Source organism: Xenopus laevis, chromosome 2S, assembly GCF_017654675.1.
Source record: "Xenopus laevis strain J_2021 chromosome 2S, Xenopus_laevis_v10.1, whole genome shotgun sequence".
NCBI lineage: Eukaryota > Metazoa > Chordata > Amphibia > Anura > Pipidae > Xenopus > Xenopus laevis.
The window spans coordinates 136,111,825-136,166,102 of NC_054374.1; the positions used below are offsets into that span (position 1 = coordinate 136,111,825).

At 39.7% G+C, this 54,278-nt stretch overlaps 1 protein-coding gene and 2 pseudogenes across 2 annotated transcripts; 1 reads left to right on the forward strand and 2 right to left on the reverse strand.

The window, feature by feature from the left end:
• Positions 1–7,318: 7,318 nt before the first annotated feature.
• LOC108709002 lies at positions 7,319–19,486 on the reverse strand (annotated as a pseudogene).
• On the forward strand, positions 15,869–35,877 carry LOC108709888 (protein TESPA1). 2 transcript variants are annotated; one of them, XM_018250121.2, is made up of 9 exons: positions 15,870–16,333; positions 22,062–22,264; positions 23,472–23,517; positions 28,850–28,899; positions 29,222–29,275; positions 30,623–30,659; positions 31,403–31,486; positions 33,797–34,005; positions 35,343–35,877. In XM_018250121.2, the coding sequence occupies exons 1-9, from the start codon at positions 16,302–16,304 to the stop codon at positions 35,465–35,467; spliced, it is 840 nt and encodes a 279-aa protein (XP_018105610.2). In that variant the 5' UTR covers positions 15,870–16,301; the 3' UTR covers positions 35,468–35,877. The 2 variants fall into 2 exon arrangements, with proteins under 2 accessions (XP_018105611.2, XP_018105610.2); XM_018250122.2 differs by lacking the exon at positions 33,797–34,005 and having other exon boundaries at positions 15,869–16,333; positions 35,343–35,476.
• A 10,755-nt stretch (positions 35,878–46,632) lies between these two features.
• Positions 46,633–46,757, reverse strand: LOC121400829 (annotated as a pseudogene).
• Positions 46,758–54,278: the final 7,521 nt, after the last annotated feature.

Genomic DNA, 54,278 nt, shown 5'->3' on the forward strand with positions numbered 1-54,278 from the left:
GAACACGCCGTTTATAAGGATATAATTTACAGTCTGGTCCCATAGGGAAATGACCAGACTGTAGAATATATATATATATATATATATATATATATATATATATATATATATATATATATATATATATATATATATATATATATATATACATATATATATATATTTCCTTTTTAGCTAACTGACTATAATAGAAACATTTTTTATCTTGCACAGCCTTTCTATTTACCCAGTTTTTATTTTTACACTGAACAGTTCCTTTAACTTAGGTGACAGTGGGTGGGGCTTTACATAGGTGGCAAAAAGGTGCCCCTGATAAGTTTAAGAGCCGACGTTCATTTTTTAAAACAAATCACACATTTTTCCGGATTTTTGCATTTGGAGTTTAGTAAATAACCCCTTTAGTGTTGCACTGAGATATCATATAACATTTTTCCTGAATGCAATTAGGCATTGGATGGGGATTGCCTTAGAGAGTTTGTGAGATCATGGAAAGACACCAATTTAGAATTTGTACCTAAAGTTCAAGCCTTACTCGTCATGGTGATGCAAGCCACATACGGGGGAAGGAGGCTTCAATTGTGCATTTGGCACCTACTGCCACGCCACATGGTTCTGTCTGTATCAGATGCATCAATAAAGTCTTCACTCACAGCCAGTCAGACGATGACTATGGATCATGCGGCATGATGCCATAATGGCTGTGACCATAGGGTAAAGACCATAAATCGCCCCAAAGGCGTTCACCATATGTTGATTCAAGGGATAAGTAACTGTTTTCTAATGTGATAAACTATTAACTTGGTCCATTTACAAAGCTGCTCCCAGCCAGGAACATTAGGAGAGTCTCAGCTGTCACTGAGCTGTGGGGCTGTTACAATAGGTCACCAGTGATTTAAGTTTTAGCAACTTTCCTGCAGCAATTAAGTGCTAGGAGAATGTCCCCATCTGGCCTTGCCCTAAAGCTTTGTGTTGCATTTTTTACAAATGCACTTAAGTGAAACGGAATGAAAATAGTAATAATATTGTGTCCTAAGGAAAGGCAATCTTAGTATCCAACTGCCATCTTTCCTCCTCTTCAGGCAAGGAGGGCTCGGCCGAGCTTAAGTAGGACCATTCCCTCATTCGGAGTGAGGGTTACTCGCATGCTCCTGATCTTCTCCCCTTTTCTTTGTGTCCCTATCTAATCTAATGACATAAAAATAAAGATCTTTAGAAACAAGAAGTTCAAAAAGCAATAAAATGTGCAAGTTGAAAGAAGTAGGTCACTGCCTTATATAAATCTATTTGAAGCTAGCTCCTTTAAACCTAGGGGTTTCGTGTCTGCAGAAATGGGGTCTTGCTTGTATTGCTGGTTATACTTACTTCAGTGTATTAACTCTTTATTGTCACAGACTCAGCAAAATGTAGATGTGTCTATGATGTGCCTATTGCTGTAAATTATTTGTATTTCTATATATTGACAACATTCAGCTCATGGGTGTACAGTTAAAATCACAAAATGTATTTACAAGCATAAATACAGGTTTCTGCCCTGCCAAGCACTGACTCACACCATATTCAAGTCAATTGAGTGATAATATTGGCAACAGGAAGCACGAGTGATGTGTTTTTTTGGGGGGTTTTTTCATACCCCCCTCATCTTGTTTGTAACTCATTTAATTTTCCCCAATGTAAAATACTATATAATGATACCATATTAGGGCTCCCAGGGGCGATTCAATTCAATCATGTGATTGACAATTACAAATTTAAACGACAGCTTAGACTTCGGGAGCATTTTGGTGTGCTGGATGGGACACGGAGAGCTGAGATACAGGAACTGGAGGGAGGTGGGAGAGACACCCCTGATACTGAAATGTGTAATAATTCCTGTAACAGCCTGTTCAAATTGCCAAGCACTTTTGATCCCCCAGCACCAATGCCTCTGTTAAAATTTTCCATCGTTTGTTAAATAATCATTCATTAGCTGAATATCGTGACAAAAGAAAATGGAAGGGTAATTTAAGCCCTGTAGAAAAAGAGGCAATTTAATCATTAAAGGGTAATAAGGATATTATCATCAAAAATGCGGACAAGGGAGGAGCAATAGTTATTATGAACTATAGCTATTACAAAAGTGAATTATTGACCCAATTATCTGACACAATCAATTATGGTAAACTTACCTTTGATCCCACCACAAAATTCAAAGGACAATTAAGGTCCTTGGTAGATATGGGTGTGTCATGTGGGTGGTTGTCAGAAGACATGGGAAGATGTTTGGTCCCTAATCATCCAGTCCTTCCTGTCATATATACCTTACCCAAGATACACAAAAATTTGGAAAGGCCTCCCGGTAGGCCAATCATAGCATCAACGGGCTCACTTAACGAGAAAGTTGCACAGTACTTGGATGTGTTATTACAACCATGCATTACCTCCATTAGCAGTTACCTACAAGATACCACAGATTTTTTGAATGTAATCAAAAGTATTGAATTACCAGTGGAAAATTTGTTATTGGTCACGATGGACGTCCAAAGTCTATATACATGTATACCACACCATGCGGGCATAGAGGCTGTTAAGCAATTGATAACACAGAACCCTGACTACAAAGGTCCACCTGTAGAGTACATGCTACAGTTGCTGGAATTCATACTTCATAATAATTATTTCAAATTCGAACAGCAATTTTATTTACAGCGTACCGGGACCGCTATGGGTTCGAAAGTAGCGCCAGCCTATGCCAACACATTCATGTGTGATTTTGAGACAAAGTATATCTATGGTCATGAACTATTTAAGCAGTTTGGCAGCTTTTACAGGCGCTACATTGATGGTCTGTTTTTTCTTTGGATGGGCACATCAGATCAATTGGAGTTATATGTAAACACCCTCAATGCACTAGATTCACCTGTTAAACTTACGTTGAACTACAACTCACAAAAAATAAGTTTTTTGGATGTACAGGTTTACAAGCATAATGGGGGCCTGCAGACACGTATTCACACCAAGGACACTGACAGAAACACATTGGTACATTATACCAGTCATCATCCTAAGCACTTACCTAATTCACTCCCTAAATCACAAATGATGAGGGTTGTTTGAATAGACAGTGATCGTGAGCAGATGAAATTGGATTTAGATATCATGGGACAAAAGTTCTTAGATAGGGGCTATCCACAAGCGCTCATCAGTGAAACCATAGATATGGTTAGTGCCATGGATCGAGCACAGCTATTAAAGAAAAAGGCAAAACAGCTAAGAGACAATGACAGTAACAATATATATTACGTCAGTAAATATAACCCTCATAGCGGGGACATTAGGGGTGCAGTGTTGAACTACTGGGAAATAGTGGTTAATGATGACATCATGGGCAACAGAATACCACGCAAACCAAGGTTCAGTTATTCCAGGAACACCAGCCTCAAGGGCCGAATGTCACGAAGTTTTCCGATTTCACTTCGTGACATTCGGCGCATGCGCAATAGAGCTGTACCGGTACCTGTTCCTACTGCGCATGCGCCAGAAGACGCCGGTCAGAGCAGGAAGAAGAAATGCGTGGGAGAAGATGGCGACTGTGAACTCCGTGGACAGGACCTGCGCAGAGGGGTGAGTAACAAGTTAGGGGCATTTGCCCAGGGGGACAGGTAGGCCAGGGGGGAGGAGGGAGGGGGGGCAACACAGGGGAGGGGGGGAGGGGTTTTGCGCCCTGGGGCTTTCCTTCTCCTTTAAAGAGAGAATTAACATGCACAGGGCAAGTATAAGGGCAGCACTTGACACAAACAGGCAAATAGATCCTGGTAAACAAGACATTGCCCAGCAGCCAGTGGCTAAGCACTGGCGTGAAGCTAAACATGACCCATCACAATTTAAATGCATGCCCATTGACCATATAAAAAAAACCCTTAGGGGAGGGGATATGGAAAAGCTGTTGCTGCAAAGAGAGGCCTTCTGGATTTTTGAATTGGATTGTGTTACCCCCAAAGGACTGAATGAACAATTGCAACTGAATTGTTTCCTTGCCTAATATGGTTTTTATTACGTTAACAGGTTCTGTTTCCTCCTCTCCATGAAAAGTTATATATAAGATCTATACAGCTAAGAAATGAACTCTCAAACAAAGTATGTGAGTAACAAATGTTTCTTTATTGTCTGTATGTAGAAAGATACAGTTTCTTTTTTCTTTCTTTTTTCCTTTTTTTGATACATGAAATGTTACAGTTTCAAATGGACACTTATACAGACACAGTTGGTCAGACACTGACACCTAGTGGTTGAAAAAAAGCGGTGCACTTGATATGTTAAAGAAACAGAAGAAATCTCTGGACTCTATGTTCCTTATATGGACTTATGACATCATTTTTGGCGCCCAAATTCACTGATGGGGGTGGGTATTTATTCTCTACACTCTATGTACACAGTATCCTTGAGAAAGGTCCCCATGTGGGACCGAAACGTCGGATAAGATGTGATTTTTGATTAATAAATCAACACAATTTCACCAAAACTACAGTGAGTGCTGATCTTCTTTCTACAACAGCCTTGAGAAAGGCTGTTGTCTCAGCCGAAACGTCAGCACCTGTCCACAATAAAGTTACTTTATTAAAAGTAAGTCCTGCGAGTGCGATCTCTACTTTGCCTAATCGATGTTACTGATCTTGGACTGCACCCAGGCACGCTAGGCCTCCATTTCGTGAGTGCCGGTTCCCCTACTCTACATATATATATATATATATATATATATATATATATATATAACCTAAGGGCAACGCACCACTGTAATACTTGCCTCAGATGCACGATAAATAGCCAGATACTTAAAAAAAGACCAGCAACAAAGAGATATCTTCAAAAAGTTCACATTCAGTGACCTTTTTCTCCCTTGAGAAAGTTGGCTATTCATGCAACTTTGCTGGTCTTTCTTTTATATATATATATATATATATATATATATATATATATATATATATATATATATATATATATATATATATATATATACAGTATATATATATATGTAGAATGAAAGCTGTTGCACAACAGGGTCTTGCAAAAAAATGATTATTTATTTATTTCACAAATCGACGTTTCGACCCTCACTGGGGTCTTTGTCAAGACAAAGGCCCCAGTGTGGGTCGAAACTTTGATTTCTACTTTTATACATATATTCTGTTAGCACCAGGGCAACAACCCAGATAAGTGAGTGCAGGAGGCATCCTACGATTTTTATATATATATATATATATATATATATATATATATATATATATATATATATATATATATATATATATTACATTACACAATTAATAATAAAAACTATAGAAGTACTAATTAATGAATTCTGAAGTGGTTAGTCTTTCCAGTGAGCCACAAGACACTCTATTTTCTCTATATCTCTGTGTGTCTTGTTTCAAGCATTTCACTTCTAATTCTACTGCAAGAACGCAACTGCTTCAAAGATTGAACCCATTAAAACAGATATTTGTATTCCTTGGCTGTACATCTAACAACCAGATAAATATTTGGACACAGTAGGGGTCATACAATGATATGGTTGGTACAGTAAAACCATCCCAGATCCCATATGTAATCTACACCATAAGTTACTGGGTTGCAGGAAAGAATGCCATTATTACTCGATAATAGTGATGGGCGAATTTATTCGCCAAGCGCGAACTCGCGCTGAATTTGCGCGATTGGACGCCGGCGTCTGTTTTTTGCGCCGTTTCACAAATTGTACGCTGTTTCACAAACGCCGCAAATTCATCCGTCACTACTTGATAACAAACAGACTGTGTGGGGTGGAAGTTTCCAAGAACATCTTATTCAGATATAGGAAATTGTATCAGATCATATCACTTGTCATTTTTCTTCTCTGATGCTCTGTACATGATCTGTCATTATTACACAAGACTTTGCATTATTAGGGGAATCATTCTTCGGGGAATTCCCAGTTTAACTGAAGAAGCCGCTTGGATGTGTGGTGAAAGGTTTTCAATAAAACACAGAAAGTCCATTTACTTTAGACTTAACTGTATTAGATACCCTGTCATTTAAATGTCAGCAGGTTGCCAACCCCAGATTGAGCATTGATTGCAAATTAAATTATGACGCTAATATTAAACAGGAGTTTTGTTATTAAGTGTGATTCAATTACTTTGCTCAACACAGCTTAGAATTTGCGTTTGAAAACTAAATGTGGGGGGTGACACCTAGTGGTAATGTTTGTAACTTTCCAATTGAGTACAACTTATTTCCTTCTATGTCTGGCTACAGAGCTGACACTCTTCAATAGCCCACTGCTTCTCATCTGTATTATTTAACATACAGTAAGATGCTCTAGTAACTGGTTGTTCTTTGCAGGAATAGTATATCTCATACTCATTTCCCATGCATTCCCCATGTTGAAGGGTGTTTTGCAGTCATATGGTACAGTTATGGGATCCATTATCCGGAAACCTGTTATCCCGAATGCTCCGAATTATGGAAAGGCTGTCCCATTACAATGATTTCCTTTTTCTCTGTAATAATGAAACAGTATTTTGTACTTTATCCAAACTAATATATAACTAATCCTTATTGGGATAAGTTACATGTTTTTCTAGTAGACTTAAGATATGAAGATCCAAACTACAGAAAGATCTTTTATCTGGAAAACCCCAGGTCCTGAGATGGATAAGAGGTCCCATACCTGTATTTCTTCTTTGCAAATCTCTCCCAATACCCTTTTCCTCTGCACTGTGTGACCTAATGGTTCCCCATTCTTTCATTTTCTATTTTAGCTGTATATCATTCTAATGAACTTAAGAAGCCTTGTTTTTTGCCTTTGCCTTCTCCTTTCTAACTGCTATGAAAGTATCAATGATTGAACTATGTAAGATATCATTGCTTTAGTTGGGCTCATCACAAATCGCATATTACTTCCCTTAGCTCTGTGTTCTCTAAAATCCAGCTGTAAAATAAAGTCATCTGGTGCTCTAGTACAGTGGCATAACTAGCAAGTAGGTATTAACACATTAAAAAGGAACTACAAAAGAATCATTACCACATCGTATAACAGTAGTTTTATTTTCCATTTTTTTTCCATATTTGCTCCAAAAGTCTTCGGTGTAGTATAATTTACATTTAATTTTTTTTTTAAAATGAGTATGTTTAGAGATGAATACTAGTGATGGGCGAATTTGCGTCGTTTCGCGAAATTCCCGCGAAACGGTGAAAAATTAGCGAAACTGCGCCCACATCTCGTTTTTGATGCCGACGCTCGTTTTTGACGCCGGCCCCCTTTTTTTTTTACGCTGGCGCCCGTTTTTGACGCCGGCGTCAGTTTTTTCGATGCCGGCGAATTCGCCGCAAATTGGCTCCTGGCGAATAAATTCGCCCATCACTAATAAATGCCATTGACATCAGTATAGTGTAGGAAATATGTACACTGAATTGCTTCCCCTACATCATGTAGGTCAGTTAGCAGTGAGAGAAAGACATGTTCATGGGCCGTGGTTCAGCTCAAAGGAACATGAGGCCACGATGTACATCTATTATGGATCAGGATCTTCAAGTTTAAATGGCAAGGTTTTTATTAACAAAAGTAAATCATCCAGATCACAGATTACTTTAAATCCTCCAATCTCAGCTCAGGACTCAGCATAAGCTGTTGCAATGAACTTCTTGCCTTTGTCATAGGTTGATTCATAGGTCTGTATAGTGAGCCCATGCCCTCCCAAGCTGATTTTACATCTGAATAGAGGAGGGAAATATTAGTAAAAGCACAATACTTAAAGTGGAACATGATTTTTTTAACCAATCGTTAGTGATGGGCAAATTTATTCGCGAGGCGTGAATTCACTGCAAATTTCCATGACAAATTTTTTGCCGTTTTGCAAATTTCGTGGGAAATTTGAAATTTTTTTGCGAACTGGGAGAAATTCGCCCATCACTACCAATCGTAACTTAGCATGTCATTTCTTACTAAACATATAATCAGTGTATTTTGAAAATAGCCAATTTTGCAAGTTCCATAATGAAACCCTTCCTATGCTGATGGCAAGACCATGGGGCAGATTCACTAACCGGCGAAAAGTCGCCAGCGACCGATTCGGACCCATCTCTACACTTCATCAGGTGAAAATTCACTTAGAAAACGCTAATTCACTAAAATGCAGAGTTTCGTCCTGGGCATTGAACGCTGGCGGATTTTCGTTATCGTTACCTGGCAATGCGAGCTAGCGTTCATTTCTGCCTAGCGCAAATATGGTAGAGATCTTGTGCTCAGGCTAATTTGCATACGGCGGTAAATTTGAAGTTGAATGGACATCTTTATGTTATATGTTGCAGCAAATACATAACATTTTCACTGTTAGTTACACAAGTCCAGGGAACCTTAATAAAGACAATAGAGTTGTTATAATGCCCTACACATGAGCCCACTGTATAGTTTATGTTCCATATGTTAGGAAATGTATGGGGAAGTTTTGCAGGCTATAACTCTGAAATAAGGTAAAGACGTCAGCGTTTTTGAACTTTGATGCATTTTTCACTCACAGAATATGATGTAAGTAACAGAAGATTGAGGAAGATCTATGCACTCCAGTGCATTTCGCCTGGTCTGAGCTGGAGAAGGAAAGTCTGGCGAAAGGGGTAACGTTCAGTAAAATCTGCGTTTTAGTGAATTTGTGGTGTAATGTCCATTCGCCAGAGCGAATTGTCACTTGGCAATAGAGTGTGAATGATCGCTAGCACCTATCTCTTTCGCTAGCAAATTTGTGCTTGGGCCTGTTAGTAAATTTGCGAAGCCCCTGCAGGCGGTAACACTGGTAAATTGTCGCTAAGCATTTGCCACTTAGCCCTTTAGTAAATCTGCCCCCATGTTTCCTCCAACTATTATGTGAGTTATAATATGAAATACATAGTGAAAAGGAATTTCTTAATTACTTGTTCGAGGAGTATTGTACCTCTCAGTATCTCATACGATAGTGTAAAGTATATGCTGGGCTGATTATGACCTCCTCCTTATTTACATTAAGAGTGTTGACCGAAAAGATTCTATTCTAATCCTGTGACATAATGAAAAGGGAATAAATACCAGTGTGTGCCTGACAGAGCTGTACAGACACATAAGAAGGTTTGAGGACAGAAGAAAAGGAGGAAGAGAGAAAAGTAAGAAAAAGAATTGGAGGGAAGGGGGATTGAAAAAAAAGGAAGATGAAGATAAAGACAGAAATGGAATTAAGAAAAGAGGAGGGAAATAGATGGAAAAAGAAATTGAGGAAAGGACTAGGTATTAAAAAGAAAACAAATGAAAAGAAAAGAGTGAGAAAAGCATATTTGGCCATAAAAGTGAATAGCACTAATCTGCTTGTTTGGTCAGTAGTTGGAATGGCAATGTTTCATGTCATGTCCTCCATGTCTGCTCATGTACCATATTTGTTCAGACTGATGCCATATAGATGGATTGTATGAAGACCTGGCAAAACTGCCTACAGATGTTCCCATTCCTGATCAGTGTTCCCTGTTCTGATCCATTGCACAATTATTTTGACTCTAAATATTACATTTTAGGCTAAATAAATGTACTCTGTAAGTATATTGCAGCTATAGTTTCTGTAGAGTCAGTATAGGAACTGTACTTACTTCTTGCCTGGCCTACTGATAAAGCACAATGTGTATATGCTAAAGTCAAACTCGGGACTGGAGCTGATAAACTGGCTGTCGACTTCCTTATAGAAACTGTCCCAGTAAAACTGCTGCCCCAGCACATCAGGGTAACTGGTCCACTGCAACACAAGCAAAATGGGATTAAAAAAAAATTAAATCCTTAACTTTTCAGATAGAAATGAAAATGTATTTTGTTACAAATTTCATTAAAATAAATTCTGTAACAGGAACTTGAAAAAAACTCAACCCCTCCCCCAAAAAAGGGAGCAAATACAGTATCATCTGCAACAAGTTCAGAAGTAAAGACAGGGCAATGTAATCAGACTGTAGGAGCCAATGATGTATTATGTCAGCCTCTGAGCCAAGCTTGCAGCTGGCCTGGAGTTTGTTATCATTACAATGAACATTGTGCATTTAACCTAATTTGCTTTTCTCAGTAAGCAGAACTGAAGTGTCAACAGCACAGGGTTATTCTTGGTCAGAATTAAATTGTCCCCAGCAATTTGGGACAGAATCTAATTGTCCTGTTTGCACTGCTGCTCTTCTCTGGGATACCAGCCCTGTCAAACATTTAGGAACCATGACAGTTACTCTACTAGAAAAGGTTAATGTAATATAGCTCACTCCAAATGACTCGCATACAGGACACAAAAACAAAGGGAAATACAATGATGTACTTGCTGCAGGTGCTGCTTGTAAGAAGTCTGTGGAATGAGGGAAAAAGATGTTTAGGAGGAGATACCCAGAGATCAGCCAATAGAAGTGTTTATATGCAGTGAGATAGTCAATAGAATTGTCTACTTCCATCTCACTGTACATACACAAAAGTAGTATTACAGTGAGCAGGCAGGAATCAATTAGAGACTGCATGTAATGTAATATGGTAGGAGTCAATAGAAGTGTGCATGTATAGGGGCAAATTCACTAAGATGCGAAGGTGCGCCAGGCGCAACTTTGCCGCACTTCGCCAGGCGTAGTTTCGCCAGTGCTCTGCAAATTCACTAAAATCCGAAGTTGCGCTCAGGGGTAGCGTAAGGTTGCGAAGTTGCGCTAGCGTTGATTCGCTATGTAAAGCGGTTACGCTAGCGAAGGCTAATTTGCATACGGCGCCAAATTCAAATTTCAATGGAGGAATACGTATCAGCACTACAAATGCCTAGAAAACCTTCAAATCATCAAATAAAATTTTTATTTTGCCCTACACATATGCCCACTGTCTAGGTAAGTTGCCACGAGTCAGGAAATGTAGGGGGAAAGGAGGGGAGCCCCAAAAAATTTTTCGATCTTTTTCAGCCTATCACCCATAATGTAGAAAACACGCCAGCGTTTTTTGGGACTTAGAAAAAAATTTGACTTTTTTGGAAACAATCCCTATCTACTCTATTGCGCTTCGCCTGGTCTGAGGTGGCGAAGGAAGTCTAGCGTAAAAGGAAGCGTTCAGTACACTGCGCAAGTTAGTGAATTTGCGTAGTTACGTCGCTAGCGAAAATTCGCCTGGCATAAGGGTGTGAAGTAACACTAGCGAAACTACGCCAGCGTTCGTTAGTGAATTTGCGCAGTAACGAAAATGCCAAACGCTAGCGAATTAACGCTAGCGTTCGGCGCTTAGTAAATTTGCCCCATAGTGAGATGGTAGGAGTCAATAGATGTGTGTATTGAGTATGGAGGAATCAATAAGAGACTGCATGTACAGTATAGTGAGATGGCAGGAGACAATAGAAGCAGTTATGTACAAGAGTCAATAGGATAGCTCAAGTACAGTGAAATGGCTGGACACTATAGAAGTATTCATGTTTAGTGAGATAGCAGGAGTCCGTAGAATTATTCATGTACAGTGAATGTCAGTTTCAACTGTTTTCGTGACTTCGGGTCTTTTTTTTAGCTGCTTTAGGACTTAAATGTCGGGTCTTTTTGCGACTTTGGCTTTTCGGGACTTCAGGAGAGGTGAGGCAGGACGGCTTTGGCGCTGTCAACGGGGGCCCGGCTATTTTGAAAAGTGCTGCACAGCCGGTCCCTCCTTCAGGCTCAGGCCCGGTACAGAAGTACCCCCTTTGCGCCCCTGACTGTGCATGTGCAGTAAGTTAGCAGAAGCCAATAGTACTGGTAAGATACAGATAAGTGAAACAAGATCCTTGACAGAAATAAAACAGAGAAGCCGAACACAGAAAACTCACCGGCCCATCAGTTGTAACTGTAATAATCCAACAGACCCTTCTTTTCCAACATGTAGAACCCGATCCAGTTGTGAAATCCAGACACTATTCCTTTCTTTACTTCCCCTAGACAAGAAAGATTGAAGGTTTCAGCCTACTCCTAGTGATCCCGTATAGAATAAAGTTGTGTCACTCAGATACAGTAACATTTCTGCCTTAAAATACGTATTTTTCTAAGCCAAGTACTATGCTTTTCTTTTGGACTGTAAAGCTGCATTATGCTTAATCCACAAGACTGGTCAAGTGACTGGTTGCATATAGTTGCACCTATGTTAAATTGCATAAATTACATATACTATAATTTCTGGGTGCATTATTGATAGACTACCCACACTGACATAGGTCCAATAGGACATCGATGTGAGTTAATTTATGTTAATAATGAGAATCTAGATGTTAATGGGTTCATGTATAAAGGACTGTACATCTCTGCTTTTCACACTTTCCACATTAATAAGCACCCCCCAAAAAACCAAGATACCTACAAACACATGCTCAAATCCACTTGAATCTGCCTGTCTATCGAGAGTAAAGCCCAAACCACATTTTATGCAAATCCTTCACAAACTCCTTTTCTGTTTGGTACAAACCTGGGGATGACAGCACACCTTTCCTTACATACGGACAATATAGATCCATAGTGGACATGGGCATTCATTGTCCACATTATTACAAAAAGTTATATGTCATTTGTAATCCAGAGCATTTCCTAATGGTGGGTAACATTCTGTACAAGTTGGGGCACAGCACAAAGTGCAGCCTATACAAGGTGGCTTCTGATTGAATAAGTAGAAATGTACCAAGTAGAGTATGTTGTGCACATTGGTTATGGCTTTAGGCAAACAACTTAAAGGAGAACTAAAGCTTAATGAAAGGAAATTAAGGGAATTTTGTATATTATGCTTTGGGTTTCTGCACCAGCCAAAGGCAACCACGGTCCTTTAGGAGGGAAGATCTGTGCCTCCAAAGATGCCCCAGTAGCTCCCCATCTTCTTTTCTGCTGATTCACTGCTAGTGATGGGCGAATTTGCGCCATTTCGCTTTGCCGGAAAATTTGCGAAATTCGTGAAACGGCGAAAACTTCGCGAAACGGCGTCACGTTTTTGACGCTGGCGATTTTTTTCGGGCAACTTTTTCGCAGGCATTTTGCGAATTTATTCGCTTGTGACTAATCGGGCAAATTTGCCGCGAATTAGCGCCTGGCGAATAAATTCGCCCATCACTATTTACTGCACATGCTCTGTGCTGCTGTCACTTACTGAGCTTAGAGACCCACTCACAATATACAGTACATATAGAATAGAAATGTCACAATATAAGGCTGATTAGTAATTAATACAAATAAGTACTACATACTGGCTTGATCATTTTTCGACAGCCCCTAAACTTAGCTTCTCAACAGCTTCTCAGAGCCCACTGAGCATGTGTGTGTTGAAGATACTTTCCAAGGTGTGACCCCCTGTGACAAGTTTGAAATCCTGGATCATTGCTGCTATTGACAAGCTGAAACTTAAGCCTGGTGCAATAAGTTCAGTATGTAAAATATGGCATTTTTAGCCACATTCATTTTTAGGGTTTAGTTCTCCTTTCAGGAACATTTATTGGGAAGGCCACAAAGTTTCCCTCTGTGCTAGTAACATATAGCATCAGATCAAATATCTGTTTTATTTTTATGGATTTACAAGGTCTGGGCAAATTGTGCACTTGTTTGATCTGATCCCTTTAAATTACACAAGGAGATCACATGATGCCATTATCCCAAATCATAACATAAACAAGGAAACGGCAGTCCATACCCTATGATTGGAAGAAACTGAAAAGCTCATAATTTTAGTTTTCATGATTTCCTGTAGGAAGCGATCTTGCTCCTTAATTTCAGCATCGCTGTAGGTCTCATCTATTCCTGTCTTCCTATCATAATTTCCAGCAAAGCAATAAAGGCAGCATAGGTTGGACGCGTAAAAACTTTTTCATTTACATACTTGTACAAGCGGTGGAACAGAACTGGTGAGAGGCGAATTTATTCGGCAGGCGCGAATTCCCGCGATTCGCTAAACTGGTGCAAAAATTTGCAGCCTTAACAATATTTTGCATGTGTGTAAGTGACCCACAGGTACATGGACCATCAAGCTGTATAGACCCCTATCTCACCTTTGGGGTGACCCTTCAGGGTCCCTTAACACATTACAAGGTACCAAAAAATATAAAAGCAGTACAATTACTGTCTGTCCATATGACTAAGTGCAAACATTCACCTTGCTCCATCAAAAAACAACCAAGTCAAAAAGAGATTTATTAGTATGAATAACCATGGGGCCCATTTGTTTATACTCATGCTTAGAAATATCTTGATGTTGTTATTTTACTGTAAAGCAGGGAACACTTACGGTTCTTCACACAGATCCTCTTGCTCTCCTGTATTGTGTGCCTTGTTCTGTTTGTTTAGTATAATGTCTGATTCTCCTGCTTTGTTGACATCACATTTGTACAGCTTCTTTGATCTCATCATTGTTGATATCTGTTCCTGCAGAATGGAAATATACAATAACTTGCATCTTAAAGTAAATCTTAAAGGGATACTGTCATGGGAATTTTTTTTTTTAATGAATCAGTTAATAGTGCTGCTCCAGCAGAATTCTGCACTGGAATCCATTTCTCAAAAGAGCAAACAGATTTTTTATATTCAATTTTGAAATCTGACATGGGGCTAGACATATTGTCAATTTCCCAGCTGCTCTAAGTCATGTGACTTGTGCTCTGATTAACTTCAATCACTCTTTACTGCAAGTTTGAGTGGTATCACCCCCCTCCCCCCCCCAGCAGCCAAACAAAAGAACAATGGGAAGGTAACCAGATAACAGCTCCCTAACACAAGATAACAGCTGCCTGGTAGATCTAAGAACAACACTCAATAGTAAAAACCCATTTCCCACTGAGACACATTCAGTTACATTGGGAAGAAAAAACAGCAGCCTGCTAGAAAGCATTTTTATCCTAATGTGCAGGCACAAGTCACATGACCAGGGGCAGCAGGGAAATTGACAAAATGTCTAGCCCCATGTCAGATTTCAAAATTGAAAATAAAAAAAAATTGTTTACTCTTTTGAGAAATGGATTTCAGTGCAGAATTCTGCCGGAGCAGCACTATTAACTGATTCATTTTAATTTTTTTTTTTCCCATGACAGTATCCCTTTAAAGTAAATCTTTTTCCCCAAAATGAATACTAGTTTACATCATATAGTGGCATATTAAATAATTACTAACCAGAATAAATGGGAGTAAATATTCCCTTTGACATCTTTTCCCTTGATCCCCCATTTTATGATATTCTCTGCGCTGCCTCAGAGATCACCTGACCAGAAATACTGCAGCTCTAACTGTAACAGGAAAAAGTGTGGAAGCAAAAGACAGAACTTTTTCTGTTAAACAGACTGCATGAAAGTAAATACAGAGGGTGCACTGCAAGGTGCAAGCCACACATAAACATCAAGAATAGAAAGGTTAGATTGGACTTTGCTAAAAAAAAGGCAGCACAGTTCTGGGAAAAATTCTAAGGACAGATGAAACCAATATCAACCTCTACCAGAATGATGGCAAGAAAAAAGTATGGAGAAGGCGTGGAACAGCTCATGATCCAAAGCATATCACATCATCTATAAAATATTCTTGATTGGCCAAGTCAGTCACCTGATCTGAACCCAATTGAGCTGCATTTCACTTGTTCAAGACTAAACTTCGGACTGAAAGGCCCACAAACAAACCAACTGAAAGCCGCTGCAGTAAAGGCCTGGCAGAGCATTAAAAAGGAAGAAACCCAAAATCTGGTGATGTCCATGTCATTGCCAGCAAAGGGGTTTCAACCAAGTATTAGAAATGAACATTTCATTTTCTAGTTTTTTTAATTTGTCCAATTACTTTTGAGCCCCTGAAATATAGTGATTAAGTTTAAAAAAAAAGGCTTTATTTCTGCAAATTTTTATGCTATCTTTTTGTTCAACCCACTGAATTAAAGTCGTTTCATTTAAAATTTATCGTGGTAATGTACAGAACCAAAATTAAAAAAAAGTTGTCTGTCAAAATATTTACGGGCCTAACTCAGGGGGGGTGGTGGCTATGGGGACAGTAGTCCTGTGCCCGGTGATTTTTTGGGTCTTAGGGGGACCCGGTCGTTGTACTCACTGTGTAGCAGGGCCCCTATTGCGGTCAGGAAGCTGTGGAATCGGGTGGGGCGGGCGGAGTTTCTGCTACATGTCTTTCCCCTCCCCAGCTTCTAAACAATTGGTAGTTTCCCGTAGAGCCGCATGGTGATTGGATAAGCCTATCCAATCCCTGTGAAGATCTGCCGGGACTTGTAGAAGCTCCGCCCACCCTACCCGATTCTGCAGCTCACTGAGAGCAGTTGGGGGGGGGGGAACTTTGAATGGGGAAGAAACAGAAAAAAAATGCGACACAGGAAACCGAAGAAGCAACTAAGGTAAATTCCACTGATTTTTTAATTATATTCTATGGGGCCCTGACCCCCAAAGCCCCATAAGTTTGTAACCCGCTAGGCCCCAATGCTCCAGTCCAACCCTAAGCAACATCACCAGTGTGAATATTGATTAATATGCCCCTTTAGATATACACCCTTATGCAATGCCCAGGGAGCAGGCAGGGAAACTGGAGAGCAGAAAGAGCCATGATGGGGTTAGGAATCAGTCAGTCCTGGTGAGGCGTGCCAGGGAAACTAGTCTAGTGATTGGTTCACCGAGATGCAGGTAGAATCAACAGTGAGGCCATCAAAGGAAGTAGGGCACATATTGGTTTGGAAGCACTCTCACACTTTGGGGGTGGGGTGGAGTGGTTAGCAGGGTGTGGGGGTTTAATAGTCACAACAGAGTGGGGTTCTCTTTGGGAGGTAGCTGTTAAGTTTCTGAAAGGTGGGTAGGTTACAATTAGACTGGCTAGTGTTAAGATTTTATGTAAAGGTGGTAGACCAACAATGAGGTCCCAAGGGCAAACCTGAAACAGGACCATTATTGGTGGTCAGCAGGGAGGCCTTTTTATTCTAATCTGAGTTGTGTGGATTATTGTGTAGTAAGGGGTCTGGTTAATGTTAAGGTAATGTCCATCAACAAGTACTGGAAAATCCTCACTCAGGACCCACATTTAAAAAATATTATACCATTCCAACCAAATTTTACTTGCAAGAAAGGATGGAGCTTGGGCTTCAGGCTATCCCCCAGTCTCTTTACTGACACCATTGTCACCAGACCAACTCATTGGCTAGAGACTAAGGAGTGTTATAGATGTGGGGTTTCCTGGTGTGGATCTTGCAGGTACATGAGACCCTCCAAGGATTTTGTTGGTAGGGATAACTCTAGACGGCACAAAATCAATTTTTATGCCAATTGTGGCACTAAATTGGTCATTTATCTGATCACCTGTATATGTGGACTTCAATATGTCGGCAAGACTAATAGACCTGTCAGAAAGCACATATCTGAACATCTGAACTGTGTCTCTAGAAGAGACAACAGCTCAGCCTTAGCTAAACATTTACTTGATAAACATGTGGGTAATCTGTGTATATAATTTCAAATTATAGATAGAGTGGTATCTAATGTCCGCAAGAGAGACATGGAGACCTCTGTTTTGAAAAGAGAGGCATACTGGATTTATACTTTAGATACTAAAGTACCGCACGGTTTGAATAGAGAATGGGAGTTGAGTTGTTTCATTGATCAATAACTATAATTTAGAAATATGTCCTTTGTTGGTTCCTTGTTATGGCTCAACCTTATTTCCAGTTTACGGTCTCTTTGTATTTATTTGAAATCTGATGTATATAGGGCCTTTTGATATGATTTCTTAACTAGTTCAGGCCCTTTATATTATAGGGTTTCCCCATAGACCTTTTTGGGTAAATTCAGAAAATCCAAATATAATATTTAATATTTAAACTTGAATCCCATATATTCTTGGATCATGTACTTTGATACATCCCGATCATATATTATATTTATATTTGAATTGCATAATAAGTATTAATATTATTACTTTGGACTAACTTTATATGCATTTCATTTATCTGAGCTGTTTATTGAATCTATATGGTAATTGATTGGAATATATATCTATTTTTTGAAATATGATGGTACTTTTACAAATATATTATAGTAACCTTCCTCTCCTCTCCAGTCAAATGGGTTAGTTAAAAAAATATGATAACATCAGGCGTAATATTTTGTGAGATGTGAGATTATATGTTCTGGCATGTACACATGTAATTACATATCTTCTGCAAGCTGTCAGGCACGCCTCTTGGCTCATACAAGGGTTATGCATTCTGCTTCCTTGTAAGTGACTTGCAATTGTAAGTTTGTACAGTACAATTACATGAATGCCACTAGAATCACATGCTTTGTCAGTTGTTTCCCATTTAATTTCCTGCTATGTTGCAAACATGCAAATAGCTGGGAAGTCTTGATAAAGAATCTTACTAGATGCCAGAATGAGGGCCCTCTTAACCTGCGAGCCACATCCAAATGTATACAGAGTTGGGGAGCAACACAAGAATGAAAAAGTCCCTGGGGTATCAAAGCAGAGCAGTTCTTAGCCATTTGGTAGCCAATATGTGGACTGTAACCTACAAGAGGTTCTGTTTGGCAGTACACCTGGTTTTTATGCAACTAAAACTTGCCTCCAAGCCAGGAATTCAAAAATAAGCACGGGCTTTAAGGCCACTGGGAGCAACATCCAAGGGGTTGGTGAGTAACATGTTGCTTTTGAGATACTTGTTGGGGAACAATGTGTGAGAAGGACATCATGTCATATCTGTATATCTGATTATTTAGCTCTTAACATTTTTAAAGTAAACAAACTATTTGTCCTGCAACCATCATAATTGTTACATGTATGTTCACCTTAAAGGAACAGTAAAAACAAAAAAATTAAGTATTTAAAAGGAATGACAATATAATGTACTGTTGCCCTGTACTGTTAAGACTGGCGAGTTTGCTTCAGAAACACAACTACGGTTTATATAAACAAGCTGCTGGGTAGCTATTGGGGCAGCCATTCAAGCACAATATACACAGTTAATAATAGATACGTTCTGAAGAATCCCATTGTATTCTACAGAGCTTATCTGTTATCTGCTGTGTACCCTGTGCCTTTTTTGATTTTTTTAGCTTTGAATGGCTGTCCCCATGGCAACACAGCAGCTTGTTTATATCAACTATAGTACAGTTTCTGAAGCAAACACAGCAGTTGTACCAGTGCAGCACAACAGTACATTATATTCTCATTTCTTAAAAACACTTTAATTTTTTGGTGTTACTGTTCCTTTAAGACATTTTCAGTTTATCATTGCAGTCAACTCCATTCATATGGGAACATATGTTGATACGGTTATTATTCTACTTTATGTTTGCAGTCTTATTATTTTCCAAACAGAATGATATTAACACATTTTCTTATATAGCTTTGGTGTCTTTATAACACATTTTGCAATATATTTTCCAATGGACATCAAAGTATTTAAGGAAGACAACAAGGAGAAGTTACCATCCCAGTCCCAGTCTTGAGAGTCTGGCTCAGGAGTTGAACTTACATCTTCATATTTTACTTCATGGTGAACTTGGTGACTGGAAAAACAAAATCATTTTAAACTTACTGAAATATTCATCTAGTGCATCGAATTTTTAAATTTGAGTTTATTTTAGTGTAATTCGACTAGGGAATAGTCCAAATTAGATTCCAGTTTAATAAAAAAAAAATTGCATTTCAAAATTTATCATGTAATGTCCCTTTAAGAATTTGAATTCGACTATTCGACATCTAAAACCTGCTGAATTTGGCATTTTATCCTATGGGGACCTCATACAATCAATTTGGAGTCGTTTGGTGGACTTTTTGTTGGCAGTACATGTTTTTACGCAACTAAAGTTTACCTTTAAGCCAGGAATTTAAAAAGACGCTCCTGCTTGGAAGCCATTGGGAGCAACATCCAAGGGGTTGAAGAGCAACATGTTGCTTACTAGCTACTGGGCCAAATAGTACTGTATAAATAAAAGTTAGGAGACAGGTGGAAGAAGGGCCAAGCCAGATTATACTTAAAATATATGAAAATACTTTAGAGTAATTTGTGCCAAAGATGATTTATTTTGATAGGGGAGCAAATTTCTCTGCCTTTACTGTACTTCTGCTTCCGATCAGTTATATTTTGGCTCAGTGGCTTCCTATATGCAAGTCCTGTGTGCAGTTGTTGGTAACTATTAACAGTAATTTCACCCACTAGTGATAGCGGTATAGGAAGTGAGGCTGAAGAGCAATAAATTACATACCTGTGGTTTTACAAAAAAAACGTCTTGCCATGCCACGATAACCTCACACAACTGTCTAAAGCTTCCTGTACAATAGGCATTTGCTGGGGACTTATTGACTTTCTCAGTGCAGTTCAAGCAGCCAGTGGAAGTCTGTGCCGGAGCATTTGGTAAGTGAATAGTGATGCCTGTGTGTCTTATTTTGGATTCGTTTTGTTTTAAAAGTCCAGGGGTGCCCAAAAGGTAGATCGGGATCTACCAGTAGACCTTTAGCTGGTGATCAGTAGATCTCAAGATACTGTCAATAAACAGCTTGTCTAAAATGATCCTCCTTTGTTTCATGCTTTTCATTCAGATATTTAAATATAGCAATATTAATTCTCTCATAAATCAAGATAATATTTAAGTAATATTTTCATGGAACAGAATGCCAACAGTGCTTTTATGGATATAGATCATAATGGGACAACATTACTTAAAGAAGAACTTGTATAGTAAAGTATGGGCACTACACTTTTAGTTAAATAATGAATATATTATGGGGGGTGCATTAAGGGAAGCGGTTAATAATAAATGGGAGGACAGGCAAAAATAGTAAGGAGCCTTAAGATTTTGTTGTGTTCTTATATAAAGCACATTATGCATGCACATGAAAAAGACAATCCAAGATATTTTTTTTCCTAGCCCAAGGTGGACATAGACAATAGATAATCTAGGCCAGCTTGAAGGGCAACTATGATGACATTTTGGATATTCCGAAAACTAAAGTAGAGACAGTTAAAGATGCATGAAAACATCTGATATAAATATTGTAGGGCCAGCAGCTGTTTACGGCATTTAGCTAAAGTGCTGGCAGTAAGTGATGGGTGAATAAATAAGACAGGTGCAAATTCGGGGCGTTTCGCCACTGGCAAAAAAAATCTGCCCAGTCAAAAAAATTTGGGCGGCCATTGACTAATGCATTTGGACAAACGAGGTACGCATATTATAATTGTCGCTGGTGTCTAAAAAATTTTGTTTCGTGAATTTTGCGAATATTTTGGCAAAGTGATATAGGACAAATTCGCCCATCACTACTGCCAGTCAGTAATAAGATTAAACTGACTGGTAAGACTAAAATAAATTGATCATCTGTCATGAGTGTATACAGATAGTTCACAAGGGACAAAATTTCATTGCTACTCCAGTAGAGTATTGGTCTGGTGCCACCCTTGGCAATGGACCTGTGAGCACCCATCTGCTCATGAGTTTGACACGGAGAGGTGTGATGTCATGGTGTAGAGCGCATGTGCATGACATCACCTCTGCCCTTGTGCCGCTACAGGAACCCCCTATCCCCCCACATCTGCTGCCGGATTTGATTGGAAAGTATCCAGCACCAGGGAAAGTTTCTAGGCATCCGAGTGTCACCTCCTTAAAGCTGCCACCCTAGGCACAGGCAAGGAGGTAATTTAATAAATGGTCTCAAGTTTGCTATTTGTCTAGGAAGCCATAGCAACCAATGAGTAAGTTGCATTTAGTGGTTACGGTTTTGAAACAAACATCTGGGTTAGTAAACGTGGGCAGCCTTAAGACATTTTATTACATTATCCTTTACAGTTTCTATGAAGCCACAATTCATGCGCCACCGCTTACTTCAAAACTGGAGAGTAATTCTGTGGCCCAAGCCCCCCTGCAAAAGTTTTTTTCTTTTGCTACATTCAGATACATGGGAGGTGGGCTTGTCCTTACAGGATTTACTATCCCATCAGGCCTCTTGTAGGGTCAGCTTCCCCTAAAACTACAGCTAGATTGCTTGGGTAACTGACTTTATGATTACGATAGCAGTATACAAGACATTGTAGACATATAAAAATGTTAAATATAAATTTTTATTATTTTAATGTCATCTGGCAGTGTGTCTTGCTCTTGCTGGTGCCGAGCCCTATCGCACATGAAATGCTCACGTTCAAAGAGGTCTTGTACATCCGAGCGTCATTCCGCCTGGAAGCAACGCTCACGTCACTGGCAGACAGTGCTGGATGAAGATGATACCGTGGATGTTATGATGAAAATGCCAGAATTTACATACCAAGATCTGGATAATGTATTTGCAGAAAGTGAGTGCAACTTGTTAGTATTGAACTAACTGAGGCATGGAATGTGTGGAGGTGATGTTTTAAATGCCAGTTCTATTCAAGCAATACTGCTGACCATGGCCCATTGTATGGCAAAGTTACAACCCAGTGAATGACCAAGAATTTAAAGGAGAACTAAACCCTGAACACAATATGATGTGGAAATGCTATATTTTATATACTGGACTTACTGCCTAGCTAATTTTTTTTTTATAATCTCTTCACAGTAATGATTGTACATGGTGGGATGTAATATTTAAGATTTTGTTAGGAGTGTCAGTGACAGTCACATGCGCAGGTGCCTGAGAGCGACTCTTCTTCGGGCGACTAATCTCCCCGCAATGCCTTCCCGCTGGCAAGAATGGTAATTGCCAGCGGGATGACATATGTAGAGATTAGTTTTCCAAAGTCGCCCGAAGTTGCCTGATGAGGAAACCTCGGGCGACTTCAGTAACCGTGTGCCACCAGCCTAAAGCGCTGTGGTTGCCTTGGGCTAGTACAAAAGCCCAAAACCTAATGTATAGTATTTCTAACCTACTTCTATGTTAAACTTTAATTCAACTATAAGATGTGGCTATGAAAGTTTTATAAAAATTATGTTATTATTGGCCCAGTTTGGTGGAATGAGAATTGCTGTCCAATTTTGGTGCTATTTAATATGAATAGATTTACATTCCTAGAGGCTTAAGTGCAAAGACATTAAATGCCACATTATATTCGCCAGTTGCACCTGCTTTCCTCCGCTGAATAAGGTACAAAGCACCTACACACACACACACACACACACACACAATTGCCATAATAAGTTGCACACTGAAGCAGTTTCTGGTGACACGATCATTGTACCCACACTGTTGCCAGCAAAATGTGAATGCAATTTGCTCACTGTTTGTGCAAGGTACAGTGCATGCTACCTAATGGGGGACATTATTTATTTTGGAATTGCATTGCATTGTGGGTAAACACATACTGGTTTGCCTTCGCTGTTAACTTTTGCTTTTTGCATATTCACTTGCAATAGTAACTGAGCTCTTGTGGCTTTGTGGGTCTGATTTATGCATTATGGACTCTACATGTGAATTTAAACTTTTTACAGTACAAAGTACCTGTCTTTAGCCCTATGGATGCATTCAGCCGCCTGAATTATGTCACACACTGTTGTTTAATACACTGATCACTCTATTTTCAGAAGGATGTTCCATTAACATGATCCAACATTGGCTTCAAGACTGCAGGTAGGTGTGGGAGGTGAAGCACAAAAATCTAATTTAACTTGTAAATCCCAAACAATATTTGGACAATGTGTGCCCAAATGGCAAAATGAATATTGTGTGCCTGTTGCTAGCGGCTTTTATGTGCTGGTGGGTCATATCATGAACTAGCACATTCAATATTCTCACCTACAAAGCGGTTTCTTATTTCCTTTATTAAACGATCAAACAGTACAGGTTTGATAACCGATTGGCTGAACCCCAGGGGAAGTCATGAACTGTCTCCTAAAATAGAATCATTGCACCAAGAAGTGCTAAATTTAGTTTCCAACACCTCTGTGCAAACTGTTTCTTGGCTTAACCTCACATCCTGTGTTTACCAGTGAATTGACAAACCCAAGTCCTGTGTTGCTGCTCTATCCCATCTGCAGTGAACTGAGAGGGGGCAAGTATTAAAAGATGGAGGGATAGACGTCATAATATTTTTGGTGCATTTATTAAGGGGGTCAGTTGCACATAAAAACTGGTTTACTAGATCCCAATGTTGGTTCATGTGCGGAGGAAGTGCAAAATTAGCCCTGCTGCTTAGGAATAAGTGCAAACTAGCAGTCTCACCCATTGCCACCCTGTGCCCAGCAGTATAACAGTGAAACTGTATGGCAATATGAATGACCTTTGTAATGTATGTAACAGAGAACATTTTTCTCTGGTCCCCAAGAATTAGAAGTGCCCTTTTTGTAATAATTGCTTGATCTATTAAAATGCTATCTTAGCCCCAAAAAATTATTTCATGTAAACTTTCTCAGGGTGCTTCTATGAGCAGTTTTGCAATTTACATCCAAATTTTTGTATTCGGTCTCTGCCTGCCTTATTTATCTTTTATCAAGAGCTGATAAAAGGGAAGATTGAGTCATACTTACCATGAGAGAGAGAGAGAGAGAGAGAGAGAGAGAGAGAGAGAGAGAGAGAGAGAGAGAGAGAGAGAGTGAGGAACAAGTGAGTTCAATAACATAACCGCTTCCCCCTTCCAGAAGAGAGAGCGATGAAGACACCCCTGCACATGACGAATTCAGCAATCTGAAATACGTACTCTCCTACTCACCAGAAAATCTCCGTCACATGTATACCTAGTTTAAGTGCAGATTGCAAGGCACCTGTAAGAAACACTTGGTAGGAGTAAGAACCAAACCGACCCATTGTAGGTATGACCTGATTAGAATATTACAACAAGCTCAGGGCATACAATGCATAATGAGGAACAGGAGGCATGTACCATAAACATCTATATACTGGAGTGCCTAGCAGTCAGAAATGTCTTAACAGAAAACAGATCCTAAATGAACAGGGACAAAGGCACCTGAGACCTATCTTGGGTTAGAATTCCTTACACCATGTAAGGTCCTGTGCTGAGGGAAACTCAACTAACTGTAAAAACACTGGTACCAATCCCCTTATCCATAAGATATTCTCTGTTGAAACCATAGCAACAATAGTACCTAAGGAATAGAACCTTGGTTGGTTAACCCACCATAGTCTAGTGAGTGGTATAACTGAGTACCCCTAAGGTTACAGATCCAAAATAACCCCAGTGAAACTAAAGGGGGAATCTCATGAATCATGGAGGAAGGCTATGACCCCTGGAGAGAGGATTAGAATCACCCTCTAAGCCTGTCTGTTTTCATCCCATCTGTAAGGAACATATTTATATGTGGAAATCAACTGTCCTACATATATTGACTCCATCAATGAAGCTGACCTTAGGACTGGAGAGGCCATATGGATGTTCCAGTAAGTGTCAGAAGGGCTTCTAATCCACCAGACTAGAGCCATGCTGGGTCAGATGTTTCAGGAGAGCATCCGGAGTGGCTGAGCCTCACAAGGAAGACCTGCTTTTATAGAACCGCAATGTTAAATCCGAGCAAGCAAGGCTAATATGTCGTATCTAGAAGGTTACCTGGACAGAGAGCCCTGTGACCATGTACAATAGACCACAATGCTCAGCCAGTGTAAATGTGAAATCCTCACAGTCTAGGAAACAGTGTGACAGACTTGGACAAAAACAGACAAACACATCGAAACATCCTGTTTGAAGTTACACAAACTTGCAGCACAGATACCTAACATTTCCTCAATGCATTCACGAATGAAATGGATAAGGCTGGCAGATGCAGGAGATTGCGCTCTACTGTAATAACTGCAAACGTCTCACATAAGGGAAGACTATGACCCTGTTCAAGATAATCCAATACGTTATAGCCTGAGGCAATTGAACAGGTAAAATACACAAGTAGGTAACGACGAGGAGGCAGTGTCAAGACCGCCGGGAGCGCGAGGAGTCGCGTCCGCTCCCGGCGGCGAAGATTCCAAGATGGCGGCGCCCAGGCAACCCACGTGGGTTCCGACACCGGCGCCGTGACGTCAGCGCGGCGCGACGGTCGCAGGCGCGCTGACGCTGGTGCAAGGGCGCCAAATTCAAACATAAAAGGACGCCTGAGGCGCCAAGATGGCGCCCGAAAATAGGATTCTGTTCCCTGAGAGTTTCCTGGGTTCCCTTGCTGTTTTCCCTGCTTATATCTGCCTGATTCCTTGTTGTGACCCCTTGCCTGGACCTGGACTTCGCTGATACTCTGCCTGCCATTGACCCCCTGCCTGGCGCTGGACTTTGTTTGTATTCCACCTGTCTTTTGACCTGTGCTTGGACTTTGATTATTCTCTTGTCTTACCCCTGGATACCACGACCCTGATCCCTCCTGAGGGGCTTCCTCCTAGATCCGGACTACTCCCCAGAGGGGGCTCCCGGCTCCCTGACAGGCAGATTCCAATACTGCTGGTGGCTCAAGAGGGCATTGACATAGAGAGGAAAATCAGCACTCCTTGGATGTTTCCACCATCTGCTGTCTAAATCAGTTACCTATCTGGAATGGAAGAACAGCCAGCCCACTATTCTAAATACCCAATAACTAGGAGATTGGAAAACTGAAGAAAAAGCAGCCCCAATAAGTCTGCCTTCTGGACACAGAGCATAAGCCTGGCCTTTAAGCCACAATGATGCTCTGCTTTGCTGGCAGTATAAGCAAAAGGCTCCTATCCTGGACCAGTCCTATTTGTAACCTGTTCATCTCTATTGTCTAACACACACTCTGATAGTTGAGGACTCCTATAACATGAAAACTTTTGGTCTGAAATATAGACCTTAGGCATGCGACCAGCCTTATTTAGGAGAAGACCTAAAAACTCCCAGTGGCCTGATGTCTGTGCACTGTCTCTATAGGCCTCCTACCATACAAGTGTTATCTGTGATGACAGATAAAATGGCCCATACATCATTACACTAAGCTTATTAGTAGTAAGTGTCAAAGCATAACCCTGGGTAGAAGCCACCCCCTTTCTAGCTTGTAGGAGGCACTGACTTCCCACACAACTAAGTGTGAAATACATACAGGGTTATTCCAGCCAAGCATAGAGAACTGTAATTCTTCTTCCTTGTCTTTGTCATAGTTAGAATTTGTAGTCATGTACTATATATACACGCACAAACACACTTATATATTCACATATATACCCACACATCGATGGCCCACCTATAGATGCAGACATTTATGTAGATTAGACTTTGTCTTATGGAGCCTATACATGTTACATTGCATTAATTAAGCATTCTTTCCGAAGGTTTTTGGGCTTCTTAGCATACGCATGTATTCTCCAGGTGACTGTAGATATCATAACCATGTTGGAGCAAAACAGAAGATTATCCATTAGAATCCCCCCAGGCAGGGTGTGGGCCATGGTGCTACATGTATTAAACTGTGTGCTTTATCATAGTAGATTATTACATATGCCTCGGTCAGGGCCCTGAGATACTGGTTCTGGCAGAGCACAATGCCCAACCCCCGAGCCCCAGCAATGGATAGTAATTATACTGCACATTTGACTGGAATAAGCAAGAATTGCATGGCCCTCCATTCATGCAGGCAGTGATCTACAATACAAGGTTGCTAAATCTGGGAAAATGTACATTCAATGGCCCCAAACACTTTGTTGTGTACTACATATCTGTGGTTATTTTTATGCAAGAAATCCTTATGACAAACGGGCTTCAGAAACTCCTGCTATGTTTAGCAAGACAATATGTGGACTTACCTACCAAAGTGAGAAACATGCCATGTAATAAATTAAATTCCCTGCTTAATTGATTAAGCCATACTTTATTATAGGAGCAATGCATTGGAATAAGACATTCAGATGTAGCATCAATGCCAGTACTCATCAGTATTAGACCCCAATCTACCCAAGATACAATCACAACCACATATAATGTATAGTTTAGGGTGGCTGATGTTTAGAGTAAGCATATATCAGGACCTAGCAGCCACCCAGCACAGTGATATATATCCATTAGGGTTACTTATTCCAGGTGAGCAATAACCAGAGCATATCATACTGCAGAACAAAATAGGAGCATATAGATACATTTACGGTATTCAATATTAGTGGCGGGCGAATACATTTGCCAGGAGCGAATTCACAGTGAATTTCCATGTTTCACCGCCAGCGAATAGTTCCCGAAACTGCGGTGAAAATTCGTCAACGAAAGATCAGAATAGTAGTGTGCATAAAAATTGTCACGATCATTAAAATTGACACGCGTCAAAAAAATTTGATGCCCATTGACTTCAATACGTTTCAAGAATTAAAATTCGTGAATTTTTTGGCGAAGCGGAACTGGTCAAATTCGCCCATCACTATTTAATATGCCTGCCCCCACGAAGATGTCCAGGGCCCACCTATTCTTTAATTTTGAATCTTGTTCCATGTAAATACGAATTGGAGTTGCTGTTGATATTATGTAATTTGCTGTACTGATCTTGCCGTGAGAATTCTTATACAAGTGAGTAACAACAACAACAAGTAAGTTCTAGCCTCACCCACTTCCAAATTGGTTACGCTCAAATGAGCCACAAAATACTGCAATGGGTGCTAACATCCCACCCAAATGCATCTAAAATACACCATGTCAAAATGTTTTGTTTCTGCTTCTAAATCTAGAACATCTCATGTACAAACAATCTCTCTCTTTGTTTCCTATAATGTAAATATTAGAACATGCAGATGGACAGACCCTTACAACTTTGAAAAAATCTCTGTTTACTTTGCTCTGTATTTTCTAACATTCAGTAAACTGATCAGTCGCTCTTGACAATTGTACTTGTGCAAAATAACACCTACGTAATTTAGCCCTTACATCTTGCAGGAAGTGTTTTTATTCTTTTGCCAGTTTACAATTATACAGTATATACTGTAGATAGAGATTTAACTTTCACTTTAACGAACCATTGCAAATTTCCAAATTCTGCAGATCTCCTGGGGAAGGAGCACCTGAGGATACATCTCAATCTCATATCAAAGGTAATAAATAATTGTAGTAAACTATACAACACTCCAAGGTGTCCAAAAGTACTTTCAATGCATATTACAGATATGGAGACATTAAAAACCTGGTGCAAAGAGTGCCATCATGTGGTTAAACTTAAAGACAAAGAGGGTTTTTTTAATGCAATATAAACCCCTATTGTTAATGTTATGTTAATAATGAAATTGCTCAGAGACTGCAAATCATCCTTCCATGCTCAGGAATAACTTTCATGTACAGTCACAATAAGAATGGGCAGTGCAGAAAGCTCAAAGATTTACTAATACAGTGGCACTAACCAACACTTTTCCACTTTAGGCACATGGAGTAAAGAGAACAGTACTGATGATGATTTCAACCTGGGAGCCGAAGGTAAAGTCAAAGCTAGATTATAAAGAATTAGATGATGTATAATTATGTCCTCAACCTCATATATATATATATATATATATATATATATATATATATATATATATATTTTTTTTTATATATAACTACATATATATATTTCCAGGAGGCAATAGATCATTTTGGTCCTAGCCATTTGCAAAGCATCTAATGTAGCACAGATGTGAAATGTCGGGCACAGATATGATGCAATAATAAATATTTGAACTTTTAAAATAGGGAGTGCTGGTCTTTGAATAAGTTGGTGTATATATATATATATATATATATATATATATATATATATATATATATATATATATATATATATATATATAACAAGTCCAAGCTGGTGCACACCACTCAAAAACATCAAATGCCTGGGTGCTGGTAAACGAACTTTCATATAATATATCAAAAAGAAACCACACTCACAGGGCTGTCTTGCAAAAGCCGCAAAGGCTGTGGTTTATTTTCCTCTACGTTTCGGCTACTAAACTTTAGCCGTCCTCAGGAAGTGAAACATAACACAAGTGAGGTCATATTTAAAGGGATACTGTCATGGGAAAAAAAATTTTTTTCAGTTAATAGTGCTGGTCCAGCAGAATTCTGCACTGAAATCCATTTCTCAAAAGAGCAAACAGATTTTTTTATATTCAATTTTGAAATCTTACATGGGGCTAGACATTTTGTCAATTTCCCAGCTGCCCCTGGTCATGTGACTTGTGCCTGCACTTGAGAGAAATGCTTTCTGGCAGGCTGCTGTTTTTCCTTCTCAATGTAACTGAATGTGTCTCAGTGGAACATGGGTTTTTACTATTGAGTGTTGTTCTCAGATCTACCAGGCAGCTGTTATCTTGTGTTAGGGAGCTGTTATCTGGTTACCTTCCCATTGTTCTTTTGTTTGGCTGCTGGGGGGGGGGAGGGAGGGGGGTAATATCACTCCAACTTGCAGTACAGCAGTAAAGAGTGATTGAAGTTTATCAGAGCACAAGTCACATGACTTGGGGCAGCTGGGAAATTGACAATATGTCTAGCCCCATGTCAGATTTCAAAATTGAATATAAAAAAATCTGTTTGCTCTTTTGAGAAATGGATTTCAGTGCAGAATTCTGCTGGAGCAGCACTATTAACTGATTCATTTTGAAAAAAACATTTTTTCCCATGATAGTATCCCTTTAACACAAACGTGGCGCCAAACGAAGCTATGCAATAGACATTTTGCTCAGCTTGCATAATACAATTCCACTGTATACATGCATTACTATTACTGCAAATTACTGTGTCAATGTCAGTAAGTATCTGATTGAATAAAACTGTTTTCCTCTCTAGCAATCCTGTTATCTGATCAATGGAAGAGCATTGTAAGGTAAATTTGCTGGTTACACCAAAGTTGAGTTATCTTGTAATCATGTTCTTTGCACATTAAATTTTATTTTTGTGCTTTGATGATGCTGATGAGTGTTATTAAATGCTCTGATAATATTCTGGCTGAGAGAAAGTTGGTGACTATAACAAAGATGAGAAAATAGGCAACGCTTACTGCATTACAGATATCCTGTAACTGTGGCCCTTTGACTGTTAGTGGGATGGTGGGAGTTGCAGTGCAACAACAGCTGGAGGGCCACAGTTACAATTACATTCAGAATCGTGTGTCTGGAAAATCTGTGGTTCCATTACCATCTTGGAGAACACCCGTCACTATTCCATGACAGTTGGCATTTTTCAAGGCCCCTGGCCTCACTTTAGTCAGGACATTGCTACAAAAATTTTTTAAACCCCATACCATCTATTTACCAATTTTTTAGATGTTTGCAGTGGCTTTTTGGGGACTGCCACTGATTAGTATACTTAATATTAATGACATAAAAAGCTAACACATGCTAAATCCCCAGCATGATGCAGAGAAACTGATTAGTATTGGTGCAAGGCTCCCTGGATTCCTGTGTAAGCATCAGTCATCCAGCAACCTTGCTTTCTGTTGTCCCACCAATGACAATTTTTTGGACTAGGGGGTCCCACTAATGTTTAGTGCCCTCTTATCCTTATTATTATGGGCCTGTATTGACTCGCTAAATGCGAGATGCTCATTATATGAATTCTCTGTTCAAGGATGGATTGCGAAAAAGCCAGAGCCAAGTTCTTCCACTTGGGGAACAGCATGGCATCCAGCAGCACCATCAAGACCACTTCCAGGTAGGGTGTGTACAGTAGAATGGATATACAGTAAGTGGGAGAAGTTCAACCTTTCAGCATAAGTAATGTATAAAAGAATCCTATTGGCATATACATTTGACCTATGGCCAACTGAAAGGACAAGGCTGATCCTCATCTTCTGCAATCATTTCCTTAAGCCTCAGCACTTTGTTCAGAATGCGATGGAGTTCAATGAGCACACTCTTGTGCCCAGGGTCAGACTAAACAGTGAATTTTCAGTGAAGAGGGTTATGAATTACAGAGAAAAAAATTATAATGCTGTGTCCTTTCATTTTTTTTCCTTTCCAAGAAGAACAATCAATTCAATGTCCCATAGTAAGAAAGGTTAAAACTTTCTATTTGTCAAAAAATTCATATGTATCAGTCAGATATAAATATGTAATGACTTCCTTTGTCCGAATCATTGTGCAGATGATTTAATCTTTCGTGCATTCATGTAGGCTGTCTCCTTCATAGCTAATGTGTTTCGTCCTGTAAAAATAGAATTCGATTTATGAAAGACAATGGAATGATTTAGGGTAAAATGTGTCTGTAGGGGGTGTTTAAGATTTAGAATATATGCATTCAATATGGTTATGTAGGGAATGTGAAGGAGTTAACTATCCCTACTGGGAGAAAGTATAACCTTTGTTGGGGAGGTGGGGGAAGTTTCCCATTTGACTAGGGTAGTAAGGGAGTTTCTGTTCCCTAGACTTCATTCCATGGTGGGGGTGGATGTTGCGGGGGAGGGCTCAGTAAGGGCCTGAAGTTGAAAATGGCGCCAATATCTTAGTAAATTTGGGGAAGGGGATCCCTTGAATGAGAGCTTCTACATACTGTAGTAACAAGTAGCTCCTGATATAGCACACCCTAGAAATTGTGAGACAAATAGTGTGAGCTCCACCATGATGAATACATTGTGGGAAGAGACTTATTTAGACACCTGAGGGCACATGCCTAGGGACATCTTTAGGGGGTATAATCAGAGGCATTTTTGCAATGAGACAAGATGAGAACCTCCTGTTACCCCCTGGTAACTAAAAGAGCTGAATTTCTGGTAATTACACAGGAAATTCAGGTTTTCTAGTGCAGAAAGCTATGTTTAGGTAAGTGTGGGTGGTGAGGGAGGAGGCAGCATTGCGAACCAGACTATTATGCCTATATAATAGATTACATTTTTTGAAATAAAAATTAAAACTCTCCCCAGCTGCCACAGGAGACTTGCTGCATAAATAAGAGGTGGAGCTGAGGTGTATGAGGTACATTGTGGCACGTCACAAATGGGCACAATAAATTCTGTATTACCTAAGGGATGTACAACGCTTAGCGGGTTACTTACTAAAACTCAAAAAGTTCTCATTATTTTATTAAAACAAATTCGAACAAACTCCCTTCCACAATTTTATCTTATTTATCAATAAAATAACTGGAAAAATTTGGTGTAGGAAAAGATTCAATAAAATAGTGAAAAAATTCAAATTTTTCACATTAAGGGGATTATTTACTAAACTCTGAATGCTAAAACCCTGAAAAATGTGTGTTTTTTTAGTATAAAATTTTTAGTGAAAAAAAAATCACAAATTTTTAGGAATTTATTAAACCCAGAGGATGGAAAAGTCTGAATCTGAAAATCCGGCATCTCAGACCAGTTGAGGTTGCATATAAGTCAATGGGAGAAGTCCAAATGATTTTTTGATGTGCGCTGGGTTTCATGAAATACCCCGAAGTTTTCGGTGGGTTTTCGGGCAAAAAACATAAGAATTAGGAGTTTTTGAGTAAAAAATCAGAAAAAATCATGAAAATTTGATTTTTTCCCGCAAAGCAAATTTTCAGGAAAATTTAATAATAAATAAGGGTAAAAAACCCGAGCAGATTTGATCGCATTTGCAGCAGAAAATGTTGAGATAAAATTGGATATTGATGAATAACCCCCTAGGTGCCCGAAAACGACAACGTTTTCGAATTATCGTCCGAAAACCACAAATTATTTGGATTATTGTAAGAAACCTAGCGCAGTAAAAGGGATATTAGCCATTGGCTTCTACAAGGCTTTGACAGGTTTGAGATGGAGGAATTTCGGAATTTTAGCCACATAGGGTTTTAATAAATGTCGAAAAAAAATCGAGGTTTTTTTTTCATGAAAAGTTTGTGTTTACCCCCTTTAAAACCTTGACCAGAAAAATTCAGGTTTCAGTAAATAACCCCCTTAATCTAATATATTGGGTGAATGTGGAAGAACATATGAGCAATTATTTAGAAAAAAAAAAGTACTGACTTTTACTTCCTTCACTTTCATGTTATTTAATGCAGTGTGTCAGAAATACTCTCGTTGTACCAGGAAGACGCAGAGAACATCTTATATAACCTTGGCTTTGCCTTTGAGGATCCCTGTGCGGCATATACTATCCCTCCACGTTTTTTCGGCTGTCCCTCGCAGGCTGTGGGCATTGATTTTAAACTGTTTTTGGAATCCCAGATGCAAAGAATAGGGAGGGAAAACTTTAATTATCTGCTGGAAAGTACGTACTGAGAGAGAGTAAACTTAAGCATTGCTGAATATACATTGACATATATTTACGTGTCTCATCTAGGTTTCCACACTAATATCTCATCTAAGTTTCCAAACTAATCCCTGTGCTTCAATAGAAATACATATTCCGAGGGTGTCCTCATTAGAGGGTCACTACACAGACAGTGCTGCTATATAGATATATGTAAAACAAGAACCTAGCCTGGATGACTTGGCTGGTAGTTATGATGGCAGTGCTCACTAGGGGAATATGCTACAAATATGCTACAAATATGACATTATTAAAGGAGAACTAAACCCCCCATTGGGCCAAGTCCCCATTGGCCCCCCTCCGCTGGCCCCCTCCCCGTCTTACCCCTGATTTCTTTCCCCTGTAGAAATAGCGAACGCAAATGCAGAGTAAGCGCAGCAGAGCTCACGGGCACCATCTTTTTCTCTTTGGTAATCTTCGTGAAAGGAGCGTTATATTGGTGCATGCGCAATTGGAGCAATTTTCCGGTTAGCAACAACCATGCACTGAAAGAGACGGAAATTACCAAAGGGGAGAAAGAAGACACAAAGAGAAGAAGATGGCGCCTGTGAGCTCACTCTGCATTCACTATATCGAGATGGGAAAGAATTCAGTGATAAGACTGTACAGAGGGGGGCAGGGAAGGGGGTCCAATGGGGACTTATCACAATGGGGGGTTTAGTTCTCCTTTACTGCCATATCTGCCCTGCTCTTTACCTGCACAGGCAAGTATTTATTTATGAACTGTTATAAGGGCAGGCAGTAGTTACTGGGCTCAGTCTATGACACAATAACTATTACACATTCTTTACTCAATATACATTTATCTGTAGGTCAATTTCAAAGGACACCAATAACACAAGTAACCCTCCCTCCCCAATCTTGGGGATGAATAATATACCTGTATATGTCAACTTTCCTAAAAATAATCATATATATATATTCAGTATATTGTGCATCAGTCCCTCCGCTCCTTAACAGACAGTAGCACAGAGCATGTGCAGTGAATCAGAAAAGAAGATGGGGAGCTACTGGGGCATCTTTGGAGACACAGATATTCCCTGCTAAAGGGTTGTGGTTGCCCTGGGCTGGTATAAAAGCCCAAAACATAATGTAAAAACATTTCTAGCCTACTTCTTTAGTTACTGCTTTAGTTATCCTTAATGGAGAATGTTTGGGAGGTATTTTCAAAGAGGTCAGACTTTTTATCTATCTATCTATCTATCTATCTATCTATCTATCTATCTATCTATAAATATACTTTATATACTGTATACATATATAAAATAATAATTCAATGCATGTTTTTTCTTCAGGTCTCAACATTGTGGCTACCTCAATCAACTCTTTTAATTCTTTGTATTCCAATATGATGACGGCACCCCTACAGAACATAACTCCGGCCCCAGGCATTGAGACTGTACAGATATTATTTCTCTGAAATAATTATTATAGGGAATGCATTCCTGTACTTCTGTTGATTTTTTTCCCTGGGTCTTACTTTTATGTATAAATATATGTATGTATATATGTAAAAAAAATGTACACATAACAGCTGTAGAAATGCCACCTTTCTATTTTTCTAGAAAATGCAAGAAGGATATTGTTGATGGGATGTACTGTGGCTGGATGGACTGTATCTGTTATCACTCTTCAGTGGCTGGATGCACTGTATATGTTATTATAATTTTGTTTTAGTGAAACATACTTCTCTGCTGTTTCCAACTTGTTTATTTTTGTTTTATTATTTATTATTAAAGCACACTTTTAAGAGAACATTTTGTATCTCTAGTTTTTTGTATCTCTGTATTGCTAGTTACAATATCCCAGAAGCCCATAATCCTGACTGATGTGGAATGCCTGTGTAGGGATGTGTTGGTATTTTGTATACCAAGACCTCGTTTATAAAAGCAAAACTCAGAGAAAAGGCTATTCAAATAAGTGAGGTTATTTATTAGACAAAGACAAACAAGACAAGAGTTTTGCCTAGGAAGTTGTCACAACCACACCACAGCATAGTACTTAAGTGTGACAGGAGAACTTCCCAAAGAAACTCCTCTTACAACAAGCTTTTATACCTTTTTACTGAGCATTTACCATAAGAGCAAAGGGTACACGGAAATACCATACATGGTCAAAAGCCCTCCTTCTACGGTATATTAGAAGGCATGTAAGCTTACTATAGTAAATATTGCAATACTTGTTACATCATTTTATGTTTCCCTGATTCCAATATACACAAACCATAAAATATATGTCTTCTAGTTTGAGACAGGATGGGTGTTTGCAGTTCTGAAGCAACACTTCTGTATCTCACTGTTGTTTGACTTCTGTCTGCAGAGTCTTGACCTTTGGTCAGCATGTCATTGTATGATTACCTGAGACCACTAGCATCAGCCTTCTCTTCCCCCTTATCTGCCTTAGGTCTGGCCTTTGTATGTACCAGGACAAGGGGTCTTGATCTTTAATTTATATTAATAGTCCTAAATACCAACCATTACCCGTCATGGAATAGGGTGTTCTCATTATTCTATTGTTAATATCATTATTTTATTGTCAGATGTGAAAATTTAGACACCCTTACACATTACTGACAGGCACATCCCTAGTAATATAGATGCCTAAGTGGGTCCTCATGAGGACCTTGTGCTTATGTAACCCCTGTAGTTCTCACAGTGTACACCAAATGGCCCTGTGTCAGAGTATAAAGGTCTTGGAAACCATGAGGTCTGGGTCCATTACTTTAGCCCAACCAAGCAGGCTGGAAGGGAATGGGTACATGTCGACCCTAGGTGCATTGGCCCTAGTAATTAGATAGCATACTCTTTTATAGATCACTCGAGGAGTGATAGAGAGGTTATACAATATAGTTCAGCAGCTCAAGGCTCCGCCGAGGATATTAGAGGGATTAAGATCCCAGGGTATTACTGACCCAGAGTAGGGACTAAAGTGTTGAGACTAGGGATGGGAGGAGTTCCCCTAGACTGCCACTGCAAGAGATGCTGAAAACTGTGCAATACCCCTCACAAGCTGCAACACTCTCTGCTGTATATTCCCTGGTCTGGTTCTGTGAGTATATGCTACCTTTATGCTGTTGGATTGTTCTAAACTCCATTGTGGATATGTGTTATGTGCTAAGTTAAATAAAGACAGTTCATTGTTTAATCGTTAAAGAACTACTGGCGCCCATCATTGTGCTATTGCACCTGGTTACAGTTGCACAACACCCTGCCTCCACCCTGCTGCGAGGGCTTACCTCTGAGAGAGAGGGCCTCATTTGTGGCATTATTCCCAAACAGAACGTAGCTAGAACTAACTAAAGTAAAGTCAGTTTACTATAGCTCTACACCTGCAAAACAGTTTTCCAGTTTTCAGTTTTCCAGTGATATGGGAAATGTGGGGGACAACTGCATGGGCAAAAGGGTTTTCAACATGACACTGCTACTTTGCAGAGTGATTTGACTAATGGGAAAACTGGCCATCAAACTGGAAAATAAGGTTCAATGTTGATAAATGCAAGGTTATGCACTTTGGCAGATATATTATAAATGCAAGTTAAACACTAAATGGCAATGTGTATGAGAAGGATCTAGGTTTTTTTTTGTAGATAACAAGTTGTCTGATTCCAGGCAGTTTCATTCTGTGGCTACTAAAGCAAATAAATGTCACGTTCGGCACCCTAAATCCAGAGCTAGGCTCTCTGGTCTCAGCTCTTGCTTCTGCCTTTAACAGCCACCTTTCACTTCGGGAGGAGCCCTCTGCTAATTGGATTTCGCCAGGTCTTAATAAGAGAGTATCCAAGCAAAGGGTTCTGGACGAGCAAAGGGGCATGATCGTTTAGGATATTGGATGGAAGGCCACACAACTCAGGAGATGGGTAAGACGGGAAAGCGTGGTCAGGCAGACTGGGCCAGCACAAGTAGCATACAAGTATAGTCAGACAGGCTGAGTCGGTACAGGTAGAGTACAATGAACGGTCAGACAGGCTAGGATCAGTATTGGAGAGCATAGAATAATCAGCAGGAAGGCAAGGGTCAATAATCAGCAGGATTCATAAGGAATAAGCACACAGGAACTAACTAAGTAGACCTAACAATGGGCAACTACAGAAATTCCAAAATCCCTTTATATATGTATGAATTTTGCACCAAGGCGCCGTGACGTAATCACGCCGGCACATAAACCCGGAAGCACACGGCCGCACGCACCATAGAGACACTGGCACTATCGTTACAATAAAAAAGGGCATGAACTGAAGAGATGAAAACATAATTTTGCCTCTTTATAGGTCCCTGGTGAGGCCTCACTTAGAGAATGCAGTGCAGTTTTGGACTCCAGTCCTTAAGAGGGATATAAATGAGCTGGAGAGAGTGCAGAGACTAAGTGCAACTAAATTGGTTAGAGGGACGGAAGAATTAAATTAGGAGGGTAGATTGTCAAGGTTGGGGTCGTTTTCTCTGGAAAAAAAGAAGCTTGTAAGGGGACAGGATTACACATTACAAGTACATTAGAGGACATTATAGACAAATAGCAGGGGACCTTTTTACCCATAAAGTGGATCATCCTACCAGAGGCCACCCCTTCAGACTAGAAGAAAAGAACTTTCATTTGAAGCAACGTAGGGGGTTCTTCACAGTCAGGACAGTGAGGTTGTGGAATGCACTGCCGGGTGATGTTGTGATGCTGATTCTGATGCTTTTAAGAATGGCTTGGATGATTTCTTGGACAAGTCTAATATCCAAGGCTATTGTGATACTAAACTCTACAGTTAGTATAAATATGGGTGTATATAGTCAGTTATAACTATTGCAAAATACAACACTTATAAATGTGTTTTTATAAATGATTGTTAACAATATACTGTATACAGTATATATATATATATATATATATTTATTTTTTTTTATATATATATAACTATATATATATATTTCCAGGAGGCAATAGATCATTTTGGTCCTAGCCATTTGCAAAGCATCTAATGTAGCACAGATGTGATACTGGGCAAGAACATAGTGCACCAAAAAACAATAGAGTAGTGTTCATAGTCAAGTAAATTAGGTCCTGTAATTTTTCTTGACATTCACTGTGATAACAAACATTATTGCTTTCAATTGCACCAAGTGATCCTTGTATGACAGTCTTTGCTGTGTCTTACCTTCTCCAGCAGAAGGCAGTGTAAGGCAATAAATATAAAGATTTAACAAACTGCTATAGGTCAAATTTCTATGTGCCATATTAAGGTGCCTTTTGGGACCTCATTTACCAAAATAGGTAACAGAAAATAATTTAGCTTAATGCTTCAGAATTGCATTAATCTTATTGTTCAATATTTTTTACTACCTTTCACTAGAGCTTTGCTCTGCGTCAATTTTGTATTATTTTAATGTAGCAAAAGAAATATACGTAAATAGCACTAATTAAAAAATACAATTATTTTTAGTGCTTAATAATAGCCAGGGCCTATAAATCCCAGTCGAGACCTGGCCACCTTTCCTCACGGCACTACTAAAGTCAACTGTGTGTGGCCACTGATCACCTTTCTAGCCAAACGGAAAATGAATTCTATCATAAAATTATGTTGTTACATTTGTGTATCATGTATTTCCAAACCAACAAATAAACTAAATCTCCAGACTGGTACTGAGGTTTTGTACAGTTCATTTCAGTGCAGCAGCACTGACCTTGCACCACCTTCCAGCCCGGTGTATGCTCTACTCCCCCATGCCCTACTCAAAGATAGGAATTTTCCAATGTGCCACCTCCCGGTCCTAGCAGTCCGGCACAAGCTCTATGCCCCTCTGCCCTACTCCAGGAATTTCCTTGTCCCTTCTTTAGGATGTTCCATCTGGCCCTAACTTGACACTTCCACCTTATCTCTGACTTAGCCATGGCCTCTAGGCCGCTACCTCCTCATTGGGGTCTGGGCTACCCATGCAAGCTATTACCCTATCTAACTGAAGAACCTAGTACTTCTTACTAGGAGACCCTCACTCTACCTGATGCTGTTCAGCTGATGTCCAGGAGAAAAAGAATCCCATCCTGGGTGTATCCTCCCCTTAAATTTCCTGTGCACTCTACTGGCTGGGGAATACACTACAACTAAACTTACATTACACCTATTCCCATTATTTTTTTGTTTTAATCACACACATAACATTAATACATTTACTCCACATCACTCTCACACATACAGTTTACAATGACATTTTTATCAAATACTCACTCTACCCCTCTTACAAAGGGCTGTGGTTGCCTTGGGCTGGTACAGAAGCCCAAAACATAATGTACAACATTTCTAGCTGCCGCTTTAGTTAAGCTTTAGTTACCCTTTAAGTCCAGCCAGGTTCTTGATTTATTAGAGAGTTTCCATATTATGATTTACTCTGAGGTAAGCTGGGAGTTCACTATTGGTCAGGCGTGTATGTACTGTATGTAGACACATATATCAATACATAACTCAACTGTTTTCCCAGTTGGTGTATTTCTTTTTACAGAACAGTAGTAGTTATGTTGATATAAACAGGACAGGGATAATCCCAGGGTAAATCAGATTTCCATTGTGGAGTACAAATATTTTGGACCAATGCAGCAGATAAGAGACAGATTCAGGGACTATTTTTGCTTCTTCCTCTGAATCAAATAAGATTTAGGTAGGGATAATAAAAGCTGGACAGATGTGTCAGCTACTATGTTACTATGTTCTTCTGCCAGGCAGGTCTAGTGATATATGCTTTCTGCTGACCCCATATTCTGCTTGATACTAGTCTGTTTCCAAAGGCTGGCTAATGTGATGTTAATATTGGTTTCCATTAGAATTGCATTACAGAATAATCATCCACTTTGTAAAATATTTTAGCATTTTGTTTACAAAAGTCATTGCCTGGAATTAAAATTCAGTCCTTTAGGGATGGTCTTTGATGTGAGCTAGTCACTGCTGCTATACTTTATTAACTGTTATCTTTTTCCCTTCATTTCTAATCCATGTCTTAGTGAAGTGTAGGCAGAAATATCGGAGTCTGAACCTGAACAAGCCCATGAGATGATGCAGAGATTAGTCACAGAAATCTGCTTTATCCAAAGGGGATCAGCACGGAGGTAGATTTTATTCATTTTTAACAGACCGGGCTTATTATAATCTAGAAAGCTACCAAGGAAAATATTTACGGAACAGTTCATGGTTTTAGATGAACTGAACTAATATTTGGGTTATGTTGTTAGATATGTGTATGATATACAGTATAATGATTGCTTGGTAACACCTATGGCTGAGGCTCCCAGCTATTGAGGAAAGATCCCTTCCAGCAACTGCTAACATCCCGTTCACAGTTAAAGGAGAACTAAAACTTGTTAATAAAAACCCCTACCCCCTACCCACCATAGTCTCCCCTCTCTGCTCCCCCCCCCGCACAGGTGTTCACACAAGTAAATGACCCTAAGCTGGTTATTACCCCTCAATGCAGAGCCAGCTAAGTGAAGCCTCAAGCACCAGAGTCACTTGGCCCTGAACCCAGAAGTGCATGCCTGCGTAGCCGCACGCTAGGAGAGACTTGCCGGGAGTGCCGCAAGATGGCCCCCGTGAGCTTCACTTACTGTAGCTGGCTCTGCAATGAGGGGTAATAACCAGCTTAGGGGCATTTACTTGTGTGAACACCTGTGCGGGGGGGAGCAGGGGGGGGGACTATGGAAGGTAGGACATAGGGGTTTTTATTAGCAAGAGGGTTTAGTTTTCCAGTGAATGCAATGCTGGATTTGCCATTTAAGGACAGGTGGAACTCTGCAGGTGATCATATCATATCTGATCATCGGGTTGGTCCTGATATGCATAATGGTCTATCATAGTCCTATGTGTTCTATGTGATGGCTTGTTTGGTGAGCTCACCCAGTAAGTGAATCATTGCCAGCTTTAACCACCCAGACGGTGGACCTCATGAAACTGATAATTTAGACCCTAGACCTCACATAAAAAAAGCACTTGAACAGGCCAGCAGGGAAAGGATTGCATCAATGGATTTTTAAACCTTCAACAACAGCTGAATTGACATTGCAAACACAGGACTACTGCTGTATCTTTTGCTATGGCCCAGTTTCCAGATTCCATGCACAGTGCTATCCTTAGTCTCGGCACCTTGCCTTTTAAATCATTTGCACATTAAATAAACCCAAAAAGAAAATGTATTTATTCAAGAAAAGTTAGAAAATGATGCTTAATGTTTGATATTTCATGGTTCCATAGCAACCAATGATTTACCTCTGACAGTTGAATAAATGCAATTACTGTGTTTCCTTTACTGTAGGGGTTTTGCTGTTCCAGAATTCAATATATAAAGCTGGAATTGCTCTAACCTTTACAGTTACTGTATGTTTGCATTGCTCTCTATCATTTTCCTTTTAACATCCAATAGTTATTTCTTTTTTTTTTGGCTGCAGAAGCAAATGGATAGTAAACACAGGGAATCTTCAATCATATGTTGTTGAGATATAATAGGCCAGTACAGCCCTGTAACATTTGTCTCTGTTGCTTGGTGCAACATGAATGAGAGTATCAACCCAGTGTATACATGTTTCCTTGGGGGTGGGAAATATAGAAGAACAGACCACTTCTAATTCAGACCTGCTAAAGGGCAAATGAACATGAGACTATTGCCATACACACGCTGTTTTGCGGGGTCTACTCATGTCTGTTAGTGATGGGCGAATTTGGGCCGAAAAACTCACGAAACACTGCCGGCATCTTGTTTTTGACACTGGCGTCCGTTTTTGGTGCCGGCATCCATTTTTGGACACAGGCCCACATTCGTCTGTGAAAATGCGCTGGCATCCAAAAAAACGGACGCCGGCTTTAGCACTCGGCACACCTGTCGATTCAGGGACATTTAGTCGCCTGGCGACTAATCACCTCTTCTTTGGGGCGACTAATCTCCCTGAACGGCTTCCTCCTGTCTTGCGCCGGCTATAATGAAAATTCGCCTGCGGCATGGCACACGCTGCGATTCGTATTCCGAAGTCGCCCGAAGTTTCCTCACGAGGCAACTTAATAACTTCAAAAAGCAACTTCCTCGTGTGCCATGCCGAAGGTGATTTGTCCTTATAGCCGGCGCAATACAGGGGGAAGCCGTTCAGGGAGATTAGTCACCCAAAAGAAGAGGCTATTAGTTACCAGGCGACTAAATCTCCCCGAATCACCAGGTGTGCCCTTACCCTTAATGCTCACTCTTCCACTTAGGGTATGATAGGATCAAATAAGAGAGGATAAGGATTAAAGTGGAAGTGTTCCATTGCGTAATTTATAGAGGTTCTAAGAGCATGGAATCAGAACTAGGCTTCATATTGTAATAGTTATCATTTAGCAAAGAAAGCAAAACAAAAAAAACAAGTATATTAATCAACTAAAATCTCTAGTGAGGATTGCTATGGGTTATCACCCCCTTGTGACTGCAAAGGGAAAGCTTTGTTACTTAGCAACAAACATAGGTCTCTAGTGCTATTATGCAATTAATCCTGTTAGTTATTGTTTTAACTGTCTTGTTGAGGCATCTCTAAAGTGCCTTACTAATATATTGTTTATCCTGAAGAGCCACTGTGGTTGTGCAGTCTATAAAACAATAAAGAGTTAATTTCATTAAGATACCTGGAATTCATTAACTAGCTAGTATATAATATTGCATTCACTACACTGCACTGCTATACCTAGGGCAAGGGACATTACTGCTAGACAGGGCTCCACACAAATGTATGTTCAACTAAAATACACATTAAGCCTCTGATGGGAGTGGGATTTAAAATCAATTCAAACCAAGTAGAAAAAAAAACACGGGGGATACAGACTTGAGCTATGCTGTTAATAAAGTATTTATGATTTCCAGAGCTCAGTTTAGTTTAATGCGGTTTCAGCAGAGATTTGCACAGAGGTAATGACAATAATAATGTGTTACTAATAAATACAGTCATTACTGAACACATGAGAAAAAGCTTATATTAAACAACGGTAATAACCTGTTTCCCTTTTGTTCAACTGGAGACTCATGGGCCCAATGTGACTGGAGACATTATTAAGCAACAGATCTTATAACTGCTGGGGTCTAAAACCCTTATTTAATGGGGTTGTAATGGGGTTGTTCACCCATCTGAACTTTTTTCAGTTCAGTTGGGTTTCAGATATTTCACCAGAAGTAAAGACTCTTTTCAGTGACTTTCTATTTTCTATTAGTGGAAGTTTTTCTAATATTGAAATGTAAAGTTGCATCTCGGAAGGGTCACTGACTCTGTAATTCTTCTAAATTGATGCACTTAGTTGCTACATTTCTTATCTTTGTCCCTGCTGAGTAGAATCCATTGAGTTCCATTAAAAGCTGCTGTTAGAATTGATACAATCGTTGCTAATATTTCACAGATACTGCCGAGAAATGTATCAACTAATGCAGCAAATTGTAAATGTTCAGAATCTGAACAGGAATATTAAACGTTGAACTTCAATTTTTAGAAAAAAAAAGGTCAAAAATAAGCAATTAAACGAAGACTTAATTTTTGGCGAAGAATCTGAAAACAACTGAACTGAAAAAAGTGTTTGGAAAGTGAACAACCCCTTTAAAGGAGAAGGAAACCCCCAGGGCGCTAAACCCCTCCCCCCCTCCCCTGTGCTGCCCCCCCTCCCTCCTCCCCCCTGGCCTACCTGTCCCCCTGGGCAAATGCCCCTAACTTTTTACTCACCCCTCTGCGCAGGTCCTGTCCCTGGAGTACGCAGTCGCCATCTTCTCCCACGCGCGTCTTCTTCCTGCTCTGATCGGCGTTTTCTGGCGCATGCGCAGTAGGAACAGGTACCGGTACGGCTCTACTGCGCATGCGCCGAATGTCACGAAGTGAAATCGGAAAACTTCGTGACATTCGGCGCATGCGCAGTAGAGCCGTACCGGTACCTGTTCCTACTGCGCATGCGCCAGAAAACGCCGATCAGAGCAGGAAGAAGACGCGCGTGGGAGAAGATGGCGACTGCGTACTCCGTGGACAGGACCTGCGCAGAGGGGTGAGTAAAAAGTTAGGGGCATTTGCCCAGGGGGACAGGTAGGCCAGGGGGGAGGAGGGAGGGGGGGCAGCACAGGGGAGGGGGGGAGGGGTTTAGCGCCCTGGGGGTTTCCTTCTCCTTTAAAAGAAATGGAAGAGAGAGACATATAAAAATCTACAGAATATTCAATAACTATAATTTATGAAGACCAATTGAAAATTTGCTCAAAATGGGACATAACTCTATAACTTACTAAATTACCCCTTTAAAGGAGAACTAAACCCTAGCCCCTCAACCTTCTTCCACTGCTGCTCTATTGCCCTCTCCAAGCTTCCTCCCTGCAGCATCAATTCCTTTAAAAAGTCTCCCTGTATCTTGACCTGCTATAAATCTGCAGAACTGCACAGTGGAGATCAAAGTGGCCATCTTCTGTTTGTCTTCAGATCTACTTCTGTCAGTTGCCGATATGTATCTTGTGGGGGCTTAGTCAAGACATTAGGGCAAATTCACTAAATGGTGAATTTTCACCTGTGAAGGCTTCGCCACACTTCGCACCACTTGGCCAGGTGCAAATTTACTAAAATGCGAAGTTGCGTCTCGGCTGCTGAACACTGGCAAAGTTCAGTGGGAGCATTTCATAGCGAATTTTCGATAACATTCCTTTCTGCCTAGCGAAACTTCGTTAGTACACTTGCACTTAGGTCAATTTGAATAGGGCGGGTACATATACTGTAGGTCATATATACAGTATGTCTTTATTAGTGATGTTGGTGCAAATGATTGAAGTGGCCACTTATTATTACAAATGTCCAAGGAAACATAATAAAGACAAAAGAGATCCTCTAATGCCGTAGACATGAGACCACCCTAAAACCAATGTGGCATGTCCCTCAAATGGTAAAAAAAAGTTAAAACAACATTTTTTTAATAGCTACAACTATTAAAGACAATCCTGCTTTAAAATATGAAAAAACGCCAGCGTTTATATTAATTTTTTTGGCAAACAGGATATGATGTCACTGACATAAGATTGAGGAGGATGTCGCTTCATGTTATCAGTCTGACAGATGTAAGGTGGCAAAGTTAACTTTGGCGAAACAGTTAACGTTCTGTAAAATTCCCACTTTAGTGAATTTGCAGAGTAACAATAGTTCACCTGAGCAAAAATGCACTAGCAACAATCTCCTTCGCTAGCAAATTGTCCTCTATGCCTGTTAGTAAATCATCAATGTCCCTGAGGATGGGATTTCTGGCGAATTTTAACTAGCCACTTCTGCCGAAGCTTCCCCCAGGGCGTGTCATGGCCTGTGAGTCCAGCCAAAAGACCGTGACCCCATCCAGGGTGCTCAAACCAGACACAAAAAGGGTGCTGGAGTGGGCGGTGCAAGGCCATTGGTTGCCTTTTGCAAGGCTCTGGTTAGCAGCCAGAAAAAGAAAAGACTTCCCGCCCACCTAATGGCAAGGGCAAAGGAAGTGAAGCTTAATTAAGCATGGGCGCATGTGCATCTCCCCTGACTCAAAATGCAAGTCAGGGGCCACCCTCATGGGAGCACAGCGGCCCAGCTTTCATCAAGCTTCTGCTTGTCAGCCTAGTCCAGAGGACCAATGGTTTCTCCGTTCTTCAGATAGGATCATTAGAACAGATACTCCTCTTTGGTCTTGCCAGCCAGAGGACCAAGTGGTTCCAAAGGTACTACACTTGATCTTAGCCAAAAGGCCGAGAAGCGATAATAGTAGTACAGGTAGAGAATCAATTATCTGGAAGTTTTTTATCTGGGGGTTTCCAGATATGAGATCTGTCTGTCATTACTAAGGTTACTGCTTTTAACTTTCTGTAATTTGGGTCACCATACCTTTGTCTGCTAAAAATCAATGAAACATTACATAAACCCAACAGGATTGTTTTTTAACCAATATGAATTCATTCAAGTACTTTCAAGTGCTATGTACTGTTATATCAGAGAAAAAGACAGTAATTGCCAAATCAGCCAGAAACAGATTCCATTCCATGTCATTTCATGAAAAGAAAAGTGTTGCAGCATCTCTGCTTGGAAATCGTTAATGAAGCTATATCCTGCAGAGCACAGTCTTCATAGGAACTGATAACTCAGTTAAACTTACTGCACCAGTCTATAGTTCCAGAATCTCTTTAACAGAAATAATTCATACGTCAAAGTTGTACACATGGAATCACTATCTTGGATTCTGTAAGTAGTCAGTAACTGATGATGTGCAGGTCGACTCACCTATCCTTAATCTACCTGCTCTCAACCGGCGCCTGACCTGGCAAGGCACCTCTATTAATAGATAGAAATAAAATTCAAGTGCACAGGTATAGGATCTATTAACCAGAATCCTTTGAAACTGGTTTCCAGATAAGGGATCTTTCAATATGTGCACTAAAAATAATTTAAACATTGAAAAAAAAAACAATTAAGTCTCAAGACTTTACTCAGGGACTTTTATTTTGATTGAAAGTTTTTGTTGTGGCCACTTAACTGCCTGTGTATGGTGCCCCCAGACCTATATCTGGCTAAAAATCAGCCACTTTTCTATTAGCCGGTACTAGCCACACCTCCTCTGATGAAGCATCCAATAGCGCAAAACCCATCAGGAGGGAGTGGCTGACACAAGGTAAGCTGACCTGGGGGGGGGGGGGAGACACTTCACTGTGGTGTGTTTTTGAATGTATTAATATGAATTTTTGCTGTGGATAAAATGCACAAATGAATGTTTCAAGTAAGAAGCTGTGCATGTCTTTAATTCATATGAAGCACTTGTCAATTGGGCATGTTTGATTCTCCTGTTGGATAGAGGACCTAATAGGCTAATTGATGCAGTCCTGGTCCTAGCAGTGCATATTCCCCTCATTGTAATACAATTGTTTGGTTCTAGGACCTAACAAACAGATTAGCCCTATATTAGCTGCCTTTGGTGGGCATATTGGGGGTAACACTCATCATGTTTTGCCACCCAACAAGATTTGAAAACCTGCCTGAAAGATATCTGCACAATATCCAGAATTACTAATACAGTATTTAGAATGTGAAGATTTTAAATGTGCCAATAAATGTGCCCTTTAATGCAGTCTATTGATCAATAGCTATTTGCTTCCATGCGGATTTCAGCTGGGGAATCCATTATTTCATCACCAAGAGGGAGGGGGGGGGATAATTTAGCAGTTAGACTGAAAATGGGCACACAAGAGGAGAGCATAGTTCCTTGTATGCAGTGCCTACATTGCTTCCCACTGTGCATGCGTAAAAGTGTACTTGTGCATGAACAAGCGTGCGCAGGGGACACTAAGGGGCCAATTCACCAAGCTCGAGTGAAGGATTCGAAGTAAAAAAACTTTGAATTTCTAAGTTTTTTTTGGGCTACTTCGACCATTGAATGGGCTACTTCGACCTTCAACTACGACTTCGAATCGAAGGATTCGAACTAAAAATCGATCGACTATTCGACCATTCGATAGTCGAAGTACTGTCTCTTTAAGAAAAAACTTCGACCCCCTAGTTCGCCATCTAAAACCTACCGAACCCAATGTTAGCCAATGGGGAAGGTCCCCATAGGCTTGCCTAAGTTTTTCTGGTCGAAGGATAATCCTTCGATCGTTGGATTAAAATCCTTCGAATAGTTTGATTAGAAGGATTTAATCGTTCGAATTACGCTAAAATCCTTCGACTTCGATATTCGAAGTCGAAGGATTTTAATTGCCAGTCGAATATCGAGGGTTAATTAACCCTCGATATTCGACCCTTGGTGAATTTGCCCCTTAGTCATAGGCTGAACATTGAACATTGCATACACACTATTTAAAAGAAAGATAGCCAATGGGAAACAAGTAGGCAGTGCTACCAAATGTGTCACTCAAATCCTAAGATTCATTAGACACACCCCAAGGCTAATACAATACATACATATCTTAGGATTTGAATGTTTTCTTTTGAGTCACACATTTGGTAGCACTGCCTACTTGTTTCCCATTGGCTATCTTTCTTTTAAATAGTGTGTATGCCTATGAAGGGGCAGATTTACTATGGTTCGACTGAATTTTCGAAGTACAAAAAGTTCGAATTTCGAAGTAATATATTGAATACTTTGACCATCAAATAGGATACTACGATTTCGAATTTACTTCTACTTCGATTTGAAGTAAAAATCGTTTGACTATTTGACCATTTGATAATCAAAGTACTGTCTCTTTAAAAAAACTTTGACTTCAATACTTCGCCAACTTAAACCTGCCGAAGTGCTATGTTAGCCTTTGGGGACCTTCCAGAGCAAGTTTTTGGCATTCGAAGGAAAATAGTACGATCGTACGATAAAATCGGTCGAATCGTATGATTCGAAGTACGATCGTAGTACGATCGGAATATGATCGTACAATGCTAAAATTTGAATTCGAATTTCATAGGATTCAATTCGATGGTCGAATTTCAAAGTATTTTACACTTCGAAATTCGACCCTTGATAAATCTGCCCCTAAGTGTCCCTCGTAGACACGAAACGCTTCAGGCCTTGGTTCTTAATTTTTGGAAAAATAAAATGTAAGCTTTTTTAACATTTTACCATCTGACTCCAGCTCTACTAATTTGTGGGTCCAGGCGTGTGCAGCCTCTTTTGAAGTCTCCTGGTGTTTGCTCCCCTTGCTGAAGGTCTGGAGCGTGTGCACCCGGGCCCACCATGTACAGCGGTAAGCTCACTCGACATATCTAAAGCATATACTGGTTATATATTTGTAAAGCTGGTATATTTTTCAGCAAGGTGGGGGACACAAAGGTCTGAAGTAAATGAAGGAAGCAGAAGAGATACATCTCTGCACCCCTAAACCTTTGCGCCCTAGGCTCGTCCATCTTCTGCCTAACCCTAGTTCTGGGCCCTGCATGTATGGTTGACTTATACCTTTTAACTTTTCTTTCATTAGTGTTTGTTTTAACTGATAATAGTACTTCATTCACATCTGTAACATGTAAGTACCACTCACCAAAAGCCAACAAGCTGGATAGTCACTAAAGGTTTGCTTGACAGTGGCTCTTATTACAGAAACCAATCACTAAGAGCCTTCCAACCTGCCATCCCTCTCTATCGTAGTCAGTGGTTTGATCCACTGAATTTACTGAACATAATTATACCAAGCATATTCACTTTATGTACTCAGGTTTCCTTTCCAAAACACTTCTAACACAGATGTAACTGTATAGTCGTTTATATACATTTTCTTTTTTTTTTATAAATATTTCCCTCCAGTGTTCTAGGTAGAATTTCTGGTTCCTAATCCATGCACAGAGTTGTCTCTGTTTTCCCTTTGGCATCCCAATGTGTTCCCTTTCTTTGATGAAGCCATTTAGCTGCCCACATCTGCCAGAACAGATTCCCAACAATCTAAAGTGTGTAGGGATTTGTGCAGTCAGATGGCTAATTAAGGAGTAAAGAGTATTGACCCAAATACTAATCTTTTCCCTGGTTAGCATTTAAATCGGTGCAAATCTATCCATAACTGAGGGGGAAGATACACCTTATTGTAGCTGTGAGTAACCAGTCAGTTGTTTGTGAAATACAAATCCATATTTCATGCAATTCACTGAAAATCTCTTTACTCTTCATTTGCATTTATTCCAGTGAATGGAAACTGCTACATTGCAGAAACCAAAGTCTGAAAGATAAAGGCCGACACTGTCAAGGGAGGAATATTTTCTCTAATTAGGGCAGTAAGGCTGCATAGGAATTGACATTATGTACCTAGTCTTTTTTCTCAGTTGGTGAAACTTCAGATATGTCTTGGAGAGATTTTCATTAAAAAAAGGTGCCCCAAGGACCATAGGTCTAGGGAAAATACAAGGCACCAAGGTTCCAAATCCACCAATCAGTAGGGGGAGCAGCGGGAGCTTGTGGGCCAGGGCCCGCACCCCTCAGGGCCCCACGGCAGCGCCGCAAGCCACTGAAACCCCAAGTAAAATCGGCCGTACGGAGGAGGGCGGGGCCCAGCTGCGCGTCACGCACCAGGGCCCACCCCCCTCTAGGAATGCTACTGCCAACAATAACACAAAACATAAAAATATCAAAGACATTGTTTGAACCCATTGCATTGTGTAATACTCTAGATTCCTTTGCTGGAGCCAAAGCAGACGATCTTTATTCGCTTTTTATTTGATCTTTATTTTGTGAAAGGTTATTTTGGTGCCACACCAGCCCCTACAGACACAACTAAAGGTAAATCAAAAATATTTTGTAATAAAGACAAATCAAGTCTTAAGGAATTCTCCAGGAGCTACAATATAAGTGGAAGAGTTCGCTGCTAAAATCAATACTCCTCAAATGTCATCCAAACAACACAGAAGAGCTAGTCCTACTTGGCTGAAAACATATTATTCTAACAGTAACTACAAAAGGATCATGTTAAAAGTGTATCCTCACATACTACAGGAGGGGACATATAAAAATAACAATGCTAATAAATTCCTCTATATTTATGAATGAATGGGCTGGGTTGCTGTTGTTTTCAGAAGATGTTAGGGATTATTCTTGCAGAAAGACTTCCACTTCTCAAACTTCCAGCAAAAACCCAATGATATTAAGATCTGGCAGTTGCTGAGGCTTTGGAAGATGTTTTCATTAAAGCAGATCTCAAGTTACTTTTTGAATAATGTCAATCTAAGTAACATTCCATTTAGAGTTTTGCTGCTGAATCTTTATTTTTGACACTGTTACATTTGATACACTTAGGGGCACATTTACTAAGGGTCAAATTTCGACGTGGTAAAACTTCAAAATTCAACCATCGAATTGTAGTTCATTTAGACTTTTTCAATCAAATTCTAATTGTTTGATCGAACTTAGAAATCGTTCAAATTGAATGATTTGAATGATTTAAACAATTGATCGAACGAAGATTTTCAAAAAAAACTTTGACTTCTATAAACTTAGCCAAATACTGGCTATAGGTTCTAGGAGGTCCCCATAGGCTAACATAGCAATTTGGCAGGTTTAAGGTGGCGGTGCGGAGTGTCAAAGTGGAAGTTTTTTAAAGAGACGGCACTTCGATTTTTGAATGGCCGAATATTCAACGTTTTTTTAATTGAAATCGAATTTTGGCCTATTCGATGGTCGAAGTACCCAAAAATTACTTCGAAATCCGAAGTTTTTGAATTCAAATATTCACTTCGAATTCACTTCGACCCCTAGTAAATGGGCCACTTAGGGTTAGCTGCCCAGCATTGTCCTAGATAAAGGAAATCCTTAATAAAAATTTGGATTATTTGATTATAATGGAGTCTATAGGAGGCAGCCTTTCCGTAATTCGGAGCTTTCTGGACAGCGGGTTTCCGGATAACGCATCCCATACCTGTACAAGAATGAAGCCATGACTTGGTTCCATTGCAGTGAATCAGATGTAAGGGGCATTGCTGGAAGCTATAGATGTTTATCATATTTTCTGAAACCTGCAGATTTTCTAGCTTCTCATATTTCCAGTCATCAGTGATGATGATAGTGACCCATTTTATACTGTAAAGACCAATTTTGAGGGGTAAAGAGCCTACAAATGAAAATAATGAAAAAAACAAAAACACGAAAATGGGGCAACGGTCATAAAGGGGCAATATACCCAATTTTGACATTAATTCAATGAATAAGGTTTCAGCAGAACATATGTTTTTACCTAATGTATTAACCATTATGGTTTTTATTATGTCTTGCAATAACTGGCCCAGTATGGAAATTGATGCTACTCCATGTTCGTTCCCTGTGAGTTGGGTTATTAGATTACCAGAGCTCAGATAATCCCCTTCTCCAAGAACTTCTTTTTATCAGTGAACTGGAAATTTAATTGCAATGGAGCCCCGCTTTAAAGCTTTCCTGGAGACCGCAAAAAAAATCTGCATAAAATTCAGGAAAACTTGAAATACGGGCAGCAAAGAATGGAGCTCACCTGCGCCAGAAGAAGCTGCATCATATCTGGGTATAACATTAATTCCAGGTACGTGTCTACCACACAAAGACTAAAACATGGAATAGCTTTGGTTTCCCTGTTTAGTTAACAAAATAATAATCATAGATTTTCTGTGATTAAAACCAAAGTAAAGCAAACCACACCTAAAACTATGTTCACCACAAGCTCTGTTTCTTCAACTGATGCTGAAAAGGGAGTATGCTATCTCTTCTGAAGCTTCTATAGAACTGTTATTATTATTATCATCATCATAATGACTGCAAATTAAAAGCAGCACCATTTATCAATGACTATATATATATATATATATATATATATATATATATATATATATATATATATATATAGAACAAGAAGGATCAGCACTCACTGTATTGATATGAAGAAAAGTTTGCGTTTATTTATTTACATCATAATCCGACGTTTCGGTCCCACCTTGAGAAAGGTCCCCAGGTGGGACCGAAACGTCGGATTATGATGTAAATAAATAAACGCAAACTTTTCTTCATATCAATACAGTGAGTGCTGATCCTTCTTGTTCTATATATCCTGTATTTGATCGTGCACCACGAACCTGTCTAAAGATCGGAGTGCTGGTACTGTGGGACTATATATATATATATATATATATATATATATATATATATATATATATATATATATATATTTATTTATTATTATATTTACCATTTATCAATGACTATATATATATATACAGTATATATATATATATATATATATATATATATATATATATATATACACATTTATCTACTTGCATACAGAAAACAGAGAACCTAGCTAGACCTACTTTTCAATAAAAACATTAATATTAAAACTTGCAAAATGAGGTGAGTTGTAAGCAGTTGCTATGGAGACTACTAAGTTTCATGTGCAGGCTAATTCCATTTCAGACTATGGGATAATAAGTCTTTTTTTTTTTCTTTAGAAAAGTAGAAGAGTTTAATTAATCTGCCTGCCCAGTTGAGTGGAAGGTCCCTGCATAGACAGTGATAATAGGGCAGAGAGACTGTATTTAATTTTACACTTTAAGGCTTGCAATGTGTGGATACAATGGGGGGCACATTTACTTAGCTCAAGTGAATGAATAGAATAAAAAATACTTCGCATTTCGAATGTTTTTTTTGGCTACTTTGACCATCGAATTGGCTACTTCGACTACGACTTCGATTCGAACTAAAAATCATTCGACTATTCGACCATTCGATAGTCGAAGTACTGTCTCTTTAAAAAAAAAATCGACCCCCTACTTCACCAACTAAAACCTATCGAACATCA

Bases quoted from the DNA above. Each gene is read 5' to 3' on its own strand.
- LOC108709888 (XM_018250121.2), top strand. From the start codon at position 16,302: ATGCGACACAGGAAACCGAAGAAGCAACTAAG. The intron at 31,487-33,796 runs GTAGGGTGTGTA...TATTTAATGCAG, and splicing joins ACCATCAAGACCACTTCCAG to TGTGTCAGAAATACTCTCGT. The intron at 34,006-35,342 runs GTACGTACTGAG...TTTTTTCTTCAG, and splicing joins CTTTAATTATCTGCTGGAAA to GTCTCAACATTGTGGCTACC.